A 72,089-nucleotide genomic window follows, 5' to 3' on the forward strand; every position below is an offset into this window, starting at 1 on the left:
AGTGTCTGCCTTCGGCTCGGGTCATGATCCCGGGGTCCTGGGATCGAGCCCTGCATCGGGCTCCCTGCTCCGTGGGAAGCCTGCTTCTCCCTCTCCCACTCCCCCCGCTTGTGTTCCCTCTCTCACTGTGTCTCTCTCTGTCAAATAAATAAATAAATAAATCTTTAAAAAAAAAAAGACAACAGACTTGAGAAAATCAACAATGTGAGATTGACAATGTACAGCATCCATAAACAAATAACAATAGGACTTCTGCTTCTATCAATGGAGTAACTACTACAGAAATGTCCTCCCATAGGAAAAAATTAGAAACTATGAAAAATATAAGAAACAGCTTTTTCAGGACTTCCAGGTAAAATATAGGATGCTAGGTTAAATTAGAATTTCAGACAAAGAATAAAATTGTTTCACTAAATAATTTTAGTGAAAGTATGTCCCATGCAACATTTGAGACATACTGATACTAAGAAAGTATCTGCTGTTTACCTGAGATTCAGGTAAATAAAAATTACAGGTGCCCTGTATTTTTATTAGCAATCCTATGTACATTGGAAAACAGTCACAGGACTGTGAATACTGAAAGGAGGGAAAATAATGAATTCTCAATCTAGGGGAAAAAAAGCTTTCAACAAATAAGATAACCAAAGACTTTTTCAGAAATACAAAAGGTAAGAGAATTCATTCTCAAACTTGTAACATAAAAAATGTTAAACTTCTCCAGGGGGAAGATTCTTACACAAGATATAAACTCAGAGCTACACACACATGCACACACACACACACACAATGAAGAGCACTAAAATGGTAAATATATGGGTAAACATAGATTTTCATAATTTTCTTAAAAGATTAATTGGGAAATGAGACTTCCAGAATGGCAAAATATCAACTCTACTCCCCAATAAAACTTGATAAAGTTGTCAAAAACAGTAATTTCAGGGCTCTGGAAATTAACCTCAGGCATACAACAAATTTAAAAGTGTTTATTCAAGAAAAGCTACCGACCCTTGTGTAGAAACGGTAAGAGTGTGTGGTGTTTTAGCCAGGGGGCTATCATACAACCCTCCCCTGGCTTCATCAGAATGGTAATCCTACCCCAAGAGAGTAAGCTCTGAAAAACAGACTTTGCTACCAGAGGGGGCTGACTTGATTTTTAAGTAGACCATGGGAAAACAGTATGTCCCTGCACGTAGTTGGCAGCCAAATGGTAGGTCATGTTACACCTAATCTGAAATTGCTGTTTTGACTGAGGCAAGCGACAGATCAGCTAAATAGGCAGAAATATAACAGGGTAATCCATGGAATGAGAACATCATAGTAGGCTTCGAGAAGCTCCTATATACTTTGATGGTCTGAAAGGCTGTGTGCATTTACAAGATTGTGCACAGGATAAAGAAAAGGTGGTGGGGGGGAGCCAGCCAGGAACACCACCCCCAGATGAAAACTTGTACATGCTCAGAAGAGACAGGAGAGCAGAAAGAAAAAAAAAAAGGGCCAAACTTATAAACTGCCTGAACTTTGATTGCATTCCTCAATCCAGACACAGATCCATAGGCAATTTGAATTCTTAGTGATTCAAATGAGGTTGTATTTGAGAAGAAACTCTGACCAATTAATGACTAATCACTAAGTTTTATGCTGACAGAGGGATGCTTTTTTAATTGGGGCACAAATATCAATGTCCATATACCATCACATACCATGAGGGAGAACATGTCCACAGAATTAGTGCAGGCAAGTCACCAAACGAACGAACAACAATAAAAACAAACCTGGGAGGATTCTAATACAGAGTTGCTATAATATATAATCTAAAATACCCAGCTTTCAGCAAAAACATTGTAAGACATGCAGAGAAATAAGCAACATGACCATACTCAGGGAAAAAGAGCAGTCAATAGAAACAAAGGCACAGACTTTTACAAAGTCTTCAGAGGAGCTATTATAAATATGTTCAAGGAACTAAAGAAATTCATCTAAAGAGTTAAAGGAAACTATGGCAACGTATTCTAATAAATGGAGAATCAATAGAGATAGAAATTATTAAAAAAGACTGAATGTACACAGTATATCATATATATATTACATTTATATATATTTAGACCTATTGCAATTCCTTCTATCAGCATTCTGTAGTCTTTCACATACAGCTTCTATACATATCTTATCAGACTTATATCTGAATACTTTACTTTTTGGAACTATTATAAATGACATTTTTAAAAATTCTCAAATTCTACATGTTACTTGCTGGTATATGGGGTTAGAGTTGATTCTTGTATCCTGGAAACTTGCTAAACTCACTTACTGGTTTCAGAAGTTTCTGATAGATTAGTTGGTATTTTCTATATTGAAATAATATTATCTGTGCACTCACTTTTATTTTTATAGTTTTCCTGAATATTGAATTCTTGGTTTACTTTTTTTCTTTCAGCACTTGAATATTATCCCACTACCTTTTGAACTTCATCATTTCCGGTGAGGGGTCAGCTGTTCATCATATTGTTTTCCTTCCTGGGTGTGAGTTGTTTCTCTCTTGCCATTTTCAAGGTATTCTTGTTGTCTTTGGCTTTGAACAGTTTGGTTCTGTTTGTAGGTGCGAACTTCTTTGTGTCTATCCTCCTTCAAGTTTGTTGAACTTTTGGAAGTCTAAATTAATGTTTTTCTTCAAATTTGGGAGGTTTTAAACTATTATTTCTTTAAATATTTTTTCTTCCACTTTCTCTTTATCCTCTCCCAAGAGCTCATTATGCATATACTCATGGTATACCACAGGTCTCTGAGGCTCTGTTGCTTTTTCTTCCTTTTCTTCTTCTCTGTTCAATTTTGTTTTTCTTTAAGTTTGCTGATTTTTTTTTCTTCTACCATCTCAAATCTACCATTGAGACCCCTAGGAAATGTTTTATTTCAGTTACATTTTTTATCACCAAAATTTGCATTTGGTGCTTTTTATCAATATGTATCTCTATTGATCATTGTAACTTATTACATTAATAGAAAAAAATGAAAAAAATATATAATGCTTTCAATAGACACAGAAAAAAACTGAACAAATTTTTTTTTTTTAAGATTTTATTTATTTGACAGGGAGAGAGACAATGAGAGAGGGAACACAAGCATGGGGAGTGGGAGAGGGAGAAGCAGGCTTCCCGCAGAGCAGGGAGCCCGATGCGGGGCTTGATCCCAGGACCCCAGGATCATAACCTGAGCCGAAGGTAGACACTTAACGACTGAGCCACCCAGGCGCCCCCTGAACAAATTTAATACTCATTTAGGAAAAATTTTAAACAAACTAGGAACAAAATAAGGGAATAAGTCAAAGGAGCCAAGATAGACATAGAAACATCAATTAAATATCAGTAATGAGCCACCCACATATGAAATTAATTCCATTCACAACAGCCTCAAAAAGTGAAAAAAAAAAAACCAACTAATGCTGAATTTTAATAAAAGAAGTACAAGTCTGGTACACCAAAAACTACAAGACATTGCTGAGAGAAAGGAATGAAGATATAAATAAATTGAGAAGCAATCTATGTTCATGCTCAATAGTGTTAAGAAGGCAATTCTCCTCAAATTGATCTATAGATTCAAAGTAATCTCTATCAAAATACCAGCAGGCTTTTTTTTTGCAGAAATTCACAAGCTGTTCCTAAAATTTATATTGAAATGCAAAAGACTGAGAATACCCTAAACAATTTTGAAAAAGAAAAAAATTAAGAGGACTTACACTTCCAATTTCAAAACTTACTATAATGATACAGTAACCAAAATAAGGTGGTACTTGCCCAAGTAAAGAGATGGAAAATCAAAGGAAAACAACTGGAAGTCCAGAAGTAGATCCTTATGTTTATGGTTAATTGATTTTTAACAAACATGCCAAGGCAATTCAATGGTGGGTAGAAATAATCTTTTCAACAAACAGTGATATGATGATTGGATAGCTACATGTAAAAAGATGAATTTAGACCTTTATCTCATATCATACACAAAAATTAACTCAAAATGAATGATATACCTAAATGTAAGAGCTGAAACTGTTAATATTTTAAAAGAACTCATAGGATATCTTCATGATTTGGGGTTAGGCAGAGTTCTTAAACACTGTACCCAGAGCATAATCCATATAGGAAAAAGCTGATAAACTGGACACCATCAAATTGAAGCTTTTGTGCTTCAGAAAAATACAATTGAGAAAATGAAAAAATAAGCCACAGATTGGGAAAAATATTTTCAAATAATATATCTGATAAACACCTTGTGTCCATAATACATAAAGAAATGTACAACTCAATAATAAAAAGATAAACACAATGAAAAAATTGGACAAAAAAGAATTGAAAAAACTGTAACAAAAAACACATATGCATAACTAATAAGCTATTCCCACTTTTGTAAGCTTGAATACCACACTCCTCAAGAGTCTCTTCTTCAAAATCTATATTTATTTCCCGTATCATTCATTTAACATTTACTCTCTATCATGTGTTGCTAGATGTCCTTATATATGCATGCCTTGACTACCAAACTAGTCTAGACATTTGGAAATATCACTAAACAGCATGTCATGATTATTTGAGGAAGCAGAGACTAGTATGGACTCTACAGAGTAGCTATTGAAGAGTGAGGATCAGAGAGTCAGACTATAAGAGACCTTTCCTACAGCCTCTTCTGTGGAAGACTGAATGTAAAGACTTTTTAGCTCATACTTTCCTCTTTCATGTTTACAGGAAGTTTTCAAAACTTCCTTCGCCAAGTCTCTTTAATGTTAACAACTCTCACAATCGACCAGCATTATGCACAATTGGTCTAATACTTTTAAGTTTTATTTCAGCTTCCTTCTTTAAAATAGCGGTTTAATTTGGTCATTGGAACAAGGTTAACAGTCAACTTCAAATTCTATTCTACCATGCCAAACCAGCTGAGACTACCTTCATTAAATTCACATAGCCTTGAGTAATACTAGAGAAGGACTAGATACTCTTTAAGTCCAGTATCTTAAAGATAATATGATATCCTGGGAATTCTACTCTTGTTACATCTGGGTGTGTGGTCTACCAAATTAATAATTATTTCTCAACCTGGTCATTTTCTGTCCATTGGTTTGTTGGGTTTTTGTAATCAGACAGTAAAAGATGCTGCCTCCCTGAACTGGGTACAAATATAAAATAAATAACTAATCATTAATTATGCATGACATTATATACCAATTATTTGTGAAGAAGCCTGAGAGTGTTATAAATACAATCTCATTAGTTTTCTCAAATTTTCCACAGGCTTTAAAGGTAGTCATTGTTATCTCTATATTTAACACATTACTATATTAATAAAAGCTATCGACTCCTTTACATTTTATAAAACACATTTACATTTATCATTCCACTTGCTCTTTTGTGAAGTTGACACTTTTATCATCTTTTTTCCAATGGGAAAGCTTGGGTTTAATCACTTCCAAGATCTTTGTAATCATTAATATTAATGAAGGCTCACCTTTACTCCTAAAGAAGTGCCCTTATTCAAAGGATCACCCTAATATAGAAAAGAGTTGGAGTACCTGGTTTGATATTAGGAAATGAGATAGTAAGGGGCAGAAAGGGAAACCTTAAGGACCAAGACTAAGTGGTATTAATTAACTCCAATGTAGTCAGGGTCTAAAACTTGTTTTGCCATTGCCGCCTTTGCTCCTAGAACATTCCCATCAAAATTTGAACTGGATAATCCTTTTTTCAATTAATTTTTTAATTTAAGTGTCATTAACACCCAATGTTACATTAGTTTCAGGCATACAACGTAGTGATTTGACAAGTTTATGCTATGCTCACGAGTGTAGCTACTGTCTGTCACTATATAACGCTATCACAGTATCATTGACTATATTTTCTATGCTGTGTCTTTTATTCCCATGACTTATTCATTCTGTAATTGGAAACCTGTATCTCCCACTCCCCTTCACCCATTTTGCCCATCTCCTTCCCCTTTAGCAACCATTAATTCTCTGTATTTACAGATCTGATTCTGCTTTTTGTTTGTTTGTTTATCCATTTGGGGTTTTTTTTATATTCCACAGATGAGTAAAATCATATGGTATTTGTCTTTCTCAGTCTGACTTATTTCACTTAGCATAATACCCTCTAGGTCCTTCCATGTTGTTGCAAATGGCATGATCTCACCCTTTTTATGGCTGTATAATATTCCTGTGTGTGTGTGTGTGTGTGTGTGTTCTAATCTTCCTTATCCTTAGTCTATCAGTGAGTGGACTCTTAGGTTGTTTCTGTATCTTGGCTATTATAAATAATGCTGCAATAAACATTGGGATGCATATATCTTCTCAAATTAGTGTTTTTGCTTTCCTTAGATAAATACCTAGTAGTGGAATTATTGGATCATATAGTATTTCTATTTTTAATTTTTTTGAGAAACCTCTGTACTGTTTTGCACAATGGCTATACCAACTTACATTCCCACCACATATATTTAATCCTTGACAGAACATTCTAGAGTAGAAAAAAATATATAAGTAAAAAAGCAATGATGTCTCAAATAGTTACTGATTATACGGCCCATATAGCAAGGTTTATAGCCTCCAAGCTCTCTAAAACCCTGGATTCCTCTAGGTAGCTAAAAAAGTTTTCTTAATTGCCATTAAGGAGTCAAGGCCATTTTTTATGTCCACTTTAGAAAAATGTATATTTGGTTCTTCTGTCCATTTTTATTTTTTTAATTTTTTTGAGAGAGAGCATGCATGTGAGTGGGGGGCAATTGGGCAGAGGGAGAGGAAGAGAGAGAATCTTTAGCAGGCTCCATGCTCAGCAGGGAGCCCAACGTGGGGCTCGATCTCATGACCCTCAGATCATGCACTGAAATCAAGAGTCGGCCGCCTATTGACTGAGCCATTCAGGCAGCCCCCTTCTGTCTATTTTTAAATCAAATTGTTAGTTTTTCATTTGTTTGTTAAGTTGTATGAGTATTTTGTATATTTTGGATATGAACTTCTTATCTGATTTATGGTTTGCAAAAATTTTCTCCCACTCAGTAGGTTGTCTGTTCATTCTGTTATTTCTTTTGCTATGCAGAGAGGCACATGAAGAGATGCGCAACATCACTAATCAGAGAAATGCAAGTCAAGGCCATGATGAGACATCACCTCACACACGTTAGAATGGCTGTTGTCAAGCAGACAAGAGAAAACAGGTGCTGGCAAGGATGTGGTGCAAAGGGAACCTTTATACATTATTAATGGGAATGTAAGTTCATTCAATCACTATGGAAAACAATATGGAGGTTCCTCAAAAAATTAAAAATAGATCTATCATAGGATCGAGCAATTCTAATTGTACACCCAAAGGTCATGCCAACAGAATTTTGACAAGATACATGCACTCCCATGTTCATCGCAGTGTTATTCACAATAGCTAAGATATGGAAACAACCCAAATGTCAATCAATAGACGAATGGATAAAAATGATGTGTGTGTGTGTGTGTGCGCATATAAAATGGAATATTATTCAGCCATGAGAAAGAAGGATATTCACCATTTGAGACAACATGGATGGACCTCACGCACATTATGTTAAGCAAGATAAATCAGAGGAAAAACCAGTGTTGTATGATATTACTTACCTGTGGAATCTAAGATTAAACTTGTAAAAGAGTAAAAAAGCAGTTACCGGGGGAAGAAAGGTAAGGAGATAAGACTGATAGTGTTTGAGGGTAGAGATTTATAATGAGCAGTAAGTAAGTTATAGAGATCTAATGCACAGTATAATGGATACAGACAATATTATACTGTAATTACGTAATGTGATAAATATCACTACAACGCCAAAGTACAATATATAAAGGTATCAAAGTAACACACTGTATACCTCAAATTTATACAATGTTACATGTCAAACTTATTTAATAAAAATATACATGCACACTGCTTTCCAAGAAAGTAAAATGTTCAAGAGAAAAAAAAAGTCAAAAGGCTGCCATCATATACACTCTGCCTCCTGGTGGCAGCTAGGAACAGATGCCATAGAATGCCACTGAAGCAGGCAGCTGAGGGTGAACGTAGCCACTAGAAACTAGCACCTCTGTCAATGACTAGCTCCCTCTTCATGTTGATGACTTTTATACTAAGCATCCTAACACTACTGTTACATTATAACACAATGGTACATTGGGGTTTTTAATATTTGTATTGGGCATTAGTCCTTTAGGCAACTGATAATTATTCTAGCTTAAAAAAAAAACCCAGCAAAAAAAAAAAAAAAAAAAAAGAAGTAGGGGGCACCTGGGTGGCTCAGTCGTTAAGCATCTGCCTTTGGCTCAGGTCATGATCCTGGGGTCCTGGGATCGAGCCCCACATCAGGCTCCTTGCTCCGCGGGAAGCCTGCTTCTCCCTCTCCCACTCCCCCTGCTTGTGTTCCCTCTCTCACTGTCTCTCTCTCTGTCAAATAAATAAATAAAATCTTAAAAAAAAAAAAAAAAAAAAGGTAGAAGAAGCCAACAAGGGCATGGTATCTTTTGGCCAAAAATAGCCTCTCGTTGTGCAAATACAAAAACCATTGTCCAAGGAAGAAACTGAGGAAGGCAGGAGAGGTGGTACTTAAAGAGCTCTGCTACTAAATGACTGTGAGGGTGGACAAACCACAAAGCCTTAATCTGTAACTTGATTGCTACCTACTGAATTCATTTAAAATATCTGGTATATAGAAGCTCACCAGAAGGAAGGCTTAGAGACAAAAGTCTGGTTTGAGTTTCCGCTGTGCCACAACGTGTCTGTTGTGGTCTTTCTGAATCTCAATGTTCTCATTCAAAAAGTCGAGCTAGAAATGTCTACATGCTGGAGTTAACGGATTATTTTTTTATTTTGAGAAGGAAGTGCGATAATGTTGGCAACGTAACTCTATTGATCATAATTTTTTATTAACTATAAAATTATAAGAATTTGTTAAGCTCTGGCTATCTGATGGAATCTCTCACACCCAATCAAAGCGTTAGGTTTACTCCTTTTTCCACCACCATCCTTAAACCACTCTCAGTGCCCTTCCTGTCACCTTATTTTGACAGAAGAGGTGTCCTGTCCCCTTTAAATCAGGGACAGAAGTCCATCTATACTATAAAGTCATCATGGAGAGACAGGGAAGCAGTAACAGTATGTATATTAGAAGATTTACCTTGAATTAATATTATTTCCCACACACTGCACTGCATTCATTACAATCCATTCAGGTGACCACCACGCCTTTATCTATACTTTTGTGCACTTTAGGCATTTACCACATACACCAAATATCGAGCACAACAGATTTGTAAATGAGTGAATATCTCTTATGGGATTTTGTAAAGTACTGTCTAAATACATGCTAACATTACTAACTCCGATAACTTCATTGAAATGTTTATAACACGATTTTGAGTCACATTTAGCGACCGGGGCGGGGGGGAACTTTCATTTGTTCTTTCACACACTCAAAATTGTTTTTAAAGCACTTACTGTGTTATGCCCTTGGTCAGTTACTAAATACCATGGATGAATCAAATAAGCATGGTTCCTGCCCTTATAGATTTAATAGTCTAGTGGGAGAAAGATAATAAAGCAAGCAAGCAAGCAAGTTAGCATATGCATTGGTCAGGCTGGGTGAGATTATGCTATGCTGATGAGCAACCCCCAAATCTCAATGGCTTCATACCAGCAAAGCTTTTCTTCCCCCCACTGAAGCAATTTGCTCAGTGCAAGTCTATGGGAAAGGTCTGTACATCTTTGTCACTCAGAGAATCAGGCTGATAGATGCTTTACTTTAACGTGTGCTTTCAACAATCTCCGCGGCAGTGGAAAAGGAGTGTGGCAAATCCCACCGTGATCTTGAAGTTCCTGTTTGAAAGTGGTTCGTATCCCTCCTACTTATGTCTCATTATGCAAAGCTAGTCACATGGTCATATTTAAATTTGAAGAGAGTGAAGAAGTATAGCACCACAGTGTGCTCAGATGGAAGAAATGCAAAAATATTCAGTGAATAATTCCAATGATTACCACAATATAAAATTTCAAATAAACGGGGAGGAAACGCCTTACACGGGATGTCTGAAAATTCTCTTGAAACATGAATAGATGAGAAGAACTCAGCCCGATCATGAGAAGAAAGAATTCCTGTCAGAATGAAACATGGGTGGAAATCCCAAGACTGACAAGAGCTTGGCAATTACAAGGAACAGAAAAAGGGTCAGCATGATTGAAGCATGATCACTGAGAAAGGCGCTGGAAAGAAGGGCTGGGATGAGATCCTTTAGGACTTCATCTGCCACAGCTAGGAAGGAGTCTGATGCCAACGAGGGCTTTAAGCCAGGGAGTGGCGTCATCTGACTTCCAGTCGCTGTGTGGAACACAGTGGTGCAGGTCAAGCGTGGGAACCATGATGGTGCAGCATTATTAAAAGTGGAAGGAAATCCACCAGCGCCAGCACCAGAGAAAGAAAGAACAAGTACATTTCCAGATATACTCTGGTGGTGGAAACAATAAGACAGCCAGATAGAGGAACTATGGGATTCAAGGAAAGGATGATTCAAGAATGACTCCTGGATTTCTGCTCTGAGCCACCACGTGGAACGTGTTATCATTTACAGAGCTGAATAATACAGGCAAAGGACTGGTTTTGTTTGATTATTGTTTTGTTTGTTCTTTTTTTTTTTGGTTGGCTGGCTGGTTGGTTAGTGAGGGTGGCTGCATGGAAGTTTAAGAGTTTGATTTAAAAGTTAATTTTAGTAAAGCTGTGAGGTATTCAGATGCAGATCAAGGAGGAAGTGCATACATAGTCAGGTCTGGAATCCATAGGTGGTCTGGCTGGTTGGATATATTTGGAGGTTGTTGGCATATATGGGGCAATCGAAGCCAAGGAAATAGATAATATCTCACTGAGAGAGTGAATTTAAGAAAGAGAAGAGGGCTCAGGATGGAGTCCTGGAGAGCTCTGACATTTAGAGGTCAGTAGGACAAGGGCTGGTACAAGGTCCAAGGAGTAGCCAGGGACAAGACAATCTTCCAGCTTTGTTCCATTCCTTCATCAGACCAATATTTATTCTTTGCCTACTGTGGATCAAAACTATTGTAGGTGCTCAGAATATGGTGGCACATAAGCCAGCCAAGGTTTCTGTCCCCAAGAAGCTTACATTCTGTCGGAGCATACACACAACAAATAAGTAGGCAAATAAATAAGATAATTTCCGTGGTGCAGGTGATGTGAAGAAAGAAAGAAATGTTAGAGTATTATTAGGCCAACTGAATTAGGTTTAGAAAGAGACAAGGGACATCAACACGCCTCATAACATGTAATTATAAACAAAATCTGTTTCTCCTTGAGTTGAATAATAACAAATATGATTTGGTTTACAACACCATAAACAGTGTGAGCAGAGACAAGAGTGGGCAATACCCTCACTAACTGGAGGTAAAGGCAACATATATGATGCTAGACTGGTGCTAACTCTCTGAGGAAAAGAAAGTAAGCTGTCTAGGGCAGTTCAAAGCATTTAGCAGGGCTCTCTGGATACTACTAACTCCAGAGGATATTTCAACCATATCACAAGAACTGTGGGCTTTTTCAGATTGACGTTAACATGTTTTCTATCAAATATTTTCTAAGAGAAGCAAATATATTCTCTGTGTCATCTACAGTTGTGCTCCATATAATTAAGATGTGTGACAACTATCTATATGTATGTGTTCCAAGAAGGCAGTCTGCCAGGCAATGCAAGAAAGAAAATGTCATTTATTCTATACTCTGACCATACCCCTCCTCCCCAAATGACTGTTTCTGTCCCTGCTCCAGAGAAGGCCATTCAGTTCACAGAAGAACCTGCAGTTCCAGGGACAGGAAGATGTGGCTTTATTTCACTAAATAGCCTGCAAGATCTCCTTTAGTGGAGCAAGTTCGCAAAACTTTTCCAATGGCCACGAAGCATGAGCATGATTTCCAAATACCTCAAGCTAGGCAAGTACTTTTTTTTTTGCAGGACAAAGTTTGTCTTCCTGGAGCCATCTGCATGAGAGCTGAGTGTAGGGCAATAGAGTTCTTTTAGGAAGCCTATCCTAGACCACTACCTGAAAGTAGCTGGGGTTTGAATTCAAATCTGCACCTATTAAAATTATTTCCTCTGTTTCTTTAAAATTGGAACATTATAAACTTATCGGCCATTTAGACCCAAGCAATTTCAAATCTTTAATTTTCTTTACCTATTAAAAAGAGCTAACTAGTCATAACCTATACTTCTTATTGTCTCAGAGGATTTTCACCTTCCTAGAGTAGATACCTAAGGTATAAGCAACTTCAGTGTTGGTCTGATTTGTTGCCTATGCAGTAGAATATAAAATTCTATAAAATTGCTGCCAAGATATTAAGAAATACCTAGTCTTTATCAGAAATAACTAAACATTGAAAGGTGCCTGGAGCTCATGAGGAAAACATGGATGGGGACATGCTATGGTAAAAAATATTCCAATGAAAGTCAAAGTCATTGACTCCTCTCGTCTCTTGTACAAATATTTTCCTCCACGTCAACACCCTCTCAGGTAGCAATGTTGGCTGGAGACTGAAACACTTAAATAACACTAATTTAAGAAGTGATTTCTGTGACCTATATATGTCTTCTATTCAACATACATAGCTTTGAAATAATCTTAAATTATCTAATTGCCGGCCTCCCAGGAGGCTTGTTGGCTTCACAAACAGTATAAATTTTCTCACGTTCCTGAAATCCAAATTGGTCTTTTTCATTATTATCTCAGAAACTCAAAGGAATGTGAACAATGAACTGAAATCCTAAGTACCAGATGCTGAAAGTTTTCCATTTCACCTAAGACAAAATCTGCATGTCCGCAGGGGGTGGGGGGGTGGGGGGGTGGGGGGGAGGGATATGAAAAGAATGAAGTTCGCCATCAGCCTTCCTTTTTCCATCTCCCCACGACTGACAGCTCCCAACCAGCTCCTGTGAATATACGCTGTCATCCTACTCCAACTATGAGAAACCCATGGCCTAGAACTGTTTTATATCTCATTCCTATGGACCCTAAGTTACTAAGTGGTGAGTGTCGTCAACTCAACCATGTCCCAGTAGAAGAGAGAGAGAAACCCACTACTTAACACAGAGGTTATTTCTATTTGTTTTATGACCCACTAATGAATTTCAAGCAAGGTGAGAAGGGGACCATATCAAGCAAAGCAGAACACTTAGGAGCAGCTTAGAGTCCAAACAAGGAGTCTACCTTGTGCTTGACTGGCTGAGTTGGGAACGAGACCAACAAGCGAGATGCCTCTTATTACATCAAATAGGTCACCTCAAGATTACCTATTTAAATAGATCGATATTCTACAGGGCAGCGACGATAAAATTATAAACAACTGGATCACTATATGCAGTTCTCTCACTTCAGAGATCAGTCCATAAGATAAACAACAAGGAGCGAGGGGATCCCACTGCCCTACACTCTCTCCTCCACACTGCCTGAATAGGGCTCTTTCCCTCTCCTCAGGTGTGACATTCTACCAAATCAAGATTCATTTGGGTTAACAAGCCCATTATGAAAGGTAAATAACTCTAAGAGAATTAGTTTAACAATTAAGTCCTTTATGGAGAATGCACGGGCTGCTTTAAATTACTTCCCTCCTAAACTCCAGTTGAGATATCCCCAGAGTAATGAGCACTTTAATAGCAGAGACTTAGAAAACAGAAGAGCAATTTTGGAATATGAGAAGGGCTTTATGTAAAGACATGCTTAGGAACTGAAACGTGGACCGTCAGAGCAGACAGAGAGACGAACAATGAAGTAAAGAGAGAGCAGGGGTGAAGAAAGAGAAGTCTGAAAGCCCTGAACACAGCAGAGAAATACTTCAAAAATGTGTCCTGGACAAGGCATGCTCCCAATTTTCCATGTAATGTTGCCTCTTGACTACTCAGATATGAAAAGATAAGGGTATAACAGTCTATCCCAAAAGAGAAAAGTCAAAAGCAGCCTTAATCGCTTCACATTTCATAGAAACAGGTCATCTCGAAATTCAATTATGTGATAAAAAAAAAAAAAACTCCATATATCTTTATAATCCAAAATTTGATAACAGCTAAAAGAAATGAAATCTTTTTCTGGTATTTTTCAAAAGCCTTATTGATTTAAAAGAAAAATGTATGTCACATGCACTATCAGTTCGTGGAGGTGGGTTGTCAACTGTGGGAGTCAAATGTGGGGCATTGTTTTATTCCCTCATGCTTCCGTTTCTCAGACCATTATTCTAGTCAGCCAACACCAGGGATGAACATATTTTCACTCAGATACAAACCATCTTTCCTTGAATATTCTAGGGGTTTCGCAGGCCTCCAGAGAAGACGGATATCGAGTATAGAGGCGCCTTAAGAAAACCAGTTTTTACCAGACTCAAGAGTCAGACGAAGGCATCTTAACTCTATTACTTATTGTGCAGGACACCAAATAGATGATTTGTAATCCGCTTGTGGCCAGAGCTGCTCTTAGAATCCCAAACCTGGCTGGAGGGAACAGCCCGGTGACGCCCTGCAGCGTGTGACTCGGTGGGCCACAGAGGACTCCAGGGATCTCTGTTTTCACACCAGCTCTGCCCTCCCAGCTTTGCCATGTAACCCCGGGCAGGCCTTTAACTTGTTCCAGCTGTACTCCTTTCCACAGTCTGTGGGTTAATCAGCAGCCCTTGGGAGGAAAACCTAATTTAAAATAATTTGTAAACAAGAGTTTTATGGAGTACAATTAATAATAAATAGCGAGGCGTTAAGCCCTAGATAGCGCAAGTGAATCAGTTCCCGAGCACTCTGCATCCTCCATCAGCGGCAATCATCTGGCAGTTTTTATAGAATGCTCACATCTGCTTGTCAGACCAAACCTTCCCAGCCCTGCTCAGTTGGAAAATCTGAGGACTTTAAAATTAGCACCTGAACACATACCCCGAGCCCACCTAACAGATAAGGCCTGGAACTAACTTTCTTTTAGGGCTTGCGGACAGTGGCCACTTCCTGCTTCTGGGAACGTTAGCCCCAGAGGCAAGGAGAGCCAGACCCCCAGCCGACTGGAATCCCCTACTCATACCAAGCAAGATCTGAAAACAGTTCCAAAGCTGACGCTTTAGGGCTTGAGGCAGGCATTTATTCTGTAGTGTCCTGGGAAAGCCCTGGAAACATTCGAAAGCCAGTATCGCCTTCAGCGTTGTGTGTCCAATATAGCAGACTCACCACTCAACCCACGACCTTGACCTAAACCTTAAGCTATGCCAGTCTTTCATCTACCTTCACCGGTCCCCAGCTTTGGTGCTGGGCCCTTGCTGCTTCTAATATCTCTATCTTTTCAGCCTGTAGCACCCTGAGAAAGAAACGAACAGTAAAAGCAACATTCTGTAGCTGTGATGGCCTACCCAGTTTATCCCACTGAGATCCAGGAGCCTTGATTTCCATCAGTCAAGTTTGCTCAATCTGAATGCTCATCCAGATCAATACCAGAGCTTGTGGTTATTATTATTTATGCTGTTGCTGCTTATAACCGAGACCTTATGAAAGGATGAAGATATTTGTTTAAAGATGCTTTACTCATACCATGAAATGAAAACTATATGCAATTTATTGGAGAGCTAACTTGAGTATACTCACATGCGATTACTATAGCGGGACGACTAGAATACACATGCAGCTCCTCTCACGAAAGGGTTAATGAAAATCCTTTGCCGGGTGTTAAAAAGTCATCTCTGTGCTAATCCAGCCTAGTTTCCTCTCTTCGCAACGTGCAGGCCCTGCTAAACCCCTTTTATGGGCCCCATGCTGTGCTATTGGTTCCAGCCTAGGCTGAAACAATATTTACTTTTATCACATACTTATTTACAGTCTCTTCATACAAATTGCTCTGAGTTAAATACTGGCTTTAATAATTGTATTTCTAGAAAGCCCTTACTGCCCTCAACACCCTCTGAAGAGTATCTGCCACTAATTGGTCCTCATGTTGTTTCTGTGATACTCACTTTAGTAGAGAAAATAGCTTCTGGAATGGAGTTATAAACCAAAAATGTACTTATTACTCACTTTGTGGAAATATGGGCACAACGATTTCATCTCTACACCACCATTAATATCCATTCCAATTCTCCCTCGGGCTCACTTCAACAATAAAACCAATTCTCCAGCTTCTCCCTGGAAGGAGCTTGTCCACACATCCAGCACCCCAACTTCTGTGGCTGCCATCCAACAGAAACATAGTAAATAAAACAGCAATTTTCACATGGGCACGCACGCACCCTATGCAGCTATTTCCCCCTGGCTCAGTACGGATGGGTAGCCACACTTCATTGCATCACCTGTGAATTTTCTGTGAACTTCGGACTTGGGTGTGATAGACTACTTACTGGTCACTCCTAGAAGGTTCGGTTTTTGACTCTGTAGTTCCTGCCCAAGTTCATTCCTTCCTTGAGGAAGTTGAATGCATGGATTATTAGCAATTAAGGACTTTTAGACATAGCCCAGATTGCGCCTGGGTGGCTCAGTCAATAAGCGTCTGCCTTCGGCTCAGGTCATGATCCCAGGGTCCTGGGATCGAGCCCTCCATCGGGCTCCCTGCTCAGCGGGAAGCCTGCTTCTCCCTCTGACCCTGTCCCCTCTCATGCTGTTTTTCTCTCTCTCTCTCTCAAATAAATAATAAAAATCTTTAAAAAAAATTTTTTTTGTGGATAAAAAACTAATTCTTCAAATAAGATCTAAGTTGGGGGGGCACCTGGGTGGCTCAGTCAGTTAAGTATCTGCCTTTGGCTCAGGTCATGATCCCAGGGTCCTGGGATCGAGCCCCGCATCGGGCTCCCTGCTCAGCGGGAAGCCTGCTTCTCCCTCTCCCACTCCCCCTGCTTGTGCTCCCTCTCTCGCTGTGTCTCTCTCTGTCAAATAAATAAATAAAATCTTAAAAAAAAAAAAAAAAGAAATAGCCCAGATTGTTCAGAATTAAAAGCAGCTATAGGGGCGCCTGGGTAGCTCAGTCAGTTGAGCGTCTGACTCTTGATCTCAGCTCAGGTCTTGATATCAGCATCGTGAGTTCAAGCTCTGCATTGGGGTCCACGCTGGGCATGGAGCCTACTTTAAAAAAATAAAAAATAAAATAATAAAATAAAAGCAGCTGTAACCAAAACTTCACAGATGCTTACCTCACTCAACTTCACAGATGCTTACCTCATCCCCTAGAACATCACTTTTAAAAAGTACAAGGTTTCTTTCCTTCTTTCTTTCTGCCCCAGGCTGTTATACCATCTTCTCATCTTCCTTTAACCCTTAAGCTTCTTATGTGCTCTCCAGCAGAAAAAGACTTTCCCGTGTCTACCTCACTGGCTTTAGGTGAAAAACACTGATATCATAGCTGCCTATGATCAATGAGCGCAAGTTGCCCTCTGCTCTTGGCAATTCTGGCCTCCCTAATGCCTGTCCCTGGAGACTTGATTCATCATTCTTGCTTCAGGTCAAAACTGCTCAAGTTATAACTTCCTTCCATTCCTCAAGCCTACCTTAACTCTAGTCCTTGGAAACTCCCACCTCGTCCCTGGCTAGTTTGTACTAAATTCATGAAAAGTATTTTAGATTTCTTGTCCTTCTATCCTAATATTTGCCTGAACTAGAAAGAAAAATAGTCTGTACAGTGCCTAAAAAGAGTACACAAGGGGGGATACTTATAAACAGGTTGTTAGCCTCGTTCAGGAAAGAGCTGGCGAGCCTGGTTTAGTATTTTCCATTGATTTGTATTACTTGAGAACTCCAAGCTATCATGCCCTTAAGACTCCAGGCATTTGGGCGCCTGGGTGGCTCAGTTGGTTAGGCAACTGCCTTCGGCTCAGGTCATGATCCTGGAGTCCCTGGATCGAGTCCCGCATCGGGCTCCCTGCTCGGCAGGGAGTCTGCTTCTCCCTCTGACCCTCCCCCCTCTCATGTGCTCTCTCTCTCTCTCAAATAAATAAATAAAATCTTAAAAAAAAAAAAAAAAAGACTCCAGGCATTTGAATTATACTCTTTGTGGTTGTTTTCTGGTTGTTCTTATTCCCGTTTACCAAGAAGTTTCTGAATGTGACTTGCTTACATAGCTCTTCCCACACTGAGTAGATCAGCTGACAGAAGTATGCCAATTTGCTTGGAAGCTAAATTTCTCATTATAAATTTATGCCTTACTCTGGTTTGTTCATCACTCTCATATGCGTCTGGTTAATGTAGCTCATCCCCTAGAACATCACTTTTAAAAAGTACAAACATTCAAGTTTCTGAACATGAATTTTGACTTCAACCTCACTTTTAGAGACTCAGAATAGAAACCAGGGTTAAATGCTCAATTCCACTACATTCCTGGGAGTTCCTTCACTCACAGCTGGGCCCCTGTGTTCTTTATGTCTCATTTTTAACTTTAATTACCACAAAATTATACACATGGACACACAAATGAGTTTTCTATTACTTTCATTGGCAGTTATGAATGAAATCATCTTTGAATTAATCCACTTAGAATTCTTCATTTATAGCTAGTATTCACATTTTTTAAGTCCTGGGCTATTTTACTTTGCCAGGAGTTTGATAAAATTGCAAAAGTCTCGGTTTCTTCACAAAGTCTAACATGTCCCCCCAGTTTTAAGCCAAAAACTCTCCTGAGGAGCCCATTAACATATTCAGGAGAAATCAATGCAATGTTTCCTGCTAGCAAGCATAATATATTTCTAATTACTTCTTTTTTCTTAAATCTCTTGTCTTTCCAGATTATTGCTTAAAAACTCTCTTTAAGACATCACAAATTAAGAGATTGACCTACCTCGGCAGGCATCATTATATTTGGCTTTTCTTTCCTAGCTGTGGATTTTTTTCTGATCCTACTACATTTATTGATTTCTTTCCACAAAGAGTCTTCTGGTGGTCTTTAGTTCATAAACATTTGAGCCCTTTGTTGACTTTTAGGAATTGCCAAAACTGGAGATTGTTATGCTTGTATAATTCGTGTTTGACTATTCCAACCTTGACTTTATTTTTAAATACTTCATTGTTCTCCCTCCTCTCTGTTCTTGTCTAGTCTGCTCTGTGCAGTAAGAGGCAGGCATAGGGGTCTGAGTCGTAAATTCTCCTTTACAGAGAAATAGCTATGGACGTGGTACCATGCCTGAACCATTTTCCCTATGGATACACATACACCCCCGCACACAATGGAAGGGGAAGGGGAAGGGTAGTAGAGAAGTCCCTGAAGGTCCCACTGACATCCAGCTTTTAAGAAGGCTGTTTTTACCATATTAGTGTAGACCACATCAAGTTCTCTCAAATTCTCTCTGATGCATTCTCCCTAAAGACGCCAGAGTGATCTTTTCCAAAGCACAGCTCTGGCCTTGCAGTACAATGATGATTCAAATCCTGACTCCCCTTTCTACATAAAGTGAAACTCTGAGATAGGCGCAAGCTCTTCCATATCTGGCCTCTCCCTTTCTCAAGGCCCCTTCCTTTCTCAGGAGCCCCTTCTCCCAGAGTCTGCTTATTCCATAAATTCAAACTCCAATGAGCTACTCAAGTTCCCAAATGGGCCTATGCCTTGCACTTACTGGTCCCTATGAATACAATTCCCCTTCCTTCATTTCACCCTGAAAATTTATTCATTTGTAAATACCAGATATTCATTTTAAAGTATATTTTTCCCAACCTCTAACAGTCTCTGTTCAATTGCCTCAGTGATCAAAAGCATTCACTACTAAGGTCATTGGCAAAGACTATGAATGTGGTCAAGCAGCAAAGCATGACCAAGGGGTCTAGGTGACACACGATCCAATACTAACCCCATCTTGTCGTAAATGGAGCAGCGCAATGCACTATGGTTGACACACTAACATGTCTCTCACGTGCACACCCATGTACTTTCCAGGCACAGGGTTCAGAGTTGTCTGCAAGCTGACATCAACGTGCAAAGTGTTCAAGGCATAGTATTCATCCAAGGAGGGTTCCCAACTTAGCTGAACCTCTCAACTTGCAAAGGGATATTTGCCTGGCAAACTCCAAGTTAAAAGGTTTTCAACAGTCTGACTCTCAGGGGGTCTAAATATAAAGAGGATCAAGAATAAAGGGGGACTTCTTGGAATTCCTTTCAAGCAGTCAGAAATCAAGTGGTCAGAAATTTTGCTCAAAATCTTTTGCCTTGCCCCACTCTCAGTTAGATTCAAGCTTGACTATAAGCTTTTTAAAAGCTGTTCTTTTTTTTAAAGATTTTATTTATTTATTTGACAGAGACAGAGACAGCGAGAGCAGGAACACAAGCAGGGGGAGTTGGAGAGGGAGAAGCAGGCTTCCCGCTGAGCAGGGAGCCCGATGTGGGACTCGATCCCAGGGCTCTGGGATCACAACCTGAGCCGAAGGCAGCCGCTTAACGACTGAGCCACCCAGGCGCCCTAAAACCTGTTCTTATTGTCTTTATTACTGAACAATAATATGATCTTTAGGAGCAACAGTGTTGGTTCTATCATTGACTCTGACAGTCAAAGTATGCTTGTGTATTATATTCCATGTACATTTATTGACAAAATACAAGAAATATCTCATTACCACTTTCCGGTCTATAAATATAGTTGGGCAGTGCCACAGATACTTATGCTTCTAAGTGTAATGCAGACATTCTGATAAAAACTATTAACTGGAAGAGAACACCAACAAAGACAAAATAAGCTAAACTCAAATATTTTTTTCTTTACTATTTCAAATGTATTTTTGTCCATGGGCATTTAGCATAACTTATTCAGTATGTATTATATCACTTAAGAGTTTATTAAATTATTTAGGCTTTCCTTACGTATTCATGGCATTTTACCCCAGAATGGGGTATTATCAAAACATTCTTCCTTTTCTTTCTTACTAAAAAATATCAGACTTAAATAACTTGATTACAAAAATTACTTGCCTGTTTTAAATAATTATTTGGACCTTTAATATAAATTAGTAAAGTAAATACAATCAGCTATTAGAACATTATAAAGGTAGGTTTTGCAAATCTCCAGGGGGAATATGTCTGACTTTTAGAAAGTGACATTTGCAAAATAACTCCCTGATCCACTGAAATATAATAAGTACATAATTGAATTAGATAGATTAAAGGGTCTGGTTGTGAAACCAGAGGAATTTCTCTAGGCATTTCAAAGAAGAAGGAATTTAATACAGGGAAATAGTGCTTATAGAACTGATGGAAAGGCTGAGGGGAAAAGACTGCTGGGTTTTAGAAAATTAGGAAGCTGTGGACAATTAAGGACATTGCCATGAATGAACTCAGCTGACAGGAGCACTGAAGCCGAGATCTGCCACCTGCCCACCATTGTCAGCTACTAAAAATGGCCTCTTGTCCAATTTCCAAATATCATGCCAGTGCTTCATAGTCAGAATCCAATCTAGAACCCTATTACACAGGCCTTATTACTATTGATAGCAAAAGGACCAGAAACAAATACATAACTTGTCCTTTGAGCAAGTCTGAGAAAGTGTTGACTAAAAAAATACCATTTTTTTGTTTGTGTTTGCTTTTTAATGTACAGATGTGGTGGTTATTTTTTTATTTTTATTTTTTTTATGGCTACAAATCCTTTGACACTTCTCCCATCAAGAGATGTGGTCTCTGTCCTCTGCCTCCCCTAGATTCTTAGGGTACTTGCAGCTGCTCTGAAGATAGAATATAAAAGAAGTAAAGACATGTGACTTGTGCTGTTGGGCGGTAAAGACCATGGAGCTTCTTCTGCCTGGCTCTCTTGGAACGCTGAGTCTCAAGGCTCTCCCTCTACAAACCCAGCCACAGCACTGAGAGAAGCTGTAGAGATGGTCAGCTTTGAGGCACCCCAGCCTAGCCATCAGACAAGCAAGTAACAAAGCCTCTAGATACCTGTCCCCATGGTTCCACTCACCCCCGGCGACACGAAGACTGACATATTGTAGCACAGAGACAGGCCATCCCTGTGGTGTCTTGTCTGAATTTCTGACCCACAGAATCTGTCAGGTTTATAAAATAGCTGCTTTACACTACTAAGTTTGAGGTAACTTATTGCTCAGCAGTAGTTACTTGAACAACTTGTGAAAACATGAGAAGTAAGAAATGATAATGAAGTGGATGGAGACTTAAGAGACAGTGGTATTCAACTTGAGTATGCAAATCTGCAAGTTGCCCCAGTAGACTACCAGGTGAGATTTATCCACAAAGCTATGCAATTCGGCTTATAATCATCTGCTATAAATCTGTAGGATTTGTCTTTCTCCATTTTATTCCTTCTCAGTTATGTGATCTTAAGTCTGGAGTCTGAAACTTCAGAGGGAAAACATCTGGTAGGTCTGGGTCCTCTTTACCATTCCCCTATCGTCATGCAAATTGCACAGATGTAGTGCAATGGGTCTTTCAGAAGTTGCAATTTTCAAAGACACTGTGCAATTTTACCACATTAATTAACTTTCATCCACATACTCCCAGAGGAAAAGAAGGAACAAAAATTCCAATTACCAAATCCATTTGCTAAGGAACCTGAGTTCCCTGTAAGTGGAGCCTATCATGTTTTTCTAAACCTTTCCCTTGAGTTTGGCAATCCACAGTTACAGAACATTCTTATGGCTAAGTTTCTCTTCTGTTGCTCCCTCTCACTTTTTATCCAGATGTTCTCTTTGATTTTTATCTTTTTGTTCATTTTGCTCTGCTATCAAGAGTGATAGTTATTATAAGCTCTTCTGTGGGGTTGTATGTTATCAAGCACCTTGGGGATTAGATCTACTCATTATTCTATTCTGAACTCATTATCACCACTTTCCCTACATTTTTGAGTGTCCGGTGTATATAAAACCATAGATCAGTCCTAGGGCATGTGAAAAAAGTACTGGAAGATATAGTTCCTTGTTACAAAGCACTTATTTTCTGATGAAGATAGGAATGGATTTTTTAATGAAAAATAAGAAAGGAAACCAAATTTGCTGTAATTTGGAAACAGTAAGAATAGCTTATAACTTGGCCAGGCTCAGCTGCAGGCCATAGTTAGAACTGTGGGGTCAATGGTTGGCTCAAGAAGGATTGGGCTTGGGTTCCCCATGTCTTTCTTCCCACTTTACTGAGCAATTAATGCATGCCAAGTAGTATGCTAATCAGTTTACAGTTCTATTTAGCTGACTCAGAGATTAGATTTCCACTTACAATGTTGGGCGATGATCCAATAGATCAAATTAAGACAACAAATTTGAGGGTTTGTTCAAGACAAGGGAGGTTCAATGGCAACCGAGCATGGAGTGTCAGTGCCAAAGTTATAGGCAATCAATCCACGAAAAGCAGAATCCTCGTCAAGTCTTTCATACACTGGCCACTTCCCATGTAATAGAAACTGTGCTAAACCTGGAGATAAAGAATGGTTAAGCCCTCGTCTCTGTCCACAACCAGTATATATACCACAGGAGACGTATACATAAGGCCAAGTAGAGGCAGAGAAAAGTCTGACCCCAGCAGGGTAGTAAGTAAGGCAGGTATATAAGATATCCAAGGACCCAGGCAACTGGGTTCCAGTTTAGGATGGAGCTTTATTCCCCAAAAGTAAACAAGCCAATCGAAAAACAAAAGACATATTGATACAAACAACACAGATGAATATCAAAACAGTATGTCTGACAAAATAAGAAAGACCTAAATGAGGACATGCTCTATGATTCCATTATAAGAAGTCTGAGAATAGGCGAATCTAATCTGTGGTGAAGGAAATCGTAACAGTAGTAGCTTCTGCAGGGTATTGACTGGAACGAAGCACAAAGGAATTTCCTAGGGTGATGAGATGTTCTATATCCTGTTTGAGTGTTGGTTACAAGATAGTATGCATTTGTCAAAACTTATTAAATTGTGAACTCAAGATCTTCTCAGTATTTTAGTCTGCTTTATGCTTGGTTTCTCAGCTTCTCAGCCTCCCAGTCCTGGGCACTTCTACCTCAGCAGATTCCTCAAGGGTGAGAACAGTAGAGAATATTTGGTTCATCTCAGTACACTTCCCTGCTCTCCAGTAACTGGGACCCTTAAGTCCCAAGTTACATGTCCCAAGGACATGACAGCTCAGCAGTACCAGCAAACAATTCATTTTGTATGATTATCATTTTTATTTTACTGTTTCTATTTTGCCTTATCAATATACAAGCTAGTCCATTCCATCCAGAAGTCGAGGTCTAAAGTAATTTCTTTTTACTTTATTTCTTTTTTTTTCTTTTTTTATTGTTATGTTAATCCTAAAGTAATTTTTTTAATAAAGTGTTTTGCCGACTGAGAAGCCATATGGAGTAAGATAAAACTGAATCTGTTCCTCTTCACAACGCACACCTGTGTGAATATCAAGTGGATCAGAATAAGAAACCACAAACATAGAGGAAAAAACATGGAAGCATTTTTATAAGCCACGGGTGGATAAAAATTCCTCTAATTCAAAATCTCGAAGCCGATCAGAAACAACTTGATACATGGGACTACATAAAAATTAAAAACAAAAAAGTAGGCATTATAAAATAGTATATACAAAGTAAAAATATCAATGAGCTTTCTCTCCATGCTGCTAACACTTCCACCAATATAGTGGATCTTCTCAAAACTTGCTGGACTGTCTATAAAAAGGATAGCAAGCACCAACCTCACGAAGTGACACAGTGCATGAAAGGCAAGAATTCTCTGTATGCCCAAGAAAAATGCACAAGGACAGGGAACAAAGTGGTTATGGTGGACAGGCTAAGCCAATTTTCTGGGAAGACGCTAAAACTACAAAGAAGATGGTGCTGAGGCTTGAATGTGTTGAGTCCAAATACAGATCGAAGAGAATGCTGGCTATTAAAAGATGCAAACATTTTAAACTGGAAGAAGGTAAGAGAAAGGGCCAAGTGATCCAATTCTAAGCTTCATCTTCTGTTTTATTATGAAGACAATAAAATCTTAAAGTTATATTCACTTCAAAAATAAGTAAACAAATGACAAACTGAGAAAAATGTTTGCAACTTACAGCACAGGGTTTTGATATCCCTAATATTTAAACACTCCTCATAACTGAGAAGAAAATGATCAAGTACCTAATACAAAAATTGGCAAAAGATAGGAAGAGAGAGCACCAAAAAAAAAAAAAAAAAGAAATTAAGATGCATCTGAGGGGTGTGTGTGTGTGTGTGTGTGTGTGTATGTGATATGCTCATTTCTCGTTCATAATTAGGGTAACAGAAATCTTAAACTATATTCTGTAGACTTAATTTTAGTACTAACATTAGTGTTTCTATTTTTAAACTATTACCGGTATATTGTAGGATAAAGTGAGCAAGTAATTGTGTTAGTGTCAGTGGAAACAAGGATTTTCAGACTTCAGGGGAAAAAAAAGTTCAAGAAGTAAAAAATCCTACATCTTAAAACTGAATTAGAACTATTAATGTAAAATTCTTTTCTCTCTCTTGTTTAAAAATACATATTGACAAGTTCTGCCTACCGTGTGCCAGGAAGCATTGGCAAGTCAGGAGCAATGAGCACCCTTAGAACCCAGAATGCAATCTCTGATTCCCATTTCCTCCGAAAAGGAAGGGGAGTTCTTCAGGAAAATGCTTGAACTCAAGTCCACCATACTTCATACCCTTTTTGACCTAGCCAATGAGTGGCCATTTTTCTGTCCAGAATAATTATAGCTCACAAAGGCATGAAGAATGTCAGAGTTAGAAATTCATCATTTTGCAAGGTCTAATGAAAAAAATTTTCCAAGCTATTGTCATGAATGTACACTAACACAATTTGGAAAGGAGCGGAAGTGAGTCAATAATCATTCAGCATTACCAAACAAGAGAAAACCAGACATTCTATGCCTCCACGTGTGACTCAAATACACATCTATGAAGTTTAGAAAAAAATGTACTGTGCTCTAATCAAGCCTTAGAGAAAGGCCATTCTTCAGTAATGTAGAACATGAGGGCACAAGTAAGATTATGCCACAAGAAGCAAGTCCAGCATGCAGGAGATTCTACAGGACAATTGGGCCAATTTCTCCAAGTCAATAGCACATGAGAAAGAAAAGGAAGGAAGGACTATTGTAGACTAAATATTTAAGACGATGCTTAAGAGACAGAGCAACTATAGGCAGTGAGTGGCCCTTATATAGGAAAATCAACTCTAAATACATATTTTTTATACCATTAAAGAAATTTTAACAAAATCTTGAGGTGGGGTAGTTTATAGTTCTGAATAATCCGTTTACAGGAGGCAGAAAACAGGTTTACAACTCTTGTTAGGGTGTGAAGCATGATCCTCTTTTATATCATAGTCCCATTAAATAATTCATCTCTAGTAACTCTTATCCATAAATCACCATGTAAGAATGGGAAAACCTTTCTCCATCTAAAAAAAGGGGCTGTGAGGTATGCTCACCTTTAAACCAAACCAAACCAAAACAAAACAAAACAAAAAAACCTGACAGTTTTCAATGGATGGCATCAGAACCCTGGGATAAATGGAATAGTCCCCAAGGATGGTCAAATGTGAGTCTCTGCAGATGGTTGCACAGGATGACACTTCATAAAACATCAGTTCTCTGCTAAGCTGCACAGCATCTCTAGTGCTTCAAACATATTGTTTATCTCATCAAGAGGAGCAGGTTCAAAAGGTAAGAACTGAACAAGGGTCATTGCTGAGGAGACAGAGCAGATGGCCCATCTATGATGGTCTCCCTTCGCTTCATGAGAGACTGCTCCAATCCCAAGCAGACCGGATGCCAATTAAAAGAGGTCTTGGCTGAGGGACCTGTCCTTCCCTGTGACACAGAATCACTGTATCTTTTTTTCTCAGACTCTGCCCACTGCCCTGCTCCATCACTGACCTCTCCAGAAATGAAGAGGCCCCTCATGGCCAGTTCTGTGGAATAATAATCCATAGATACTAACTAGTGAGTGTCTGGATTTCTCCCAAACTTTTCACCCAAGTTCCAGGCTACATTTTATTCTCAGACCCTTTCTTGCTTCATCAATAACAAAGAAATGTGTCCATGCTTTGTAAAGAACTTCAAAGACACGAGTTAAACATAAGAGAATTGTTTGGACTTCCTTCTGCCACAGAAAAGGGCTTTATTAACTACTCTTTCTAAACACATTTTAGGTGAATATAATCCATTTAAGTTTTCACAAAAACAGGTGTAAAAGATATGATTAGCAGGCATGCTTTAACTTTCAAAGTTCAGGTTTCTGAGCCCCGGCGTTGTTTAAGAAAAGCAATAATAGAAGTCTGAAGACAACCATCAAGATCAAATGTCTAGAAATCTCAGGGGAATCAAAGTTTTCTCTTGTAAAGGAACTTAAAATATTCTGATCCTCTGTGTAAAATTTTTTTTAACTTAGTATTAAGAATTAGGTCTTTAACTTCTTTTTCCTGTACTTCATAACAGCTTTCAACATGATCTCCCTTCCTCCAGACTTGCCTCCCTGCACTTCATCTTCCACACGCCTCCAGTGTCTCCTTACTAAAACTCAGATTTGATCAGGTCATTGACTCTTCTGTTCCAGAATCCCTTCATGGCTCAGGACTCATGCCTTCTGATTAAAGCAAACACATTCATCTCCTTTACCCCTAGATCCCATCCGTGTGCCATGCTCCTGCCGTTCTGCAGGGTTCCCCAGTCCTGAACCCTTGCATACCTCTGCTCTTGCTCTTTCTTCTGTTATATATGCTCCTTTCTTCCTTTTCATCCTGGCAGGATCCAACTCCTGTCAAAATCTAGTTTAAATGCCACCTTATCTGTGAAGCTTTTCTTGACTCATCCAGATAGAATTAAATCACACTTTCTGGGTTTTTATACCTTAATGTAGAGTGAACAGATGGAAGGGAAAGCTTTAGAGCCAGAAAGATCTTATTTCCATTCCTGATTCCTCTGCTCACTGTGACCTTGGGCAAAACACTGAAGATCGCTGAGCCTCATATTTCTCATCCATGAAGTGGGTATAATAATATTAACATATCAGGGTGAACTGTGATCATATATACAAAATGCTTTGCATAGGTCTTGGCTACATAGTAAAGACTCAAAGGAAGGTATTTACCTTGTTTTTATCATCTTATTATTATTTGCTCATTTATCACAATCTGATTGATATCATAGATAACAGAATGCTTGTCTAACCCACTAGGTTTTCAGTCATTAAAGGCAGGTATGTGATATTCATATTGTCATCCATGATGCCTAGCACAGAACCTGACTCACTGATGGTGCCAGTTTATTGCTTATTGAGTAAAAGTCCACCTGCATCTGATACAATGATTTCCTGAGCTTTGCTGAGAGAATGTTCCACTGTATCACAACTGTTGATTCATATGCACCAAAACATGCGTGTTACTTTAACAATATAAATATATACAGTGCTATAAATTGTTCTTTTTAGAACTCTGCATATACTCATCCCTGAAAAAAGGCAGCAGGACAGGGACTATCTCTTTTTGCCTCCTTTTTATCTATAAGGGTAAAATTAACATGACATTGTAAGGCTTACAGAAAGTAATATATAAATTCACCTCTAACCTGTATTTCCACCAACATAGCTGCCGGAGATAGCTTGGGCTGAAATTGCACTAAAACTCCTGAATGATTCAGTTCACTCGGTTCAATTGCTCTTTCAGTATGTGCTATGCCCAGTTCATTGGGAAGGCAGTGTGGAACAAGACAACATAAAAGGCTTTCTTTCTAGTTCAATTAAAATAAACAATGACATGTGCCCTACTGAAATAACAACTGAACAATAGCATTAAATCCACCCCAGATATCCAAATGGGAAAAGAACGTGTGATGCAACTGTCTCAGTCGGACCAGATCACGTCTGTCCCCAGGCTTCAGTCCCCAGGAGAGGCACACCTGTGCTGCCACCAGTGTGAGCCTTCGACTGCGTTACTGCCCAGCTAAAATTCTTCCACGGTTGCCATTTCTGGCCTGCAGCAGATAGTCCAAACCTTGAGGCTGGCATAAAAGGCTTTGGAGAAGTGAGACCACACCTATTTTCCCAGTCTTGCTTCCCTTCCCTTCTTCATACTTCCTATGCTCAGTGACATGAAAATTATCTCCTCGGACTTCCAATTTCAACTCCCAACAGAGTGAAGAGACTAGAAGGCATCATTCCTTTCCTTCCAACAGAGTGAAGAGCCTAGAAGGCATCATTCCTTTCCTTATAACAAGTAAAACCTGAAAAAAACCCTGAAAATTACTTTTCTTGGAATCGTCAGAGAACTGAGGTACTACTCAGGGCAAGCAGGAAGGTGGAGAAATAGATAAACACGGCCAAGACCTTATCTGGAGCAGAAGCCCACCGGAGCCATAAACTGGTAGGATTACTTACATGGCAATAATAGTTAAATGGTAATTTCGATGAGCTGCTGGAGGCTGAGGGTGAGCTAGCTGGAGAGTGAGAAATTCCTGAAGGCTGCAGTCTTGGAAGTTGGGGGACACACTTTCATGGGTTTTACCACCAAGAAACTCAGCAGGTTCTCATGGTGAAGATCTGAGAAAGATCCTCTCAAGGGCTCTGGCAGGGGGAGGGAAAGAGTAATTATTGTGAAATATGGGCAGAGATTTCTCCATAATAAAGGTCCACACTCCAGGGGAAAAGAGTTTTCCAGAACCTTTTCCCTACAAGAAAGGACATTCCTCCCACTATAGCCCCCTCTAGCCTTCCGGTCTCATCTAAGAAGATGAAAACATAGTGAACAGGGGTCTAGGTCTCAAGGAAATAGACTGAGAACACTGCAGCCAGGCAAAGAAGTAGAAGGTGGGGGCTGGGGGGGGGCGGGAAGCTATACTACTGGAAAGACATGAAAGTTACAGCCCTAAGACACAGGTTGTATAAAACAGAGATTTAATCAAAGGATTATAGAGTGTTCCCCCTCTCCATAACATCACCAGACCAAGACTCCAGTATAGTAACAATGGACTGCAGCTGAAAGAGCAACAAGACACAAACTCTGTAAGGAAAAGTACTTAGGGAAGTCCAAGGTCAAATAGGGAGACAAAAATACAGACACTAGAGAGATTTGAAACCTCTAGCACCTATAGCTAAAGCAAATATTAAACCCAACCAAACTCCTAGCCAGCTTACATAAATCCTCATACTAAATACCTATATACTTTAGTTCCTATTACCCAATAAAACACATCTGGCTTTCAACAACAACAACAAATTAAGACATGCAAGAGAAAAAAACAGTCTGAAGAGATTAAAAAAAAAAAAAAATCATCAGAACCAGAACTACATATGGCATGAATTTGGGGATTATCAGAAAAGGAATTTAAAATAACTGTGATTCATATGTTAAGGACTTTAATGGAAAAGGTAGGCAACATGCAAGAACACATGGGTAATATAAGCAAAAGAAGGAAAATCCAAGAAAGAATCAAAAGGAGATGCTAGAAATAAAAAAAAGTATAACAGAAATAAAGAAATGCATTTGATAAGCTTATCCATAGATTTGACACAACTGTGGAAAGAATCTGTGATTTTGTAGATAGGTCAAAAGAAATTACCAACTGAAATGTAAAGAGAAAGAAGAGTTTAAAAAACTGAATGAACCATGCAGGAACTGTGGGATAATTTCAAAAGGTGTAACATACACGTAATTGGAAAATTAGAGTGAGAAGGGGAAAAAATGGAGAACTTTCCAAGTACTTTTCAAAACTGATGAGACTCCAAACCTCAGGTCCAGGAAGTTCAACAAACACAAAGCAAAATAATTGCAAACCACGTCCCCCCATATGCGCACATACGCGCACGCGTGCACACACACACACACACACACACACCCCTAGGCATATCATATTAAAACTGCAGAAAACCAAAGACATTGAGAAAATCTTGAAACACGACAGAGGAAAAAAAGTAATGACTTACCAATAGAGGAGCAAGTATAAGAAGGACAGCGGACTTCTCATCAGAAATTATATGATGAAGTAGAGAGTGCAGTGAAATATTTGAAGTATGGAAAGAAAAAAATCACCAACCTAGAATTTTATAGCAAGTAAAATTATTCTTTACAAGGGAATGAGAAATAAAGAACTTCCCAGACAACCAAAAATTGAGGGAATTCAGCATTTGCAGATTTGCCCTGAAATCCAAAACGGATTTTATGCAAAAAGAAAATGATACAGGTCAGAAACTTGGATCTACCAAAAGACAAGAAGAGAATGAAGAAGGAGTACATAATTTTACTTTTCTTATTCTTAACTGATCTAAAAAATAACTGTATAAAGTCATAATAGTAACAACATATTGGATGACTATAACACATGACTAAGTGAAATAAATGACAACAATATCACAAAGGGAGAAATTGGGATGACTCTGTTATAAAGTACCCATACTACATGTGAAACACTATAGTATTATCTGAACATGGAATTAGATAGTTAAAAATGTATATGTAAACTCTTGGGCAATAAACAATTCAGAAAGAAGTATAATTGTAATGCTGACAGAAGAGAGAATGGAATCATTAAATTGCTCAGTTAAGACCAGAGAAAAGAGGGAAGAAAGGGAAAAAATGATAAGGGTAATGAATAGAAGACAGATACAAACACAGTGGATATTAATGCAACTATATCAATAATCACCTTAAGTGTGAATGATCTAAATACACCAATTAAAAACCAAGATTGTCAAAGTGGACAAACAACACAAAACCCAACTTTATGTTGCCTACAAGAAACCCACATTAAATATAAAGACAGAGACAGGTTAAAAGTAAAAAGACTGGAAAAGACATACCATGCTAACACTAAGTGAAAAAGTTGGACTAGGTATCCTAATTTCTGACAAATCTACATTCAGAAAAAAGATTATCAGAGATAAAGAAAAGCATTATGTAATGATAAAGTGATCAATTCTCTAAGAAGACCTAACAATACTAACATGTATGCATCTAACAAGAAAGGGTCAGAACATATGAGGCAAAAATCAACAGAACTGCAAGGAGAAATAGATAAATCCACTATTATAGTCAGAGACTTCAAATGCTTTTGTCAGTAGTAGACAGATCAAGCAGGCAGACTATCAGTAAGCATACAGTTGACCTTAACATCACTATCATTTGACTTGCTCTAATTGACATTCAGAGAATATTCCATCCAACAACAGAATACACATTCTTCTCCAGCTCATATCTGTAAATGCAGACCCCATTCTGGGCCATAAAACACTCAACAAAAATGCATAGAAACCATACAAAATATAATCTCAGACCACAATGGAATTAAACTAGAAATTAACAACAGAAAGATAGCAGGAAAAATCCCCAAATATTTGGAAATTAAACAACAGACTTCTAGATATTACATGGGTCAAAGAAGTCTTGAGAGAAATTTTTAAATATCTGAACGAGATGAAAAGAAAAATACATATTATCAAAATATGTGGGATGTAGCAAAAGCAGCACTTAAAAAGAAATTTATAACATTGAATACACATATTAGAATAGAATAAAGGTACAAAATCAATAATATAATCTTCCTTTTTAAGAAACCAGAGTAATTTAAGCATAAAGCAAGCAGAAACAAAATAATAAAAATTAGAGCAGAGAGGTACCTGGGTGGCTCAGTCATTCAGTGTCTGCCTTCAGCTCAGGTCATGATCCCAGGGTCCTGGGATCAAGCCCTGCATCAGGCTTCCTGCTCAGTGGGAAGCCTGCTTCTCCCTCTGCCTGCGGCCCCACTGCTTGTGTTCCTTCTCTTGCTGTCTCTCTCTCTCTGTCAAATAAATAAAATCTTTAACAACAACAACAACAACAACAACAAATTAGAGCAGAATTCAATGAAATTTAAAACAGGCAAACAGGGCACCTGGGTGGCTCAGTCAGTTAAGCGGCTGCTTTCAGCTTAGGTCGTGATCCTGGAGTCCTCAGGATCGAGTCCCATGTTGGGCTCCCTGCTCAGCGGGGAGTCTGCTTCTCCCTCTGTTCCTCTCTCATGCTCTCTCTCTCAAATAAATAAATCTTAAAAAAATTTTAAAATAAATAAAACAGGCAAACAATATAGAAAAGCTGTTTTTTTAAATGATGACAAAGGAAAAAAGGACACGAATTAACAATATCAGAAAGAAAAGAGTTTTCATTACTCTTGATCTCAAGGACATAAAAGGATAATAAAAGGAATATTATGAACAACCTCATGCCCACACATGGGATAACTTAGGTGAAATGGACCAATTTCTTGAAAGATACAAACTACTAAAACTCATGTGTGTAGAAATAAATAACTTGAAAAAACCCTATCTAGTAAAGAAATTGTCTCAATAATTAATAAACTTCCCAAAAAGGAAAGTACCAAGCCCAAATAGTTTTACTGGTGAATTCTACAAAACATTTAAGGAAGAAATAATACTCATTCTTCATAATCTGGTTCAGAAAATAAAAGCAGAGGGAAGACTTCCTAACTCCTTCTATAAGGATAACATTGCCCTATTAACAAAATCAGATAAGAACATTACCAAAAAAACAAAAAACAAAAACTGTAGAGAATAATTCACATAAACATAGACACAAAATCCCCAATTAAATATTACTGGATTCAATTTGCTAATGTTTAAAAAGAACTAAACACTACAACCAATGAAATTCATTCCAAGTATGCAAGAAAGATTCAACATTCAAAAATCAGTTAATGTCATCTATCATAGCAACAGGCTAAAGAAAAATGTGATATTATCAATCAACACCCAAAAAGCATTTGACAAAGTCTAACACTTATGATTTAAAAAAAAGAAAGAAAAAAAAAACCACTGTCAGAAAACCAGGAATAGAGAGAACTTTCTCAACTTGACAACGAACAACTAACAAAAACCTACATTCTGCATCATTCTTAATGGAGAGAAGCTGAATGCTTCCTCCCTAAGATCAGGAAGAAGTCAAAGATGTCTTCTCATCATTCCCAATCAATACCTAATGGAAGCCCTAGCTAGTACAATATACAAGAAAAGTATATAAAAGCTATACATGTTGGAAAGGAAGGAGTGAAACTATTATTTGACATAATTACTATGCCTAAAATCCCAAAGAATCCACAAGAGAAGAAGTCTAGAATGATTCATGGTATGACACTGAAGTTGGGCGTGTGAGTACGAACTCATGTTTAGCGCAGTATTGATATAGTTACATATATATTTTTTAAATATGCATCTATGCTGTTTAGTTTATACATACATATTTCCTTTCTCCATCAAGCCTGCAAGCAATGACTGTAGCAGAGACAAGTACACCTAGCCTCCAGATCTTGATTTCTAATACCATTCTCCAATACAAGGAGCCAGGAATCTTTGGAGAAATGGCAAATTCTAGGACAGAATAAAAAAGACAAAAAATACAGGATGAACCTGAAGCATTCAGTGTTCCAGAAAGTAAAGGGTGGGGGGAAATAATAATGAAAGGAGTAAGTCAAAGGGACAGAGGAATCAACTGAAGCAGCTCTCAATGGCCAAGGCTGGAATAATTTAGGACTATTGGATTATAATATGAAGTATAAAATAAATATCCATGGGTCCGTACTGATATCTATAAATGACTGAATAAACAAATGGCAACAATAAACAAATTGATCATGCAGAAGAATTGCCAATTATTTATGTAGCTACTTTACACTCAAGGAGGTGGAATATAACTCCCCCACTCTTTGACTAGGGCTATGCAGGGCCACTCTCTTCCAAAAACATCCAAAACAGGATGAAAAGAGGGGGGGAAAGAGTAGCAGTAGAGAAATCTGACAAACATTGTCTAAGCCAAGTGATAAAGGTTAACATCAAAAGTGATAGACATATCATCAAAACATCTATTGAAGAAAACAGACCAATGCTACACAAGGGGCATTCTACTAATTACCTGAGAAGTATGCCTCAAAACTTTTAAGGTCATCAAAAACGAAAAACACTGTCACAGCCAGAAGGAACCTAAGGAGGCATTATGACTAAATGCAATGTAGTATCCTGGATTGGTTCCCAGACTAGAAAAGACATAGGTAAAAATTATGGAAACTGGACTCAAGTATTGACTTCAGTTAATAAGGTGTCAATATTGCTTCATTAATTGTGACAATTTTATCATACTAATAGAATAATAGGGGAATTTGAGAATGGGGTATATGTGGAATCTCTCTGCACTTTTTTTTTAGGTGGTTGACATCTTTATTGCTTTGGAGGTGGGCGGGGTGGGGGGAGGCGGGTGCTCTGGAGCTCTTGGTGGGGCGGGCTTCCCTCCTCTTCACCATCACAGGCTTCTGGCCGCACAGGATGGCACTGGTTTTGCAAACTGCAATCACGCACAGATCTGGGCTGTAACTGTTCTTGTGGATCATGTGTCTGATGTTGCTGAGGGTGGCCGGAGCATTCTTGTTAATGGTAGTCTGCATGTAGGAGGTTTCCTGGAGGGATCTGTACTTACAATCACCACTCCTTCTTTGCCTTCTGTCCCCCCGGGCTCCACACCCACAGTCTTGCAGTGAACCAGCCCCTTATCGCAGAAGGAGTTGTGACCTTCAGGTTACTGGGCTCAGTGATGCATGTCTGCCTGCTCCTCTCGATCTGGAAGCTGGAGCAGGTCCCCATGACCATCCACTGGTGGGCAGATATGGAGGCAGCTCTTCTCACGGCAACCTTTGTGAGGCAGGCTCTCTCTATTATTTTCACAAGTTTTCTGTAAGTCTAAAATAAAAAGCCTATTTAAAAATATATTTAGGTTGAATCACTATGTGGTATACCTGAAACTAATATAACACTGTCTGTTAACTCTACTTCCATTAAATATATATTTTTTCTTTCAGTGTCACTTTTATGCTAACATTATGTTACTCTTATCTCTCCTCATTATGTTGGTTTCTTGGCCAGACATAAGCCTACTTCTCCATCTGCCAAAACGCTAAGACTTCCTCTATAAAGTCATCTTCAACCTCTCTAGTGTTCTGGTTTCTGCTCTCGATGTCAGGGCAATTACCACAATGTAATCATGTGCTCACCTCTCCCCACACTAAGCTGAGTTCTCCGTGGCCTCCACCACATCTCGTTATTCTAACACTGCGCTAGCAAAGTGCTGACCACAATGGAGGCACTCAACTCATGTATGTGTATTGCCTAAATGAAAGATCATGTTACAAATGCTTCTGAATTTTTAAACAAGTTCCCAGGCATTATTCTGTACGTGCATCCAACCACTGTGTATGTTTAGAGGCCACTATTTTTGCCACTTGAAATGGGTAAATTGAGACTCCGAGTCAAAAGAATTGTCTTAGCTTACACTACTCAGAAATGCTGGAAAAGGTATTTATCTCCTTGTTATGCCTCTACATCTACTTTTCCCTCCCATGTAGAGATAAGCGGAGGCTCTCCACCTGGTTTAAGTGCTGGCTCTGTCCACTGCTCTCCTCTCTGATCTTGGGCAAGGCACAAAATCTAGATGCACTTCAAAACCCTCGCATATTTTAACGGAAACTAATGCCAATTTTTACCTCAGAGTTTTGTGAGGATTCATGACACAATGCTTGTAAAGTGACTGACACTTGGTAAGAGCTCAATAAATTGCAACCACTTTATGTTTTCTCTAATATTACTAATAGTATAACTATTTTAGAATCAACCCATCAGCTTTGCTGAAATGCAAAAAAAAAAGAAAAAAAAAAGAAGGGCCACATTCTATTTGCTCTATTTGAGCCAACACACAGGTCCTTTTTTTTTTTTTTTTAAGTTATCCTCCCATTTAAAAAACAAGCCCAATGGCAAAGAACCAGCCTTCTACTTGAGATGGGCATTTGGACTGTATGACCTCCAAGTTCCTTTCTGCACAAATACCCTTCCATATTCTTTATTTCCTTTGCAGTCCCCTAAGTACTGTAGCCTACGATATCAGAGGTTCAATAAAGGTTGGCTGACTGAGGCTTTCAAACTCCCAACACAATCACTTTCACGATGCCAACTTTGATTCAATTTGTGATTTATGGGCATATGGAGTGTTTCGCATCCCAGAGTTTCCTCTTTTGAGTCATGATTTGCAAATGGATATAATAACCCATAAACTGATATCAGCATCCAAACAGAGCCATCCAACTCCAGTAATGAATGGCCTTTGGAATGAAAAAGACACCAGCCCATTAAGAAGGGCTCAAACAGCAAGCGAGTGTGAATAGCTGCCTTCATAAAGTCAGAGTTTCTCAGTTCATTCCCCACAGTCTGTCCATTCGAAGACATTGTGTGTGACGAGTGCCTAATGCAATCGGACTCTCACTCTCCTTTGGCAAGCAGGCCTGCAACAATAGACTAAACCTCGGCCCTGCCAACCCCAAACAGGCATGCCAGTCTGCCTCATTCCAGATTTGTGGCTTGTCTCCACAAAGTAATAGTGATTCTCTTGTCTGTACCAATTGCGGGCTGCAGATGGGTAGCCTAATGTTGTAATGTCGGACTAAATTCTACACAGATGAACTGGAAAATTTCCTCACTCATTCAGAAATCTGCCAGCCAGCTGTCAGGTCTCCAGGACTCCCTCACTTGCCCAGATCACCAGTGAACAGACGGTGTTCACCACAATGATTAGGCTGTGGTTTTAGTTCAAACTCTTTGAACTCCTATCGAATGATTTAATCCATTCTTCTTTCTTCAAAGACTCTGGAAAACGGTCAGTGGTAATTTTCTTAAGCAGAAAGATTCTTCAAGAAGGCAACTGAGAAAACTGCCGAAACCACCTTGGAGTAAGGGATAAAACGTGGACCTCTGTGAGCTGTTCATTGCCATGACCCCACTCCATGCCTGATCACTATTCCACGGTGCCCAGTGGAAGACACCCTTTTGTGCCAATAGAGATGGGGAACTGGGAAGCAGGTGCCAGCTCCTATGTACTTGACTGTCACCATCAATAAAGGACACAACATAATTTTAGGGGACTCCAAAAGCCAAGACACACGGCTTAAATAGAAAAAGAAACAAGTGACAAATGGACTACAAAGAAGTAAGAAAGAGGGAAGAATCTATTTCATTTGCATTTCTAAAATATGAGAACATTGCATATTCCAAAAAAATGTCCTTTTTGCCTTCACATATTTAAATAAATAGAGAGACCTTAAATGGATCATCTGTGTATGGACTTTTTGAAGGGTTTTTAGTTTTTTTATTTTTTTATAGAGTTTGTTCTTCCTTTAGCATTTGATCTGGGTACAGTCAGTTCCAAAAAAATCTAAGAATGTCCATTTATGGGGTCCTTTCTCTAGGGAGTGGGGATTTTGAAAAATCCCAAAGTTCTTTCTGAAGAGGTTCTCTCAGGGCGCTTCCTTGTCAATCATCAGTCTAAGTGAGTCACTCACACATACCTTCCCAGTTAGTGTGAGATTTGGGGTTAAGTAAGCTTAGGTTCAAAAACTGGCTCTGTAGTTTACAGTGTGCAAAAACATTTAGAAACCTATTTAATTTTTCATAGCCTCCATTTCCTCATCTTTCAGTTATTGTGAGGTCTCTATTCAGGTTGTAAAGCCACCTGTCAACAACTCCCCAAACACTCCCCCTCTAAACTATACACAGTCTACCAATCCTGCTAAATCTGGCCCCTGCCTTCCTCTTTAATTCTATCTCAAGCTACTCTCTTTCTAACACACCATACTCGGAGACTCTGACCTACTTTCTGATCCCTAAATATACCAAGGACTGTCCCCTCTCAAGGTCTTCACGTCTTGTCTTCTCCACCTAAATTACCTTGCTCCCTGCTCTTTCCGTAGCTGGATTTTTCTCATTCTTCAGATTTCATCTGGACTATCATTTCCTCAAAGAGGTCTTCTCAGACCCCTTTACCAAATAGGTCCTCCAGTCAAGGGTCTGTTGGTTCTTTACAGCTCTTTTCAGTTTGCACGTATGTTTTTATGTTTCTCATTACCTTTCCCCTTCACGGAGGTGAGGGTATGCCCACCTGGACACACGACTCCATCGCTCCTCTACCTCCTCACAACTCCACTGCTTTGACTAATTAGCATTCATCCTTTTGTTAGTGACACTACCCAGAACTCCTAGACGAGGCTAAGTTCCATCTGTATATATTTTCTTAGCACCCTGTACTTTCCTTCTAAACTCTCTAAACCCTTGTAATTACTTGGTCATTGTCTCTCTTTCTTAATATACTCATAGGAGAACAGGATCCAAGTCTGTTTTCTCCTGTGTCCATACTGCTCAGTATGGTGCCTGCCACCTAGAAGAGATGCTCAATAAATGTTAATTCCTGAATGTTCCCACATTACCCTTCAGTCAAAATCCCACAAGCGCCTTAATTTTCCCCGAGAGTTTTCATGTTGATGCCCCCTTTACATGTGGATTCAACACATTTCTCTTCAGTTTCTCTTACTTCATGCCATAAATCTCTTTCACTTCAAAACTATTGTGTGAAAACCTAGAATTACTTATTTAGACACATTTCCAGGGTATTCAATTCAAAGAATGTGTAAAATCAGAGCAAAGCATAATGTGTAGAAAGTGAGGTGAAAACACCCACTTAATTTGCTTTGGGGGTTTAGGGTGGGTGAACAATTATACACATAAGCAATTACTTAGCAAATAAGACCCAAATAGTTTGTGGAAGCTTCTGATTATCTCTTTCCTAATTTTATAGTAATGTCTCATCTTCTTTAGCATTTCAATTTTTCTCCTTTCTTCTGCCTCTCCACAGCAAGCTAGTTTTCACCTTCTGTATCTCCTAGCAGTGAGTATTTTTCTCCAACACTGAACCCAAGATGGCTACACAGGTTTGCACTTCTCTGTGGAATCCTCTGCTCACAAAATCCCTAATTGGTAAAACTCATACCTCAGGGAATAGTTGTCATATGACCAAATCCAAAACAAGCTGTCAAATAAATAAGACCATCAAGTGCTTTGGACATGCCAAAAGTAAATACACAGACATCTACAGACTACTGATAAAGGTTTTGTTTCCTGTTCTGGAGGGCTTCTCGTCGTACTCAAAGTCACCCTCATTCTAACACTCTGAGCTCTGCAGTTAAGTAATAAAGTTATATTCTTTTTGTTCATTTTATTATAATAATTAATAAGAATACTGCATTACATCCACATTTAGCGTTTTCTCAGAAACGTATTCTATTTAGTCCCAAGCAAAATTAAATTAACCTAAAGTTTGGGAGACTGTATGACAATAAATCTCATAAATGCTATCCAGGGAACAGTAGCAGTCTTATCGTGGCAAAAGTTTATTATCTAAACATTTGCAGAATTTTAAGATGTCGGGAAAATAGGCCAAATATATTGAAATGCAGCTGAGCCTTGAAATGTTTAAAATGTCTCAGAAACATAAAAAACATCTAGGTCTCAGTGACCTTTTAACACAGTATCTCTTTAAGAATTAACAATGTATAAAATGGTGAAGTAACAACATTCTCAGCTACAGTGGAAGCATCTAAGAGGTCAGCTGTATAGGTTTTCATTGCTGACTATAGCAATGAACAAGTACAGTTCTTTGAAATACAGGTGTTATTTAGGTTACAAAGAATTAGATAATATTGCAAAGCTAACTTAATGTTTGCTTGTCTAAAAAACCTATTTGCCCTCCCTCCCCTTCCCGTCCTTTGTATTTATCACTTCCATACCGCAAACAACCTTGCCCTTCAGGTCAAAAGAGGCTGGATTTTAATCCTGACAATGTAACATTGTGCAAGAGACTTAAACTCTCTGAACTTCAACTCCTCCTCATCAAAATAGGGTTAATAGCTGTCTCATAAGGTTTGGGGATTCAACAAGGTGAGGTATGCAAAATTATTGGCGTAAAGGCTGGCAGACGTTCATTGCTCAATAACTATCTTCACACCTTCACCCTTCATTTGAGGAAAATAGAAAATATGCCTCTCTTGTTACCTTATGACTTGAAATGTGCCCTCTGGGTCAATCCTCACAGGACTCAGTTGCATAGATCTCAAACTCCATTATACCAACTCCAAAATGTTTTACAGCAGTCGTTCTCTAAACCAAGAAATAAACAGCCACCATTTAAAAGTGGGGGGTGGGGAAAATCATGGATGAACTGAAATACATCTGTGGTCAACCTGAGGCCTTAAGTTAAAAACAACAACAACACAGCACTGAAAGTAAAATGCTGCATCTTTGGGCAAGAACTTGCAACAGGCAATTGCAAATCGGGTCACAAATCAAGTGTAAGGTTAAAAAACCAGCCATCCAAATAAACCAGGATATATTTGTACTAATTTCTTAAATGATTTTGAAAATTTAAACATAAAACTTTAGTCGTCAAAGCCTTTGTGGACTCCCTGGAAAGAAGTCAGTTTGAAAAACAAAGTTTCATAGTAACAGAATTGTGTGTTTTTCTAAATAGCAGATTTCAGGTTTCAGAGGCTAGAGGTGAAATCGAGGTGTGTCACAGTTCACAATGTGTCTTCATCCCTATTTAAAATGCACTTTACTCCAAGTAAACATCAGTGCTTTAAAGAAAGCAGGGTAAAGGGAATTACGAAAACATAACTCCATGACTTTCTTCCTATTTTTGAATCTGTTTTGCTGTCTTCTTTCAATCATTGTCTGGGAATTTGGGTACTCCAGGGTCATAATCAAACCGATGCAGCTGGGTGCCTGAGTCCAGTTGGGCATCTCCCTCCAGCTCTGGTAGTGATCCTGGGGTCCTAGGGCTCTCTGCTCAATGGGGAGCCTGCTTCTCCCTCTCCTTCTCCCCCTGTTTGTGCTGTCTCGCTCTCTCTCTCAAATAAGTAAAAAAAAAAAAAAAAAAAAAAAAAAAAATCTTAAAAAAACCCCCAAAAACCCAAAAACCTATGTAGCTAAGCCAGGACTATGATGGAATATAGCCAGCCACATGTAAGGAGATAGGGAATACTCCCTTTCTCTGATCTTAGTTCAAATGCTCCTTGTGGGAACTCCCCTAGCACTTTGTGCTTACCAGTCAAGGTGTTTATATTAAGAACAAGAGCTAACCTTTATTACAGAATCCTGGCACAGGGTTTCAACGTTCAATAAGTATTCAAAAAATGAAGGAACAATAAGTGGCTAATTTATATTTAATACAAAATAGCTATCAACTCAGTTTATCCCTTCTAATGCCGTATCATTTATCTTCTAATAAAGAACGTTTAAAAAAGCAGAAACAGACCCATAAATACAGAGAACAAACTGATAGCTGCCAGAGAGGGTGTGTGGCGGAGAGATGGTCATAATGGGTGAAGGGGAGTGGGAGGTACGAGGCTTCTAGTTATGGGATGACTAAGTCATGGGGATGAAAGGCACAGCATAGAGAATGTAGTCGATGATATTATAATAGCATTGTATGGTGACCGATGGGAGCTACCCTTGCAATGAGCACAGCATAATGTATAGACTTGTCCAATCACTATGTTTTACACCTGAAACTAATGTAACATTCATTGGGTGTGGACTATACTCGAATAAAAAACAGATTATTTACTTCCTTCCCCCCCTACACACACATACACACACACACACATCCATGACATACCCTGTCTCCTCACCTTGTCAGGGGCAAACAAAACCAAACTGGCCAATAGAACTTTTGTCTCACCACATAGGTTGAAAAATTGAAGAGTTTGAGATCCATTGCTCTATCACAGCAGCATCAATACACATGACCGCAACAGTATCATCTAGTTGTTTATTTTGACCAAGGGTTATTTACTCTAAATTGGATAAGGGTTAAAATTAATTACAGGTATCTTCTAGCTGAGTGGCTCAGTGATCACTGCCTGGAATGATCCCTATGTCTTGATGTCTATCAATACATCCAAACCACCCATCAAGTCACTAATTGGCATGCTCTGCAGAAGTCTCTGGAGAAAAGCTAAGAAACTGAGCACTTTCTAGCCTCAGTATACTCTTGAAGCATGCTTTCCTGGAGATCAGAGCTGTCAAGGGGCACTTTGATCATGGGAGACCATTAAGGCTCCTTCTCACTTTCGAGATGTCAAGATTTTAACAGAAACACAGTATTGCACTAAATCCAATGTCACCTTCTTGATACTTATGAGGAAGCAAAATAAAATGGGCAATTAAAAATCTATGAAGGTCGACTGATTTTCTCTACTAGCAATTATGCCTTATAATTGTTTGCTAAAAGAGGAATTGGCATTTTACAAAGCCAATGATTGGCTGGGATTTTGTGCTTACTGAACCTCTGTGGGTTTAGAGTTTGGATTTGGATAAAAACCAAGAGTTGAGCAGCATTTGAGAAGCTTTCTCCCATGCCTTTCATCTAGAAGCTGGCTGGTGAGCTCACGAGGTTTCTGACATTTCCCCCATTCCAACGAGGCTGGAACCCCACTGTAATCAAAATTCACAATGTTCCAGAACCCAGACTTTGGTCCTCATTAAAAACCCAACAGATAAAAAAGTCCAGGAGGCCCGCTAGCCAAACCTTTTCACACAGCAGGGAAGGTTTGCATTCGGTTTTATTTTTAAGTTAGCAGACTAGGTCAGGACTCATTTTGAAGGCTGATGAAAGACCTAGAGCCCATGTTTCATCTTCTGATTAATCCAAAATTAAACAATTCAGAGATTTTGATCATTTAGTCTTTTTTTTTAAAACATATGTGACAGATAATAAATAGCCATGTCTAGTACACATAGCAGGACACATTGTGTCTGCCTGCAGGCTCTTGATGGACCATTCTTAGGCTTATTCCAAGATCAGATAGTAAATCACAATTTCCTTTTAAAGCACTGTTACAATTTTCACCTCTTATTGAAACCGAAATATATGTATTCTGCTACTTAGGCATGACTTACCTGCGGCTCATATTCCCAGTCATAATCTATCTTACTTTTTAAGAACACTTTTGATGAAGCGGGTATGTGATTTATGTAAGCCTTGTAGTACGTGAAAGGGGGAAGGAATTAGACACATATTCTGAGGCTCATTAGTCGCGTTTGAGTTAAACATAAATCTCTGGAGAATAACAAAGTATTTTGCATTTTCCAAGTTTTTTTTTTTTTTTTTCCTAAATCAAGGCTTGAAAATTAACAGACTTCAAAAATAATAAACAGTCAATCCCACAAGACATGAGTGGGAACTCCAACACACCAAGCAAGATCATGGATGTTTCGGATAGATAAACAACTGGCCCTCCACACACGGTGCCTGTTGCCATTCTAGTCCCTGGACTTTAACAGCCCTACCTTTTGTGAGCACCTCAGCCCTCTTGCCCTCTGGTCCCTCTGACCAGTTTCCGTTGCCTCCTCTGAGCTCAGTAAGGAACATATCAGCAAAGCAGAGGACTTTGCCTACATCTTCTTTATAACTCATCACAATGCGTTGCAATTATTTGCTTCCTTGAATGTCTTCCTCACAGACTGTGATCTCCTCAAGGACTAAGCCTTGTCTTTTCATCCCAGCATAAAGCAGAGGACCTAGCATATTTATTTGCATATGCATTTTTTTAATTTACACTTTGACTCTTTGCTAAAGAATATTTTAAGGTGCTTTATAGAACAGAGGGGTTTATCACTCAAAGGAATAAAAGATAAATCCATAAATAAAATAGGGCACAATAAAAATAAGAGGCGATTAGTTGGTGCCCAGCAGTTGCTAGAGTCTATCAGTCAGGGTCTCAGCAGGAATCCGATGGCACATTCAGATTGAATCCATTAAGGAGAGTTTAATAAAGGGACTATTTGTAAAAGTGCTGGAAGGATTTAAGAAATGGAAAAAGTGGGTACGTGGAGTGCCTCTGGGAAAATAACCAAAAAAACTTCACCAGGAATTTTTTACTACTCTAGACCTGAAGGGCAAGGTGAGGGAGTGGTTACCCGTACCCAGAGACAGAACTCTGCAGGGACAGGCTGCCCGATAGGAGCTGTGGACCTACAAAAGGAAGGAGCTAACCTGCAGTGTCCTGACCTACAGAGAGCTCAGGGAATAAGCACCTAGTTTCATTCTCTCCTTGCCTTTAGATCTCGTTCTGATACTTCTCATGGCCCAAATCCAATGGAAGCCTGAGGGCAGAGAATCCCCTTGATACAGTCCATACAGGTCAGGTTCCAGGGCCCAGAGCCACGTGCAGAAGAAGGGGTAAGAAGAAGATACCCAACACAGAGCATAAGCTTGTACCTTCAGTTATAGACATGTTAGCAACCGGCCAGAACAAAATTAGAAACATAATTAGTTCCAAAACTCAGAGCATTTATCATTAATAGCATATCAGGGGTTTCTGAAAAGGCACAGAGGCCTGAGATAAAAATCTCCCACTGTAATGCCAGAGAGTGACTTTCAAAGACTTCCTTCTGGTAGCATGCCTGGAGGCGCACCCAAGGCCCAGGACACAAAGCTGTTGAGAATAATTCTACAAGGCCACAGTAATGGAGTCTACCTACCAGTCTCCCAGCCTGACGATCTAGGGGTCAATTTTAAGGAACTAACTTGAAGGAAATGCCAAACGGATTATCTTTTATGCATTTCTCCAAGAATATCAGTCACTTCTTTTTTAACAAAGATTTTGAGAAAAGTTGAGCAGCAGACAATTAATATTCCCTGGCAAAAACAAGGATTACGTGTGAATGATAAAGCTGCAGACTTCATTAACCAAATGAATGGAATGAGGGCCAGTCCCTTTTGTGAAATTTAAAGGGGCCTACCCGATATGCATCCAAATAGATGCCCAACACACGCAGGTACACATAGTCAAGCTGATTCTAGACTCTCCGAGAAAGACCCAATAAACATTTGCTTTAAGAAACAGAAATGGAGGGCGCCTGGGTGGCTCAGTTGGTTAAGCGACTGCCTTCGGCTCAGGTCATGATCCTGGAGTCCTTGGATCGAGTCCCGCATCGGGCTCCCTGCTCGGCGAGGAGCCTGCTTCTCCCTCTGACCCTCCCCCCTCTCATGTGCTCTCTCTCTCTCTCATTCTCTCTGTCTCAGATAAATAAATAAAATCTTTAAAAAAAAAAAAAAGAAAGAAACAGAAATGGAAGGGTGCTTTGGTGTGTGTGTGTGTGTGTGTGTGTGTGTGTGTGTGTGTGTAGACATATATTATCTCCTAGTTCTGTTTTCTGGAGAATACTAATTCAAGTGAGTTACTTAAGCTCTCTGTGCCTCAGTTTCCTAACCTATTAAATGCAGATGGTGATAGTTATGTAAAATTTAAATGAGTTAACGTGTATAAAGTATTTAGAAGACTAACACTTAGTAGCAATTTAAAACTGTTAATGATGATGGTTAGAATATCAGAAGAGCCATTAGTTCTTTTTACTGTAACAAGGAATGAAATAACTAGTTTTTGTCAATATACTGAGGAGAAGAAAATGCTTTCTTTTGGGGTCTGCTTGGTAGCAAAGATGAAGAAAAAACAAACTGGGAGTATGCCCCCATTCTCTGCGTGTTCCAATTTCTGCTTTTTTAAAAAGATTTATTTATTTATTTGAGAGAGAGATTGAAAGCTGGAAGGGCAGGAGAGAGAAACTGAAGCAGCCTCCATGCTGAACGCAGAGCACATCAGCAAGCTCCATCTCACGACCCTGAGATCACGACCTGAGCTGATAACGAAGAGTTGGCCACTTAACCAACTGTGCTATATAGTTATACAGAAATTGGTTCATTTGGTTCTGTAGATGAGACGTCCCATGATCTGCCATTTGCAGGCCAGAGAAACTCCCACGTCCAAGGGCAGGAGAAGATGGAGGTCCTAGATCAAGAAGGCAGAGAGAATTTGCCTTTTCTTTGCATTTTTGTTCTATCCGGGCCTAACCAATTGAATGATGCCTGCCCACATTAGTGAGGGCAGACCTTCCCTATTCAGTCTCCTGATTCAAATGCTAATTTCTACTGGAAACACCCAAAATAATGTTTTACCAGCTATCTGGGCATCCCTTAGGCTCAGTCAATGGACACATAAAATTAACCATCACATTGCTCAAGTTCACCCAGTACACTAGAGGATTTAAACTTCAGATGTCTAGCTTCAGAGCTCTCTCTCTTAACCACCACAAAATCCTAACACTTTAGTCCAACATTAGACAAGGAAAGTAGATAAAAAGCCATCCCCTGTGAAATGAGAAACTTGACAGGATCATGAATTGTCACCTAAATAATACTCCTAGCCTAACATTTCCCAAACTGTGATTCCATAGGACATCCTGTCCTATAAGATGCACCAGAAAAAGAAGGGTGCCAAGAACAATCAAGTTTAAAAACCTACATATTAGTATCCTACTTTGTGAGAGTCATGACACATACATATATTACAGGCTCTGAGAAAGTATTCATTAAAGGAAACTTTTTTCTCTTTCATTATCCAGATTCTACTAAATTTATTCCATCAGTGAATTCACTCATTGCTTCATCCTTGCTAAGGTCAGCAATGACCTCTGGGCCACTAAATCCCAAGGACTTCTTAGCAGCTCTAGACACGATAGACTTTGCCCTCCTTTTGAAACACGCTCTTTCTGTGGCTTCTGCAATATAAATCTCTTGGTTTCCTTCCTTTTGTGTGTTTCTCATTACTCCTTTACCAGTTCATCGACCACCTGCCAGTCAACAATTTTGGGGAGTCCTCAGGACGCAGTCCCCAGCTCTTTCCTCATCTTACTTGAGGGTCTCTACCTAGGTGACTGCATTTACTTCCATTGCTTTACTATCCACCTATTTGCAGACAATGCCTAGATTTATGTCAATATTCCAGACTTAGTCCAGAACTGTTTTTCCAACTTCCTATTTGAAATCATATCTACAATGTTCCAAAGCCGTCTTAAGTTCAACATGTCCAAAGAAAATCTTGTTATTTTCCTCCCAAACTTCATCCTCTTCATATAGTCTGCTTTCAGGAAATGGTATAAAAAAACATTCATTTGCTTACAATACCAGGACCTCATTTTGTGACTCCCTCTCCCTCAGCACCCATAACCAATCATCATCAGATCCTGCTGACTTTGGAGCTGAATGCCTCTCATAACCACGCATTTTTTTTTTCCTATTTAAGCTACAAGCTTAGTCCACGTCACCAAAATCTTTCTCTTAGACTTTTGGCAGCAACATATAACTTGGTTGTACGTATTTCTCCTCTCCATCAGCTATGCTCACATCTCATCTATTCTCCACCTTACAGACAGCATGTCTAGATGAGTGGAATTTTTAAAATACCAATAGAATCATGTACCCTTTCTACTTAAAACAGATCAGTGGTTTCTCATTTAACTTATGATAGAGAAAACTTTCTTAAGGTGGTCTCCAATGTTTTCCATGCATCATCCTGATCTATCTCTCTGGCTTCATGTAGCATTTCTTTTTGTCCTCAATGTCTTCACTTGTAAGATGTGGACATTGTGCAATTCACCCCACTTGCTGGGTTCATACCTTGGACACTGCCACAAGCCATTTGCTCTGACTGGAATGTGTTTCTCTCTCTCTTCTACTGAGTAACCACTCATCCTTCAGATTGTATCCAAGTATCACTTCTTCAGAGATATCTATTTTAGACTCCTATGAAATGACATACCTATCTTCTATAGCATGTCTTACTTGCAATTTTATATTTTCTACATAATTATTGGCTCAATCTATCCTCCCTACTAGACTGTAACCTACATGAGGGTGAGTAATGCTTTTTCTGTTCACTACTCCATCTTTAGCACCTAACACAGCACCTTGAATCATGTGGGTGCTCCTGGACAGGCAGCCTTTTTACCAGCAGAGTGCTAGGTGCTATTGATAGAACATTAAAGAAGATGGACTGCATCTCTCTGCTGATGGAGTTTCTAGCCTAGCGTAAGAGAAAGGCAATCCATCAGTACATACAAAGCAATGTGCAATCGGGGTGAAAACAGGAGAGGCTCCAGGGAAAACCAAGCTGTGGAGGGTTAAAGAAGGCTTCCCAGAAGCGAAAGACCTAAAAAATAGTGATAGCTATGTAGGCACTTTATGTATTAATGTTTGTGTTAATGTATTACGTTATTAATGTATTATGTATTAACTCACACTGATCTTCACCTAAGAGGAGGTAAATAAGGAAGCTGAGGAGCAAAGAACATATGTGACTTGCCAAGTTTGCTCAGCTAGTTAGAAGGGGAGCTGGATTCAAACCGAGACAGTCTGGCTCCTACTTCTGTGTTCTTAACTCACACTGCACTCAGTTTCTGAGTTGCCTCGGCAAAAGAGAGTCAAGAGACAGGCAGGATTCCAAACAAAGGGAGAGCAAAAACAAAGACTGAGCAGAAAAGAACTCTAGACTTTTCAGAAACTAATTGATCAGATTGCATTTTCAGAAAGAATGAAAGGAAAAAAACCCCTCGCTATAAGATGGAGACTGGATTTGGAGCAAGGCAAGGCAAAAAGCACGTTACCCTTTTCACACATCCACCATTAAAATCCTCTGGGACACATGTTCCTTGGAAGACCATAAACCAATACTGCTCTCTACAAACCAGAGATGGAATGAAAGTTTGCTCCCTATGTGGGTCACCACTGCTTTTCAAGACCGCCAACAGAAGAGTACATTGAATTAAGCATTTTACAAATATACACCCTTTGGCCCAACAAGGGAAGCTGACTTGGTTCAGAACAAATTCATTTCCAGAAAGTTCAGACAATCTCAATGTTTCAGAACTTAAAAGAACTTTTATCAAGTCCATGTGTAACAATGAGGGAAAAATAAAAGGACAATTACTACTAACCACTTCCCCTGGGGGGAAAAAATTCAAAAGGGATATAGCTTAAAAAAATAGTGAGCTGGTTTTTCATCCTCACATCTTTGAAGGGGTGTGCAGGGAAAGAGGGTGGCAATGCTAGATCAGGCATTTTTGCACATATTATCCACAGGGAAATCTGAATCTATAACCGTCATCATAAAATGAAACAAGAAGCAAATCAGAAAGGAATGAATGAAGGGCAAGTGATAGCCAAGGGGTTTACAATAATCAATTATTAAAATGCCTTAAAAGAGCAAAGAAAATGCTTATCAGATCAGCAAAGCACCTTTTAATAAATAATATGATTTGGGTTTAATTAATGGCCTAATTACAGTTTTACCCAATAGGCTTAAATGCTCCAAAGGAACAGTCTGAGTCTTTTTGGTAGATAATCTGTGTTTTAAAAAATGTTCTAATTACATATTTGCTTGAGTAAATAATGTGAATTTTACAAAACTGCCTAATGATATATTTATGTGACTATATTTACCCAAATGGCCTCTCATTCTGTACTAATGGAGTGGGGATTACTGCTCCAGGGAGACACGGGAAAGTGGGAGGGCTCCAGCCTTCACCCGAACACCTCTGTTATTCTCACCCTGTTCTCACTCTCTCTCACCGCAAAACACACCACCGCAAGCATATGACCCATTTATTCATCATCAATTTAAATAGGAAAAAAAAAAAAAAAGTCTTCCTCAGCCTTTTGTGTAAACACATTTTGCAGAATGGGTGCACACTTGAAAAATGAGTATCAATACTGTATAATGCTCCATGAAAAGTAGATAATGAGACTGTAACCAAGACAGGACATTCAAGGTTTAAAAAGCTGCCTAATTTATTCTGTTCTTTATAGAATGTCTTACAATGCCTTACGAAAATCCGACTCTATGTGTTGGGATCAGAGTGCTGTGACGTAAGGCCACATAATGGTCTGTGTTAGGTAACAGAGAAGTCCTATGAAAACTGAGTTTGAATCTCCCCGCTTTGCAGTGACCTGTGTCCGTTCATGAGTTGTAAGTCATTTTCACATGTTTAAAGGCATAAATCCAGAAAAACCAGCACATATCTACTCACGAAACTGGATGAAGAAACAAAGTTCCATCTCAGAGTTTACTCATAAAATCTTACTCTTAGCAGAAATTTACTGTTTAAAATTAGGTGATACCTCATTCCCTACATAACTAACCATGACCCAGGGAAGGGAACCCAGCATTTATATTTCCAGTCATTCTCCAAAAAAGAGGAGATGACTTACCAAAACACATACCAAAAAAAGATAAAATAAATGGTTCAGGGAACAAGAGAATAAGGACAAATAGGTGAGAGAATAAAATCAAGGAATAAGATTAGCATCCCATCTAAGCATGCAATAATAGCCTACAGCCCATAAGCTTCCAAGAGGCCAAAGCAAAGCAAGAAACATGACGATTTACACAAGTCAATCAAGTCAGGTAATCAGCAAGATCTAAAACAATTTCCCCTAAGATCATCATAAACAGGATTCCTTGTACATATGATATTTTCAACCACACCTCAACAGAAGATAGTCAGTTTCATAGGATTGTGAGTTACCATTTAGGTCAAGGACAGAATCCCATGCTTTAAAAAATGGAATACATAATAAATGTCACATTAACTGTGCTGATCACAGTGGTATCCCTCTTGGATGATTCAGAAGGCACTCCAATAATTGCAGGGACTCAGGGCCCTCATTATAGGCACTAATTGTATTTTTCTATAATTGGGCAAAATTGCTACTTAATTGAGAGTTCAACAGATAGAGTGCCAGATTAACTAATTTTCACCTTACTAAATGTGTAATTATTTATTAAAATTTTGAATCCCACTGTTGACGCCCTTATATATTACTTCATACTCTGGGCGCTCTCTCACAGAGCTCAGAGAGATGATCCCATTGCTCAGACCATAAGACTTGTGATTCTGAACTGTAGAATAAAGATGCCCACAGCCTGGAGCCCAAAGCACCCCAATTCGTGCGTGTCTTTTCTCTAGTCCTGTGGCATCTGGGGCCGCTTGCCTGCCGGAATGTGGCGGCACCATCTGTTTACTCTGGCCTCGTTTGCTTGGATCAAGTAGGAAATTGAAGGCACTAATCTGAATTTTTCAGAAACTTTGCAGTAATTGAAAAGAGAAGGTGATAAAGGGGGGGGGGCGTGTTTGGCAACTTAATTATACTGGTCACTCCGTGGGCTGCATAATAAAGCAAAGGCAGATTTTTGAAATAGTACCAAGCTAAGAGCAAAACCGTAACTCCAAGCACTTTGTAGAGGAGCCCATCCACTCAAGTAGTCATTTATAATTAGGATGTGAAACTCAGCCCTGCAGTCATCTATTATTGAAATTGCCTTAAGGTGATCTCAAAACAACTTCATCTCTTGATTCACCTCCTCCTCCCCTTTCTAAAAGCAGCAAATGGAATAGATGGGATTAGCCTCTTAGGAGCAAATATGTAGAGATGAAATGCAGCCAGGAGCTAATGCTTGGCAGGACCCAGAAGGGAGGTGCCAAGAGGACACGGGTGGATCATTGGAGAATTGATTGGAAAGATTCTCTGTTCCCAGACGAGAGCAGGCTTCAGTGGTTTCTCTCAAGTTTTATTGCACATTAGCAGAACCATATGCTCTGCTCGTGTGGGCAGCACCTGGTGGGGGGAGTACATCAGCTTCAGAGTAAAATGCAGAGTTGGGAAGTTTCTGTTTAGAAAATGAGATCTAGAATGACTGCAGAAGCTGCACCTGTCCTCAGACTCCACGGAATATATTTCTTCACGTGGAGTCTATTCAAGTCGGGTTTTTTCCATTCCATGTCCACCAAGAGAAGGAAAAAAAAAATAACTTTCTATTACTCTGAAACACACGGGAGAAAAGATTCTATCTTTTTAAGAGGATGGCAGGTAGTTGGAGAGAGGGGAGAAAGGCAAGAAGAGAATGTTCTTTTCAAGACTTGAAATCAATATGTCTTATCAAACCCAAATCAAATTGTATACGCCAAAGTCATTAGGCCCAGAGTCTACTTGTTAGGAATAAATATTCTGCCCTAGGATTAAATCCCATTATGTTGCAGAGGCTGAGTTTCTTCAGCCAACTGGAAAAACCAAGACAGGTAAAACTTGATAGCATCTATATACAGGGGGAGATGCAGGAACCATAGAATCTGCAAGTTTAAGTGAGAAACCAGGCAGTTTTTTGTGTCCTCAGAACTGTTCTATTTGGGGCGGCCCTGGATGGTAGAACTCCATTTGGGATAAGCCATAGTTGCTCTGGTGCCCATCCTGGTCCCTGCTCTTTGCCCGGTGTCTCCCCACTGCTTCGCCTGTGATGTCTCAAAGCTGCTCCCAGCTCACTCGCTCTGAAGCCCATCCTCTCAAACTGTTCCTCCTGGCATTATCGCATGCTCTAGTCTTTCCTGGCTTCTTTCTCACCAAACCTTGCTGTTTCATTTGCTCCTTCCTCAGGAAATCGGTGACAAATGAGAGAGTTTTACTCAATATGGAGATAAAATGTGAATGTGTTATGCCTTCCAGAAAGCAGTTTTATAGTTAACAGAGGCCTCCATGGCTTCACTCACAGAAGAGCCTGTTGGTAGAATTTTAGGAAACACGGCAGTACGGGAAGAAAACGATCTGTGAAGTCATGTCTTTCAGTCTAACTCCAGCAAATCACACTTTATCAGTCAGGGTGGTTTTGGATGCCACTAATTTAATCTCTGACTTGAGTGGCCAAAACAATAGGGATATTTATTATCTCACATAAGAAGTCTCAAGCACTAAACAGGCACAAGGCTGTCCCATTTCTCTGCATGCCCAACTAAGCCTGTCCCCCAAGTTGTTCCAGCTAACCTTTCTTTTGTTGCCAAGATGCCAACCATAGAGGCATCTCACAAAGACACAACCACATCCAGAAGAAAAGCAAATATTGTGTCATATATATATATATATATGACCTATATTTATATATGTAGCAAATATATATAAAGCAAATACTGTGTCATATATATGTCATAATATATATTATGTATAATCAGAGAAAAAATATATATATATAAAATCAGAGAGAAAACATTTGATCATTGTTTGCCAGTAATCTTCTCACATGTCACTGACCAGAATAATTTCATATGCTCCTTCCTAACCCAGTAATTGTCAAGGACAATTGTGTAAATTATGCCTGGCTTAAGCTACAGACACTATCTTTTAGTCACTTAGGAGAAGGCAGGCCCTCCCAAACAAAAATGAAGATTCTTTATATATTCTTTATATAATAAAGATCCCAAAATAAGAAAAAGAAGAATAGGAAAAGAGGAATTAGAAGACAAGGTAAACAGTGGCATCTGAATTTTGCAGGGTCTAGAAGGTTTTATCACATGATTGCCAGTTTCCCATAACCATGAGCCTTCACGATCACTGAAAACTCAGAAGCAAGTGGGTATGTCAGACCACAAAAATCAAATTAGGAGCAGGGGAGGACAAACTTGGGAGGGGCTACCCATGGTCCTCTGTGTTGGTGATGTAAGGAACTGGAAATGATACTTTATAGTGCTGACAAGTCAAAAGCACCAATCACAACAAAGATGGTATTTTTCCGGACGTTGAGAAAACTAGAAAAATATACCTTAAGCTTTTGTTTTATTGATCCAAAGTGAGGAAAATCAGTCATGTCCACTGCTCCACATGTCAAGTCTACCTTTAAGTGAATCCCAATGATTAAAAAGTGAATTGAGACCTACAGTTTTCACCGAAAAGTAAGTTCAATAGGCCAACAGGCGAGTCTCTGTCCTGTATCTCCTCATCTGCTAACAAAACTCCTAGGAGCATGACCTCTATGACGTGGCTTTTCACAGACTGGCTTATTCAAGAAGAATATGGCCTAAACGTATCTTAAAGAGGGACAAGATCTTCCTCATCTTCCCAGCATTCCCTAGGGCTTGGAATAGTGCTAGTTAATAGTTACTAATCTAGATTTATTGAAAAACAATTGCTTGGTTTGAAAAACGGTTGAATACACTTGAATTGTTTACAGTGTGCTCCACTGAACAATATAGGGAAGGGATGTGTCTAGAAAGTTTCTCTGAAATGTGTTAAAGCAGAAATTTTAACTCCTTAATGTTTCATCCTTTACTAATTGAAAAACCAAGATTGCCAGAATAAAGGTTGTGAAATAGTTATGTACTGATTATAGTGAAAAATCAAGACACATTAGCACTGTAGCAATCTGGATGAAAGGGTCACTTCCAGAAATCAAGTTTCATATACTAGCGTACTGAGACCTGTCTGTGTAAGTCGAGTGGGGTCTCCCCCAAGAGCCAACAGTGGAGCTTTGGCTTGACAGCTCTTCACCTGCACAACGGCCAAGAGCCAAAAGAACAAATCAGAACTCCTATGCTATCCCCACAGCATCACTGCTTGTCCAGGTAACAGCAAGTGACATAAAGAAAAACCTGTGGCAGAAGAACACAACATTTTACTCAGTGGATTTCTGAACAATTACATCCTAGTGGTTGGGGAGGTATTCATCCTTCCCTACTCATTTTGACAGACAGTTTTGTCTCCTACGACATACAGATATAAGACGGATGTTTGAGGATTGCTGAGTAAAGATCACCAACTAAAACCTGACTTTAGCTTTCCTTGAAGAGTTGCCTTACTTAACTAATGGCTGCCCATTCTGTCAGCCATGTTTGGCATCCATCTATATTACATAATGCGAAGTAAAAAATGTCTCCCTTTGGGGCACCTGGGTGGCTCAGTTGGTTAAGCGACTGCCTTCGGCTCAGGTCATGATCCTGGAGTCCCGGGATCGAGTCCCGCATCGGGCTCCCTGCTCGGCAGGGAGTCTGCTTCTCCCTCTGACCCTCCTCCCTCTCATGCTCTCTGTCTCTCATTCTCTCTGTCTCAAATAAATAAATAAAATCTTTTTTAAAAAAAAAAAGTCTCCCTTTGCTTCAGCCTGCCACAGTGCCTGAACTTCTAGCCATTAATAGGACTCAAGTTACTCAAGTAAACAACTATGAGCAATCGCTATATAAGGGAAATACACTGATTAACTGAGAAAGTAAGAAAAAAAATAGACACAATTCTCTTTTTTATAGAGTATATAACCCACTGTGGGAAAGGATAGATATGGAAATTACTATAATTCAGTATGTGCCCACAGAAGAGAGCAAGCAATATACTAGGGAGGATCAAAGCTGAAGGAGCTATAACCCAAATGGGAAAATCAACTGGAAAAGCAACTGTTGGAGAAATCTTAGACAAAAGTATATGTGCGAAGAATCTTACAAGATAGATTTTTAGCAGAGGAAACAGTGATATGGCATACAAATCAAACAGGCACTCATGTGAAAGCAGAGAGACCGCTCTTTTGTTTATACATTTCTTTCAAAATGGGCAATCCAAAATGGTTACAACTTCATCCAAGGCCGCTGCCGCAAACAACTGCCAGACAACAGGATTCACAGGAAATAAGGTAATTGGCAGGAGAAGCCTTTATAAGGTCCAGAACATGTGGTACAGCAGGCAGATCCTGAAGCTTCTAGGGGCAGCATGAGATCACGGGTCAGCGAGATGGGGCGGGGGGGCGAACTGAGTTTTGTCTTGTTTACCATTATTCTCAGGCAGTCTCTAACCTCAGCGTGCATTAATCTGCCTTGACAAAGCAAAAAGAAAATAAATCCAATGCTGCACTTTGCTTGAGACCGTAGAATCTATATTGAGGCCAACCTCAGGAAATGAGAGTGAAGGTTACAGCTCTGACAATGACCTGGGCTGGCTGAGCTTTCATTCCTTTCTAGGTCACACTGACATGAAGCCCAGAGACAGCTTTGAAATCGGCCGAAAACGTCAGCACATGCCAGGATGGAATGGAATTCCACACCCCTTTGCTTTTAGTAGCAAAAAAGTCTCATCCGAAATAGTCTAGTGCTTTAAACAAAGCCTTACTGAGCTTACTCATTCTAAAAAGCCTCTCGATAGCCACAAATGGGTAAGGAAACAATAAAAGGACAACAGATAAACGTGCTAAGGATATAAATAATAAATTCAAAGGAAAAAAGTACAAATAGACATGTTCTCTCACTAATAATCAAGGGCAAATTAGAAAAACTGGATACCATTTTTCACTTATCAAATTAGCCATTTTAAAGTTAGAATATTCTGGGGGATAAAGGCATACGAAAACCCTTTCTCATAGTGCAGGAGCACAAAATATTAGCAGGAGGCTTTGGCTCAGTAATTCAACCTTTGGGAATTTATTCTAAGAAAATATATTCTTTCTATTTATAGACCATCTTCACATCATAATTATTTTTAATAATGCAAAATTATAAACAACTTTATTCTAAACCATAGAGAATGATCGAATGCTCTGTTTTATAACCATCTAAAACAGTGACATGAAAATGACATGGGACTCAGAAAATGCTTATGAAACAAATCGAGGTACAAAACTAGCTGTGTGGCAGGACCATAAGAAAGTATAAAATAACGGTGTTTGCTCTGTCTGGATATTAAAATTCCAGATTACTTTTTTGTTTCTCTTATTCTTCCATTTTCTCTAGTACTGATATATTGCTCCAATAATTTGAAGAACCTATGTATTTTTTTTAAGCTCTCTTAATCGCACATGAATTTCTAACTGCCATTTGATTTCAATAAAACCATTTCATCACAATATTTAAAGTACCTGAAAGTCTGTATTTGGTCGTATTCATTTCTGCCCAATAAAGAAGAAGCTGTCGCATAAGAAATAGCGCTTGGGAAGGAGTTCTAGTTCCTGAGGCTCATGGAGAAGGAGAAGAGCAGAATGCTCTTAACCACACACTTTCCAATCCCAGACACTTCCCCTTGTGATCATATTTGTGATCTACAAATAAGATTTGCAAATCTTAGGCTTTGTAGAACACCTACTCTAACTAAAAAAACAAAAAACAAAAAAACCCCCACATGATTCTGTGGTGTCACAACTCTGCAATTCCATCCACTTAATTAAGTCACTTAATTTCTGGTCCATCACCTACAAGAAAAATGTAAAAGATTATTTCATGTTAAGTGACATGTGTAATAGGATCAAGACTGTATTATAGTAATATCAGGCATTAGAATCCTTCTTTGCTTTATAAAAATACTTCACTGTGGTAGGAAAGGAGACCTTGACAGTATTAGAGGTAGAGTGCTCTCTGTAAGAAAAGTCGAGTTTTCCTTCTTGTTTTTGTGCATGTGAGTTACAAGGCAAGAAAAGAAAGGGAAGGAAGAGGGCAAGTGGGGAAGCAGCACAGCGGCAAGAAGCTCCAGGATTGACGGACAGGAGTGGCAGCAACCGGGAGAGATGGCCGATGATGCTGTGTATGGCCGTGGGTAGCCGTGTGGGATCGGACCGACAGACACGCAAAGGATGTGCAATCTGCAGCAGCCTTGCGTCTCTGACTGCTGGGAGTGGTCCTCATTTAGTTGGGCATAAAAGACTGAGCAAATAAAACACACATTCAGCGGCAGCAGAAAATTGGGGTGAAGGTGACCAAAGCATCAGCTCCTAGGGAAACGAAGGAAACCTTGGGAAGGGCTCCAGGACTTCAGCCTTCTGCAATTCTTGGAACAAGGCTTCAATCAATCTCAAAATTCTATAGACTCCCAGCTGACTTCCACAGGAAAAAGCTAATGGCAGACAAAAACCTAAAATCCCATGCTTTAGACCTTAGGTCAGTTTTTGCACCACAATTTCATGCGGCCTCTCAATTCTATTTCTTATTTATATCCATTCTAACAGGCTCTATAAAACATAACTGTCATAGAACAAAAGAGATGGATAGGATAGGGAAAGGAGGGAATGCCCTTTAAACTGAAATGTGCTTTTAAGTACCAAAGGATCCCTTCAAAAAACACCTGCTATAAAAGAGACTATTACATAGCAATTGAAATGGGAAAGATAAATGATAAATTAGATTTTTCTGTTACTTCTGTTCTTTCTTCCTTCTTTTTTCTCTTCCTCACTTTCCTCCTCTCTTTCTTGTCAATAATTCACTGCTCCATGGGAGATGCTCATGTTTCCAAGCCCCCAAATCCATTATCAGAAGACGATGGGAGGGCGCCTGGGTGGCTCAGTTGGTTAGGCGACTGCCTTTGGCTCAGGTCATGATCCTGGAGTCCCAGGATCGAGTCCCGCATCGGGCTCCCTGCTCAGCAGGGGGTCTGCTTCTCCCTCTGACCCTCCCCCTTCTCATGTGCTCTCTCTCATTCTCTCTCTCAAATAAATAAATAAAATCTTTAAAAAAAAAATTTAAAAAGAAGACGATGGGAAATCTTAGATATGCCACTACTTCCTGATCCATAAGGAAAGAGCCAGCAAATATCAGTAAGCCTTTGGGAGAGTGAGAAGTTGTTGCAACTCTCTGGGCCATCTCTCGCATCCATTTCCTTTGGGGTTCTGCTCCAGCCCCAAGATTCTAAGATTCCCCAGACTTTCTCATATTCTGAAAGGGAAAGAAAGACTTTGGGAGAAGGGAGGCCATAATCTCACCTCTTCCATCTCTAACTCATCAGAGTCTTGTGTTGAGGAAAAGCTTTGACACAAGACTAGATCTCCAGGAACGACGAAAATGAAAGGAGATTTTATATGTGGTCCTTCTTCTAACATACTCGGCTAACTCAGTGAACCTGTACTGAGAAATGAACAATAACCCAGCATGCCACAGGCAGTTACTGCTGATGGGGGGATATGACAGACAAATCTTCACTTTATTTCTATCCTGTTCTCTTTCCACGGTGTCATCAATCTTCCCTTCGCCTGTAAGCCAGCCTGTCTTAAGGAGCAGCGCCAAGCATGACAAGCTTCTGAGCTTCACTCTCACAGCCACTTTCCCTCCACCTAAGATTCAGCGCTGGTGGCTGTTTGGGAATAGTCTGTCCCCTATTTCCCCTATCACGGTGGAGACTCACGTCGGCAGTCTCTTATGCCTTCAAGTGTGGGCCGTGGATCAACAGTGTTGCCATCGCCTGGGAACTTGTTAAAAACGTGGAAACGCAGGCCTCACACTGAATCAAAAGCTGCATTTTAACAAGAACCCCGAGTGAGTTTGATGCACATTAAAGTTTGAGAAGTGCTCTAGGGAAATCTGAAGGGTTGTCCCCTTTCTCAATCTACAAATCACCTGGGAATGTCATTACTTAGAGTGGCATCATAAAGCATGGGCTTCACCCAGCTGCTCCTGGGCTCACCACTCAGCAGCTGTGTGTCACTGGGCAAATTACATAACACCTCTGGCTCTCATTTCCTCCTAGGTTTAATGCTGATAATAATGATAAAACCTTTATCACAAAACTTTTGAGGACTAATTGAGACAATGGATCTAAAATATGTAACCTAAAACTGGGCCGCAGTAGGTAGATATTTGAAGTCATAGATTCAAAGTGTGAGAAGAGGCTTTGAAAGCTCCTTTTTTGTCAAATGCCCACTGAGCTCAGCTTCAGCCAGTACCTAAAGCTGACGAATGCAACTTTGTCTCATGTACAGTCCTTTACTTAAGAGTTTGCTTTCCTTTAGCTGAAGGACCAACCACCCCAAAATGTTTCTCCTATCAGACTCCATTGAATTTGAGATTCATTCCTTAGTGTTTTGCTATTTTATTCCATTTTGTTTTGTTTTGCTCTGCTTGTTTTGCTTTCTTTTTAGGCAAGAATTCTCAAGAACAAAATTACTATAACACTGGAACAGGGATGTCCCAAACTAACAAGCCATTCAGAGGTGGTGTGTACTCAAGACCCTACAAAAGGTAAAATATATCAGTTTAATAGCCCTTCAGCAGAGAAGAGATTCTTAATCAGAAAACATGTGCTGAGCACTGATTTTTGGCTCAGTATTGTAGGAAAGGAGATAATATAAAAAATAAAACAGTCTTTGCCCTTGAAAAACTTTGTCTTTAAAAAGGTAATGCAATAAATGCTACGTAAAAAGAAAAAACATAACATTTGGGGAGTTCATAGGAGGGGCATCTAGACTGTATTTCTAGGGCGGGGAGGGGGTATTCTTTGAAGACCTCCCAGGTAAAGTCTCATTTAATGTGTGAAATGATAAGCAAATTGCTCACAAGTCTATCAGCTCACTCAGGAATAAAAAACTGACTGGGTTCAAATCTGAACTCAGAGGCTGAGTAAATTATTAACTTTTCAAAGCCTCCCTTTACATATAAGCATAACAGAGAAAACAATAGTACATACATCATAGATCCATTGCAAGAATGAAATAAAAATGTATCTATAGCTGGTGCTCAGGAAACACTTGCTATTTTTTAGTTCTTTCCTTTTGCATACATGGGTGTGAGAATAGCTATCCTACCTCTTGAGAATTTCTATGTGAAGTGGGTCAAGATCATGACAGGTTACTGGTATAGTCCCAGAGGAATAATACTTTTGTGTGTGTGTGTATGTGTGTGTGTATGTGTGTATACTCACACACATCTACCTTTGTATATACACACATTTATGTATATGTGTGTATATACATATATTTACATACATGGAAAATGGTTAAAGTAGATTAAGAGAAAGACATGCTTAGGTAGGTAGGTAGTGATCAAAAACCTCTGGGACAAACAGACCCCAAAGATGCCTCAAAGACAACCCATCTAATATCAAATTACAAGCTCACCAAAACTTCCTCTTCCAGCATTGTTCATCTCAGTGAGTGCTAACACCCTCCAGCCATTGTCAAGTCAGAAACACAGGAGTCATCTTTGAGATCTCTTTCTCCCTCGTGTGTCCATATCATGCCCACCACTCAGTCTCGATGACTTGGTCTCCTAAATCTCCCAAACAATCCCTGCTCTGAAATTCCTTTACAATGTACATCAAGTCACATGGCTCTCAGTGCTGGACACAATGCCTGGGATCCGGTACACTCACAATAAACACTCGTTATATTAATGGATGTATCATTGAACAGGAGATGCAAGAAGGCAGAGCCAAAAGAAAAGGAACATTTTAAATGTATCTAGGCAGTACCAAACTACAATGCACTGAATTTCTGTGCAAATGTCTTAGTTTGATGGTAGGGAAAAAAAACCAAATAAGTAGATGGTACTATCTCTAAGAGCAAAGAAGACTGAAGTAAAACATCAAAACTTCATAGTTAGAGGTAGAAATGATAAAAGAGACACTGAGAGGTTTGGGGAATGGGGTCAGCAAGCTGAGGCCAGTGTGCCAAATCTGGTTTTGATTTTACTAGCACACAGCACACCCATTCTTTGACTATGAGCACTGCCTGCCTTATACTCCGGGGCAGAGAATAGTTGCAATGGAAACTGGAGGGTGCACCAGCCTAGAATGCTTGCAGAAAGAGCTTACCAACCCCGCTTTAGAAAAATAAAATAAAACACCTATGTAAGTTTTAGAAGGTACATATTTATGTAAATAAGGTGAATTATGATAGAAAATAATGTACTATGTGTTTTTAAAACTTGTGAAGAGATGAGAAGGGATACCCAGCACAGCACTGAGGTTGAGCCTGGTGGTGGGCTGAGTGACAGCCCCGCAGAGAATCAGGCCCTCATCCCTGGGACCTGTAAACGTTACCTCATTCGGAGAAGGGTCTTTGAAGATGTGATTAAATTGAGGGTTTTGAGATAGGGAGATGATCCTAAAAGATCTGGGTGGGCCCTAAATGCCATCACAAGTATCTATGAGAGACAGGTAGGAGGAGATTACACACACCCACCCACACCCCCCACACACACACACACCCAGGAGAGAAGGTAATGTGAAGACAGGGGCAGGGTTTGGGGTGACACAGTCACAAACCAGCGAACACTAAGGGTTGCCAGCAGCCACGAGAGGCTGGAGAGGCCAAGTTGCAGATTCCCCCCCAAAGCCTCCAGAGTGTCCCCCAGTCCTGATGACACCTTGGTCGCAGAATTCTGGCTTCCAAACGTTTGAGAAGATAAATTTTCATTGTTTTATGCAACTGAAGTCGTGGTAATTTCTTACAGGAATCACAACAAAAATCAGGCCTGTCTATGCCCAAGCCGACAGGAGTTCGATGTGATTTTATCACAATATGTAACATACCTGGAAATTTGTATTTGGTCCCATTCACTTTTGCCAAATGAAGAAGAGTTGCATTAAGGAAATAGCACTTAGGGGCACCTTGGTGGCTCAGTTGGTTAAGCATCTGACTTTGGCCCAGGTCATGATCCTGGGGTCATAGGATCAAGTTCTGTATCAGGCTGCTTGCTCATCGGGGAGCCTGCTTCTCCCTCTGCCTGCCGCTCCCCCTGCTTGTGCTCTCTCTCTCTGGCAAAGAAATAAATAAAATCTTAAAAACAACAACCACAAAAAAAGCACTTAGAAGTGAGGCCCATGTCCCAACACGCAGGGTCCAGTACTTAAGTCTCCATGCCTCTTCCTGTCTCAGCAACACACCTTTGGACCCCCAACATTTTCCTGTCTTAATTTTAGAACAACCTGACTGTTCCCCACAAATGGGACTTAAAAATCTTCAACTCTGTAGGTCGCCTATTCTAAACCAAAGAAGAAACATGAATGCAGAAAGGAGGACTTTCATTATCTCAACTCTGCTACTAAATAATTTTATGAACTTAGTTAAGACTCTTAATTTCTGAGTCATCACTTACCCCCCAAAACGCACGACTGTGTGCACGCACACACACATACACACACACAAGAAAAGGAGTGACAAATTTAGGTGACAAATGTAATAAGATTTTTGTAAAAAGCTATTATGATAATGCCTGGAAACAGAATCCTTTTTTTGTGAAGAAACTACCTTTGCTTGAGAAAAATACCTACTTCCAAAGAAGTGGGACCCCAAAGGTATCCAAGAGAATTAATGTGCTTGACATGAGACAATTAGAGGTTTGGGGTTTTTGTTTCTGATCTGGTGAGTGAGAAGGAAGAAAGAAAAGAGGGAAAAGGAGTGTGGGGGGTGGAGATGTGAGCAGGTTGAAGGGAAAGGTCCTGCTGGTTGATGGCCATTACTCCCTTCTTCCCAGAGAGCAAAAACATCCAGCCTCAAACTGGCCTTGTCCGGGTTACCTGCCCACAACCACAGGGCACCCCCAGGCCTACTCTTCTGCCCCTTCTCCCAAGACACCAAAAAGACACTATTAGGAGTGTTTCCAGGTTCACCTATGGAGCAGCTGCTGTGACTTGAGGGGCCAAACTTAAAAGATAAGAACCATTCATTGATAAAATGCAGAGCAGTTGGGGGGGCAAGATGGTGGAGGAGTAGGAGACCTAAATTTCATCTGGTCCCAGGAATTCAGCTAGATAGGGATCAAACCATTCTGAATACCTACAAACTCAACAGGAGATCGAAGAAAAGAATAGCAGCAGCTCTCTGAACAGAAAAGCGACCACTTTCTGGAAGGTAGGACGTGCGGAGAAGTGAATCCAAGGTGATATTTGGGAGGATAGACGGCGGGGGAGGGGGCCTCCATCGGCCACTTCTGGCAAGTAATAGAGCCGCGGAGCACAAAATCGGAACTTTTAGAAGTCTGCTCCACTGAGGGATGTCGCTCCAGTGGCTAAGCGGGGGTGGAACCCTCACGGGACAGTGTGGTCTCAGGACCCTCGGGGTCACAGAAAGACCAGGGGTGCCTGAGTGCGGTAGAGCTCCCAGGTATCACAGCGGGGAAGCCAGCTGCAGAGATGGAGCCGAGGCGCAGGCTCTCAGCTCGGGGTTGTCATAAACCGTGATCCGGGGCACAGTTGGGCCACTGCTCCTCCAGCAGGGACCCAACAAGCAGCAGATCCGGGGAGACTCACCTTCTTCCCCAGGAGGAGTGGTGCAGGAGCACACTGCAGGGATCTGCTGGGTTTGGAGACTCCACACAGGGTCAGGAGCCAGAGACAGAAACGCTTAGTCACAGGCCGGGTGAGCACAGAGTGCGGCCAGAGACTGGGGAGACGGGAGTGATTGACTGCTTTTCTCTGGGGGCGCACTGAGGAGCAGGTCCCTGAGTTCTTGGCTCCTCCAGGGCGGAGATTGGGAGGCTGCCATTTTCACTCCCGTCCTCCAAAGCTGCACGGAAAGCTTTCAGGGAACAAAGGTCCCGAGAACAAACCCGAGCAGATTACTTAGCCTGGACGGCAACGGCAGGGCAATTCCACCTCCGGCAAAGACATTTGGGAACCACGGCAACAGGCCCCTCCCCCAGAGGATCAGCAAGAACTGCCAGCCAAGACCAAGTTTACCAATCAATAAGAATGGCAGAACTCCAGCGCTAGGGGAATACCGCACATAGAATCCATGGCTTTTTTCCCAGATCTTTAGTCTTTCAAAGTTAATTTTTTAAATTTTATTTTTTTCTTTTTCTATTTCTTTTTTAAAAATTTTTCTTCTTTCCTTTTTCAACCAACATCTTATAAATTCCTTTTTTAAAATCTTTTTTAATATTCATTGTTACAGTCATATTCTATCCCTTCATTGTACTGAACCTTATTTTTTGTATATATATAAGTTTTTCTTTCTTTAATATTTTGGAATAGTTTCTTCTAACAGACCAAAATAGACCCTGAATCTAGTGTATGGCTTTGTTCTAGTCTTCGACCTGATCAGATAACCTTTTTTTTTTTTTTTTTAATTTTTCTTCTTTCTTTTTTCAACCAACTTCTTATCAATTCCTTTTTTAAAAATCTTTTTTAATTTCCATCTTTACAGTCATATTCCATCCATCATATTTACCATAATTTGTGTGTGTGTGTGTGTGTATATATAGTGTATATATATATATATATATATATATATATATATATATGTTTTTCTTTCTTAAAAATTTTAGGAGGCAGTTTCTTCTAACAGACCAAAATACACCCCAAATCTAGTGTGTGGCTCTGTTCTATTCACCAGCCTGATGATATATATTTTTTTTCTTTCTTTTCCCCCCAGTTTTAGGTCTCTTCTGATTTGTTTAGTGTATATTTCTCCGGGATCTTTGTTACCCTTTTAGCATTTTCTTCTCTCGTTCATCTATTCTTCTCTGGACAAAATGACAAAACAGAAAAACTCACCTCAAAAAAAGAACAAGAGGCAGGACTGACTGCCAGGGACCTAATCAGTACGGACAGTATGAACATTAATAAGATGTCAGAACTAGAGTTTAGAATGACGATTATAAGGATATTAGCTGGGCTTGAAAAAAGCATAGAAGACACTAGAGAATCCCCTTCTGGAGAAATAAAAGAACTAAAATCTAACCAAGTCGAAATCAAAAAGGCTACTAATGAGGTGCAATAAAAAATGGAGGCTCTAACTGGTAGGATAAATTAGGCAGAAGAGAGAATTAGTGATATAGAAGACCAAATGATGGAGAATAAAGAAGCTGAGAAAAAGAGAGATAAACACCTACTGGATCAGGAGGGGAGAATTCGAGAGATAACTGATACCATACAGTAAAACAGTATTAGAATAATTGGGATCCCAGAAGAAGAAGAAAGAGAGGGGCAGAAGGTATACTGGAGCAAATTAAAACAGAGAACTTCCCTAATTTGGGGAAGGAAACAGGCATCAAAATCCAGGAGGTACAGAGAAACCCCCTCAGAATCAATTAAAATACCCCAACATCTAATAGTAAAACTTAGAAGTCTCAGAGACAAAGAGAAAAATCCCAAAACCAGCTCAGCACAAGAGGTCTGTAACCTACAACAGTAGAAACATTAGATTGGCCGCAGACCTATCTACAGAGTGGCATGATATATTCAGGGCACTAAATGAGACAAATATGCAGCCAAGAATACTATATGCAGCTAGGCTGTCATTGAAAATTGAAGGAGAGATAAAAAGCTTCCAGGACAAATAGAAACTAAAAGAATTTGCGAACACCAAACCCACCCTACAAGAAATGTTGAAAGGGGTCCTCTAAGCAAAGAGAGAGCCTAAAAGTAACATAGACCAGAAAGGAACACAGACAATATACAGGAACAGTTACCTTACAGGCAATACAATGGCACTAAGTTCATATCTTTCAATAGTTACCCTGATTGGGGCTAAATGCCCCAAAAGACATAGGCTATCAGACTGGATAAAAAAACAAGACCCATCGATATGCTGTCTACAAGAGACTCATTTTAGACCCAAAGACACCTCCAGATTGAAAGTGAGGGGGTGTGAAACCATTTGCCATTAGGACATTAAAAGAAAGCTGGGGTGGCAATCCTTATATCAGACAAATTAGATTTTAAACCAAAGACCATAATAAGAGATGAGGAAGGACACTATATCCTACTTAAAGGGTCTATCCAACAAGAAGATCTAACAATTGTAAATATCTATGCCCCTAACATGGGAGCAGCCAATTATATAAGGCAATTAATAACAAAAGCAAAGAAACACATCGACAACAAAACAATAATAGTGGGGGACTTTAACAGCCCCCTCACTGAAATGGACAGATCATCTAAGCAAAAGATCAACAAGGAAATAAAGACTTTGAATGACACACTGGACCAAATGGATTTCACAGACATATTCAGAACATTCCATCCCAAAGCAACGGAATATACATTCTTCTCTAGTGCCCATGGAACATTCTCCAGAATAGATCACATCCTAGGTCATAAATCAGGTCTCACTGGTACCAAAATATTGGGATCATTCCCTGCCTATTTTCAGACCACAATGCTTTGAAACTAGAACTCAATCACAAGAGGAAAGTTGGAAAGAACTCAAATACATGGAGACTAAAGAGCATCCTACTGAAGAATGAATGGGTCAACCAGGAAATTAAAGAAGAATTAAAAAAATTCATAGAAACCAATGAAAATGAAAACATAACTATTCAAAATCTTTGGGATGCAGCAAAGGCAGTCCTAAGAGGAAAGTATATAGCAATACAAGCCTTTCTCAAGAAACAAGAAAGGTCTCAAGTACACAACCTAACCCTACACCTAAAGGAGCTCGAGAAAGAAGAGCAAATAAAGCCTAAACCCAGCAGGAAAAGAGAAATAATAAAGATCAGAGCAGAAATCAATGAAATAGAAACTAAAAGAACAGTAGAACAGATCAACGAAACTAGAAGCTGGTTCTTTGAAAGAATTAACAAGATGGATAAACCCCTGGCCAGACTTATCAAAAAGAAAAGAGAAATGATCCAAATCAACAAAATCATGAATGAAAGAGGAGAAATCACAACCAACACCAAAGAAATACAAACAATTATAAGAACATATTATGAACAACTCTATGCCAGCAAATCAGATAACCTGGAAGAAATGGATGCATTCCTAGAGATGTATCAACTACCAAAACTGAACCAGGTTAGAAATAGAAAACCTGAACAGACCTATAACCACTAAGGAAATTGAAGCAGTCATCAAAAATCTCCCAAAACACAAAAGCCCAGGGCCGGATGGCTTCCCAGGGGAATTCTACCAAACATTTCAAGAAGAATTAATACCTATTCTTCTGAAACTGTTCCAAAAAATAGAAATGGAAGGAAAACTTCCAAACTCGTTTTATGAGGCCACCATTACCTTGATCCCCAAACCAGACAAAGACCCCATCAAAAAGGAGAATTACAGACCAATATCCCTGATGAACATGGATGCAAAAATTTTCACCAAAATACTAGCCAATAGGATCCAACAGTACATTAAAAGGATTATTCACCACGACCAAGTGGGATTTATCCCTGGGCTGCAAGATTGGTTCAACATCTGCAAATCAATCAATGTTATACAATACATTAACAAAAGAAAGAACAAGAATCATATGATCCTCTCAATAGATGCAGAAAAAGTATTTCACAAAGTACAGCATCCTTTCTTGATCAAAACTCCCCCCTTCAGAGTATAGGCATAGAGGGTACATACCTCAATATCATAAAAGCCATCTATGAAAAACCTACAGCGAATATCATTCTCAATGGGGAAAAACTGAGAGCTTTCTCCCTAAGGTCAGGAACGCGGCAGGGATGTCCACTATCACCACTGCTATTCATCATAGTATTAGAAGTCCTAGCCACAGCAATCAGACAACAAAAAGAAATAAAAGGCATCCAAATTGGCAAAGAAGAAGTCAAACTCTCACTCTTTGCAGATGATATGATACTTTATGTGGAAAACCCCAAAGACTCCACCCCAAAACTGCTAGAACTCATACAGGAATTCAGTAAAGTGGCAAGATATAAAATCAATGCACAGAAGTCAGTGGCATTCCTATACGCCAACAACAAGACAGAAGAAAGAGAAATTAAGGAGTCGATCCCATTTACAATTGCACCCAAAACCATAAGATACCTAGGAATAAATCTAACCAAAGAGGCAAAGGATCTGTACTCAGAAAACTATAAAATACTTATGAAAGAAACTGAGGAAGACACAAAGAAATGGAAAAACGTTCCATGCTCATGGATTGGAAGAACAAATATTGTGAAGATGTCAATGCTACCTAGAGCAATCTACACATTCAATGCAATCCCCATCCAAATACCATCCACTTTTTTCAAAGAAATGGAACAAATAATCCTAAAATTTGTATGGAACCAGAAAAGACCCTGCATAGCCAGAGGAATGTTGAAAAAGAAAAGCAAAGCTGGCGGCATCACAATTCCGGACTTCCAGCTCTATTACAAAGCTGTCATCATCAAGACAGTATGGTACTGGCACAAAAACAGGCACATAGATCAATGGAACAGAATAGAGAGCCCAGAAATGGACCCTCAACTCTATGGTCAACTCATCTTTGACAAAGCAGGAAAGACTGTTCAATGGAAAAAAGACAGTCTCTTCAACAAATGGTGTTGGGAAAATTGGATAGCCACATGCAGAAGAATGAAACTGGACCATTTCCTTACACCACACACAAAAATAGACTCCAAATGGTTGAAAGACCTCAGTGTGAGACAGGAGTCCATCCAAATCCTAAAGGAGAACACAGGTAGCAACCTCTTCGACCTCAGCCGCAGCAACTTCTTCCTAGAAACATCGCCAAAGGCAAGGGAAGCGAGGGCAAAAATGAACTATTGGGACTTCATCAAGATAAAAAGCTTTTGCAAAGCAAAGGAAACAGTCAACAAAACCAAAAGACAACCGACAGAATGGGAGAAGATATTTGCAAATGACATATCAGATAAAGGGCTAGTATCCAAAATCTATAAAGAACTGATCAAAGTCAACACCCAAAGAACAAAGAATCCAATCAAGAAATGGGCAGAAGACACGAACAGACATTTTTCCAAAGAAGAAATCCAAATGGCCAACAGACACGTGAAAAAGTGCTCAATATCGCTTGGCATCAGGGAAATCCAAATCAAAACCTCAATGAGATATCACCTCACACCAGTCAGAATGGCTAAAATTAACAAGTCAGGAAATGACAGATGTTGGCGGGGATGCGGAGAAAGGGGACCCTCCCACACTGTTGGTGGGAATGCAAGCTGGTGCAGCCACTCTGGAAAACAGTATGGAGGTTCCTCAAAAAGTTAAAAATATAGCTACCATACAATCCAGTAATTGCACTACTGGGTATTTACCCCAAAGATACAAATGTAGGGATCCAAAGGGGTACGTGCACCCTGATGTTTATAGCAGCAATGTCCACAATAGCCAAACTGTGGAAAGAGCCAAGATGTCCATGAACAGATGAATTGGATAAAGAAGATATGGTATATATATACAATGGAATATTATGCAGCCATCAAAAGGAATGAGATCTTGCCATTTGCAACGACGTGGATGGAACTGGAGGGTATTATGCTGAGCGAAATAAGTCAGACAGAGAAAGACATGTATCATATGACCTCACTGATACGAGGAATTCTTAATCTCAGGAAACAAACTGAGGGTTGCTGGAGTGGGAGGTGGGGTGGGAGGGATGGGGTGACTGGGTGATAGACACTGGGGAGGGTATGTGCTCTGGTAAGCGCTGTGAATTGTGCAAGACTGTTGAATCTCAGATCTGTACCTCTGAAACAAGTAATGCAGTATATGTTAAGAAAAAAAAAAAAGAAGAAGGTTGCAGGAGGGGAAGAATGGCGGGGGGGGAAATCAGAGGGGTAGACGAACCATGAGAGACAATGGACTCTGAAAAACAAACTGAGGGTTCTAGAGGGGAGGGGGGTGGGAGGATGGGTTAGCCTGGTGGTGGGTATTGAGGAGGGCACATTCTGCATGGAGCACTGGGTGTTGTGCACAAACAATGAATCATGGAACACTACCTCTAAAACTAATGATGTAATGTATGGGGATTAACATAACAATAAAAAATTAAAAAAAAATTGAACTCTTGCCATTTGCAACAACGTGGATAGAACTAGAGGGTATTATGCTAAGCGAAATAAGTCAATCAGAGAAAGATAAGTATTGTATGATCTCACTGATACAAGGAATTTGAGAAACAAGACAGGATCAGAGGGGAAGAGAGGGAAAAAATGAAACTAGATGAAACCAGAGAGGGAGACAAACCATAAGAGATTGTTAATCTCAGGAAACAAACTGAGGGTTGCTGGAGTGGTGGGGGGTGGGAGGGATGGGGTGCCTGTGTGATGGTCCTTGGGGAGGATATGTGCTATGATGAGCGCTGTGAATTGTGTAAGACTGATGAATCACAGACCTGTACCCCTGAAACAAATAATACATTATAAGTTAATAAAAATAAACAAACAAATAAATAAGTAAAATAATAAACAGCTTCTAAGAAAAAAAAAAACACAGAGCAGTTGGGCTCTAAGACCATACTCCTTGTTTTCTGCTAGTGATGCCTAAAGTTCCTCAAAAAGGAAAGAGCACACATTTTATATTAAATAATTCAAGTAATAAAGGCTGAAAGTGCAAATGAATTTCAAAACATAATCCTTCAATAAGTGCTGTTGTTTGGTATGAAAGGTGGTGCAAGGGGATGTAATGTGCTAAGAAGAGAGGAAGGGTCTCTGCAGAGGAAGTACCAAATATCAGACAGGAGTCTGCTCATGGAAGTGACTCCGGTGACTCCACAATGTGTCAAAATTTGTCCCTACCTACATCTGAGAGAGAGCGTGCATAAGCAGGGGGAGTGGCAGAGTGAGAAGGAGAAGCAGGCTCCCCAGTGATCAGGGAGCCCGATGTGGGCTCGATCCCAGGACCCTGGGATCCTGACCTGAGTGGAAGGAAGATGCTTAACGGACTGGGGCGATTTCTATACTTTTTAAGAACCAAATGAGATACTGTCATAAAAGGGCTTAGAAAAGTACCAGGTAATGGTTGGAAACTCTATACATTTAAAGAGTTGCATTTTTCTGATGTTTTTTATTTTACTCAAAGCAAGTTTTTGCTGTGTCATACACCTCTCACAAACTTCCTGTGTAAGTGACTCTTGCTTCAAACCCATAGATAGCATTGTGCTTCCTCTGGGGAGATGGTGCATGCTCACCAGGAAGGTGCAGCAAGTGGGACTTCATGTGCATTCAACGACCCCCA

The 72,089-nt window shown here is 39.6% G+C and overlaps 2 pseudogenes; one reads left to right on the forward strand and one right to left on the reverse strand.

Annotated features, from left to right (window-relative positions):
• The first annotated feature begins 23,270 nt into the window (after window positions 1-23,270).
• LOC123850271 (large ribosomal subunit protein eL42-like) lies at window positions 23,271-24,904 on the forward strand (annotated as a pseudogene).
• Window positions 24,905-34,763: 9,859 nt separating this feature from the next.
• On the reverse strand, window positions 34,764-59,319 carry LOC135362750 (large ribosomal subunit protein eL28-like; annotated as a pseudogene).
• Window positions 59,320-72,089: the final 12,770 nt, after the last annotated feature.

This window comes from Mirounga angustirostris, unplaced genomic scaffold, assembly GCF_029215605.1.
Source record: "Mirounga angustirostris isolate CCGP_5_RB_7025 unplaced genomic scaffold, mMirAng1.0.hap1 SCAF_15, whole genome shotgun sequence".
Lineage (NCBI taxonomy): Eukaryota > Metazoa > Chordata > Mammalia > Carnivora > Phocidae > Mirounga > Mirounga angustirostris.